The 72,089-nt window shown below is 38.5% G+C and overlaps 1 protein-coding gene across 1 annotated transcript; it reads right to left on the reverse strand.

The window, feature by feature from the left end:
- Positions 1-32,260: 32,260 nt before the first annotated feature.
- On the reverse strand, positions 32,261-55,286 carry PI15 (peptidase inhibitor 15). Its single transcript, XM_050892591.1, has 6 exons — positions 55,228-55,286; positions 53,943-54,284; positions 36,071-36,189; positions 35,656-35,788; positions 35,395-35,510; positions 32,261-32,396 (listed from the first exon to the last, which is right to left on the reverse strand). The coding sequence occupies exons 2-6, from the start codon at positions 54,213-54,215 to the stop codon at positions 32,261-32,263; spliced, it is 777 nt and encodes a 258-aa protein (XP_050748548.1). The 5' UTR covers positions 54,216-54,284; positions 55,228-55,286.
- Between the last annotated feature and the right edge of the window lie 16,803 nt (positions 55,287-72,089).

The raw sequence follows: 72,089 nt of genomic DNA on the forward strand, positions 1-72,089 counted from the left end.
ATGTTTAGACATCTATCAGATGGGTTCACTAAAAATAATGTTCAAAAATCTTCCTTAAGTTTTTTCCTTAGAATATGTATAAAGGCGTCTTTAAGACAAGTATGATTATCCTCTAACCTAAAAAAAGAAAACCTCTCAGTAATTGACTACCCTTTTCTACTCTGAATTATCTTCTGCACTTGGGCCCACTAACCTGATGTGGAAGAGGCATAAACTGGAGCCCAGAGTAGAGCTCTCCCAGCAAACGTAGGAATACTGAACAGGATGTTCTTTTTTCCAGAAGTCTTTCCCTTTGCCTCATTTCACCACATCATTTTTCTGTCTTCTGCTGATGCCAATTGGAGTTACCTATCTTAAAAGGCAGGCTTAATTATTGTTTAGCTGCAAAGAAATATTGTAACAAGACTATTTTAATGCTTGTAATGTTTTACCATTTGGGGGGGGTATTTTTCTGTAACATTTATAGCTCCATCATTAGTCAGGAAATTAATTTTATAGCAAATTATACCCTCTTCAATGAATGCATTAGAGTAACGATTACACACAGATAGTTACGATGTACTAGGGATAAACTTAAGCTCTCTTGCTGAGCTTTTCTGTCAGGAATAAAGCAAGTTTCTTTACAGCTTTAGGCACAGTACTCAAAATAAAGGCAGAGTCAGTGTGAACCCCACAAAATATTACCAGATTAAATATTTGAAACTGACATCAAAATGCAGCAGAATTCAAGGGAAAGAAAATACGTGTATTTCCATAGTTTACATCTCCCATCTACATCTAGTAGTTTAGTGACAACTCAAGTCTAGGGAAACCTAGAGTTGGGACAAATGCTAAAATAAAATGTAACTCTTTGCTGAGCAAAATTTAGGAGGCACTTAGTTTCCATTATTTTGAGAGTCATGACTTTAAGTAACAGATGTCAGTATTGTTCCCAATTGATATTTATTGGTGAAGAATATCTAATTCTAGTTTGCCTAGATAAGAAGAGATACTTTTAGGTAGAATACTCACAAAATTAGAGTTGCAAGATAGAACAAAAGAAAAGTTCTGAAAAGGAACTTAGGAATTTCTTACTGTTATGTTGAGGGAAGGATGACCATGACTTCTGCAAGACTCAAGGATTCCTAACCCAACTGAGGAGCAAGTCTAAATATGTCTATAAATATTTTCATAATTCTATACTTCAGAAAGAAAACAGAGATGAGGTGAACTGTGTCTACCCTGAAGGCAGTCTGTGAAAAACAGAAAGTTTGGGTTTGTTTTTTTTAAAAACTTTTCTTTTCCTATATGCAATGCAATAAAAACAAACAAACAAGCAAACATACATATAAACATATAAATAAACCCCATTGTTATTATTGGGTTTTCTTGCTTTGATCTCTTAGTAAGTGAGAAAGCCCTGCGTTGCCTGTCTTTACAGGAAGAGAGCCTGCCCCACTTTCCCATTCTCCTGGGGCTCCATGAGCTCCCCTGACCTGTTTTCTTGACTTACTAACATAACAGTTTCAGATGTAAGGTTTTCACTTGCATTTCCATTTGAAGTTGCTTTGCTCATTTCTTTAATTAGTTTTTATTCTTTATATTATAAAAACACTCAATACACTTTATGCCCAATAGATGGCAGTGAAACACTGAAAATCCACCAACTTTGTTGATGTTTTTATTTTTAAATGTCTTCTGCAGTGAAAATAACCAGCTACTGCCCAATGCTCCTCCTTAACAGCAGGCGAATTTACACTTCCCTCTAGATTCTGAGCTCCTGTTTCATAGAAATCTGACATTTTCACATGCATCATTATCTAGTCTTTGCTCTCTGATATTTTTGGGTGACTGTTTTCTCTGCTTCTGTTCCCCCTTTCTTAACTCTTGTCATTCACAAAAGTCTGTGCCTCTTTTTTGATTGGATGTTGATCACTGTTGACAAGGTGATGAGAAATTCCTTCCAGCGCTTATCTCTTCATCGAAATAGCATAATCTCTTCAGTGTCTTCAGGATGGTGACCGCCTGACCTGCTGAGTATATACAGAAGATCTTTCTGTGTTCGCTTTTGTGAGAAAATGTAGAAGCTTGTACTGCATTACTTGAAGTTTTTGCATCAACTGCATAAAAAGCGTAGATTTTGCAGCAATCAAGGGAAGGAGTTGAGTTTGGGGTTTAGAGGAGGAAGGTTTTTTTCCACTGTATGTAATATTTCAAGTTTCCTTTGTTAGCAGTAGGAGTTTTCAGAAAATCTTAGAGCAAATATTTTGCATGTTGTTGACTGATTGTCCCCAAGGACCTTGTTGTTGCCTTTTCACCATGAGACTTCATGCTAAAACTGATAATTTATTTGCACTTCAGAAAAATATGAGCTACAAAAACTGGTGGTGTCCTATTTTTATGATTGTGCTTTCAGTCTAGCAAGATCTTCAAAGAAAAGTACCTTCAAAGCAATATTTGCTATTTGAGAACTACCTGAAAGGGCAGAAGGTGTGAAATATTTCCAAAAGGATGCACATGACATCTGATAGCCAGAAAAATTACACACCCACTTTATAAACATACTCATGATTTGTGCTGCACAACACAAATCTTTTTCCCACTCTGTGGAACATATGCATCTTTAATAAAGAATTTGTATTTATAGTACCATTTACTAAGAGAGTTTCTTTATGGCTGCTTGCAGGAGTACACAACTTTTTCTCTAAAGATTTGAGATTTTGTCCTCATTTTCTTCAGATGGTTGGCTAACTTTATAAAATGGAATTCATAACACAGAAGAGCCCTTGACAGGAAGACCAGTATGAGAAAGGAGGAGAAGCAAAGATAAGACAGTCTGAAAACCTAAGTAGGAAAGGTTTCTAAGTAATGATTTTACCTGTCATGTGCTGAAATTCTCTGCAAGAGAAGATTTCTACTTACTGATTTCACTGGTTGACCTCAGCTGTTTCCATAAGGACTAAATTTAACATCTGTCTTGTGATATGGAATACTTAAAGGGCAAACTGTGAGCTAAGGTATTGGGCACTTGCCACTGGTGGTATGTTCCACTGCTGCCTTTCTAGCAGCAAAAGCCCAAAATACAGGCCTGCCATTTTGTGGTCCCTGCAGTGCAGCAGCTATTCTACCCCGTCCCTAAAGACTGCAGTACACAACAGAGATTCAGCTTTTTTGCTTTGGTAGTAAAAAAATTAATAAAATTGACCATGCTTTTTTTTGAACATCGGTTACCATGCAGTAATTTTTTCCTAACTTCAATATTCATATCTTTTTGGCCCTCACCTCTTTCCTGTAACAACATTATAATAGCTCAGTGGTTTGGATGGAGATGATACATCTTTGCATATCATGTCAAAGATCAGCATAAATAGTTCAAAGAACTGTTTTGGCATTGGATCAAAATTCACTTGAAAAAATCTAAGCTTGTATTTATACAATAAACTGTGCTAAACAATGTAATTATGGTTCATCATGTCAACTTGAATAAACTTGAAAGGTTTACACTATTTTTAATGCCATTATAAAAATGTACTAAAAGTGAAAAACTGAATACTGTGTATTTTCTATTGAACCACAAAAGACATCTAAGTCCAGATAATACTAAGGGTCTCATTTAAAAACCACAAACTCCTGAGAATTTAGAGTTAAGGCTAAAAATACAGTCTTAACTTATTTTGTTGCATTTAGGTATTGAAGAGGTGGAACTGCAATACCTACACAGAACGGGGTTAGTTAAGGATTCTAAACAGAGTTTGAAAATATCCACAGACACAGCATTATATGTCGCCAGTCCCATTTATGGATACTGCTATATTAATGACACAATATTTGTTTTAGAGGCCACCAAATATCTTTGCCAGATTAAACATTTGTAATCTGGATCCAACTTTAATATAGTCTTTCAAATGGGAAAGCCACAAACAGCTATAGGCAACATCAACACAGTCTCTCTCAATCTGTTAATTTGTCAGAATTACAGACAAGGTAGAGCCAATAATAATAAGCACCTTCCATGAGGACATTAATTAGAATGTTAAAATAATGAGACTCCTTGCTATGAACAAATCTGAGTTTAGCGTGCTGCAGGAAAATCCTACGCTATTTCAACAAAAGACTAGCAGTGAACTGAGACTAGAGAATAAACTTCCTTTCCTCTTTTTATCCAAAGATGCCCATGATCCATAACTTTTGCATACACCTGACCGTCTTCTCTTTTTATCATTCAGTCCTTGCTTACCATTTTAGGCATGTCTACACAGTGGATCTGTTCGCTCAAGTATAGAATATAGACATGTCCACTTCACTTCCTTAGGTGGAACTGAGGGGATTATATTGTATTTTCTCTATAGCCACTGGATTTGCCTTTGCAATTCCATGGGCTTTCAACGCCATGGCAATAAGGCAAATGGAGAAGGAAGAGGAGCAGCAATATGAAATACAGCATTAATCTGAAGCAACTTCACCAGTGGAGACATTTTTCTGGACACAGACTGCTAGCAGTGACTGGTGGCCTAGATTAGTGATACAAACATGGACAACCAGCCATGACACTGATCTCAATAGTAAAATAGCTCATTTTCTGTGAAACTCTTCCTTATTCCCTTCCCTCCAGTTTTCACATTTCTGTCCTTTACTCTCACAGAAGGATTCTTCTGCAAAGGCAAAATATTTCCGCTGAAAAATAGCCTTTGTAACAAAAGGTTAATAGTTGTGAGGTTGTGATCTATTTTGAGGTTGCAAAATGGATATGCATTTGGGCTTTACGCATGTGATGGCTTACGTGGCTATGTGGCAATATAGTAATTCTATGTGTGTCTTAGCAGCCTGTACTTTACAGCTGACTGCATCACCTGATGTAAATATTCAAGAGCCACAGGAAGGACCCTTTTAGAAAAGGCAATGAGCAAACTAACAGCAGATATTATGCTGCTGTTTCCCATAAAAATTTGCACTGAGATAGCATAGGAATAAAAGAGAAACTCAACCTTTATGGACTCTTTTGCTTGCAGTCTGCTTACCCATATACTATAGCTCAAAACTGAGCCAGTATACTTTTTTGATTGTTATTCTGTCTTTTCTGTTTATCACTACATTGCCTCACAATGCAGTTATTATTTTTAGACAGATACCTATCGGTGCTTAGGGACATGGTTTAATGGTGGACTTGGTAGTGTTAGGTTAACAGTTGGACTCAGTGATCTTAAGGGTCTTCTCCAACCTAAATTATTCTATGATTCTATGATCTTCATAATCCTATCAGTCAGAGCTGGCTAGAGAGAATAAAGGGGTAGGAGGATGTAATGGGTTAAGATGGTTGAAAGGACAGTAAGCAGAAAACGGGTTGGGGAAGGGGCTGGTGGGACCGAATGCTGGGAGAATTGTTTATGTAGGGAAATAAAGTTTGAAGTTTGACAAGTGCAGCTTTTTTTAACATGCTGAGAAAAAGCGAGGAAGAGAACAGGGAGAGAAGAAAGCTAGTTGCAGAGTACCACAAAAGAAGCATTAATTCTGCCTTATTTAGCCCATATCCAGAAATCTGTGAAAACGCTTATGTTTGTGTAATGGCACACAAAATACCTGCAAGCATAGTGAAACATTTTCAGGTTTGTTTGGGAAAAAAACTCTTGATGGCCACAGTGATAGTTTGCCTGTCTCCATGACGAAGCAAAGCAATGTCTATATCTCCAAAGTCACTGAGTTTTGGGCTGCTCTGATTAAATCCTTTGTGGTTGGGGCCCGTGTCTTACATACAGGAAGAGCTCTTCAGGGGTTGGGAAGAGGGGATTTGTTACATTAAGCTATGGGTGCCCCGTATTGCATGGGAGTTTTCTATCAAATTTTACAATAATGAAATGTTCTCATGATTCAATGGTAGAACAAACTTGCAGTCCACTTCTTTATCATTTGGACAGCATAAGATCCATAAATGCTCTCTTTTCTACCTCACTCTAATATCTTTATAAGGATGCCTGCGTCCTGTCAGTTTTCCAGACAGTACTGAACATGCTCCAATACTGAACATGCTCCAACCAGGGCAATTGAGTCCAGCAACTCGGAGCTGGCATACCCAGGTTCAGGGACACTCTGTGAGTGATGTTATAATTATCTGCCTCCATTTGTAGACTGCAGCTTCCTGAGCTGCTCTGGGCTGCATGATGAAGGGGAGCATCTGGAAGAGCTCAGGATAGGCAGGTGCCTGAACAATACCAATCAAAACACTAAGCAATGGGGGATAACAGTTAAGAGCATTCAGAAGTGAGAGTGGATTTAGACAGAACCAGATGGAGAGACACAGGGCCTTCTAATACTGAAGAGGAATTTATTTCCTTCTGAGGCTTGCCAGGGAATCATGTACATTGGGTCAGGTAGGAAATGATCAGCACAGCGGGCAGCAGTGAAATGACTGGGCTAATAACCTGTGTTCAAATATAAAAAGATGCAAGTCCTAACAAGGCTCTTTTCAGCGTGGGACTCAGTGCTGCTAAACTGATGGGTCCTGCCTAAAAGTCCAGCTTGTAAACAGAGGAGCTACAAACACAACTTCCTAACACAACTTCTTAACCTTAAAATGAGTAAACTTACTGCAAAATGGAGTTTATTCTATTCCAGACAAGGTTAGAGGTCTTATGTATTTGCTTTGTTTACTACAAAGCAGTTAAGTGTGAAAAAAACTTATGTGTGGAAGTAAGCCACTTAACAGTGAACTAATTAAAATTGTTCAGATTTGACTTTTAGGGATTGAGACATGTTTTTACAGTGTATAAGAGTCTGCAAGCACACAGTCCAAAGTATATTGCCACTAAAGTACCTGGGTTTTTTGGTTGATTGCTTGGTTGCTTGGTTGTTTTACTGTGGTTGCTTTATTAATAGATCCATACCATGTACAACATATGCCCCTTGAAAGATCATAGCTGGAGGGAGTGACATTGATTTATAAAATTAGTTTTGAGTGCTGTTATTGATTTCTCTTCCAGAAAATATGTTTAAAGGATGGCACTCTTGAGAATCCTGATAGATCAGGAAATAAATCAACTAGTTTATAACTTTGCATCACATTTTTTCTACTTTTTGAGGAGCTCAGATAAGCAAAAGATTAGTGAAATTAAACTCTGATTAAGTGCTTTGACCTCCCACACATATATTTGCACCCAGTGGTTAAAATTGCGTATTAAAAAGTGATATGTATTTTTAGAAGCACCTGTATGAAAAAAAAAAAAACCAACAAAAAAAGAAGTCACACTATTCTGTCTTATTTCCTCATTCATGAAAGAAGCTGGTTAGTGTACTTGCATATGCCAGGTCATTTTAACCAACATTTGTACATGTATAGCCAGCAATTACAGAAAGTTGCAGGACATCCAGAGACTCATAAGAAAGCCTCTGCCTCTTCTGGTAAAGCAGAAAGGGAGTCCAACAAACAAATATTTACACAGATCTGTGATTCACAGATGCTGTAACTTCAGGTTACAGCTTTGTCTTCAAGCCTGCAAAGCACATCCAGTTCATATTTACCAACTACAGCAGTCTGCTGGCTGTGCTCTTTTGCTTTACTCCAAAAGTAGAAGCTCTATGACTTGATCCTATGTCTCTTTTAGGTAGAGATATAGAAATCAGTTATGTAGAGTATTTGGTGATGTATGTTTAAGAACGTAGTTAACTTTTCTAATATTTAGTATAAGGAAAAAGAGCAAGATTTGGCCTGTTTGTTATTTCTGTGCCTGATCTGAATTGGACATATTCTTGTACACAGGGACTGATCCAACACCTACTGAAGTTAGTGGAAGCGTTGTGTTCTTTTTCCATAATAGATGCTCTCAAATTACTTTATTTGTTGTGATGCATTAATATAAAATACTTTCTCTTCTGTTCATCAACAAACTTGAGAAAATCACTATAGGTAGAAACAAAATTCTTAAAATGTGTCAAAAAAGTAAAATTCATAAAAAGTGTCTTTTCCAAGCCAATTAGCATGCACAATCTTCAAAATACTAGTAGTTTAAAATATTCAGATGGTTCAGAAGACACGACTGTGTTCACAGGGTATAATTTTTGATGATGTGGTATGAGAGTTGCTGTCTACAGGGTGTAATGATCTGTGACCACAGACAAACTGACCCCAGGATCATCAGCCAACCACAAACACAGCACTGGGATTTAAATGTGGCTTCCAAAACCACAAACCTCCACCCACTGAGCTAAAACAGCAGCTCTACTAGATCAGCTAATAGAGAGGACTGATGAACAAACACATGAGGAGGTGCATCATGTTTTCATTGCAGCACATGTGTACTTCAGTAGTCACATCATTAGCAGGTACCAGAAGGTTAAGCAAAATAAAAGCTTCTCACACACAGACAGCAGCCATACAGAGGGAGATCTATATTTGACAGCAGCCTTGGGACATGCTTGGTCCCTTTTTAAATAGACAAGCATTCTCCCTGGCTAGTGTCCCCTTTGGAGCCTCTTCTCAGCCCTGCCTATATTCATAATGATTCAGTGTTTTCTGTCTTCGTAACTAGAGCTGGAGTGCTGTGATAGAGCCAAATAAACAAGAAAGTAATGGACGTACTGGAGAAAATTAAAGGTTCAAAAGCAAAGCAGCAAAGTTGCTAAACCCATGACTCTTATCTGAGGGGGAAAAAAAGAAGAACAAAACCTAAAGAGAGAGAAAGGGTGTAATTTTCATAAACCAAGAGATGTCGTTCAGCATTATCAGCTCCAACAATGAACTCCTTCCTTGCCAGGTTTCCATAAAGGCATATTAAAACTGGAGAAAACAAAATGCTTCATCTGGCTAGCCTTCATCAGGAGCCTTTGTCACACTTCTCAATTCACTTGTGCGGCTATTATAATAAACTTACCCAGGGACAATATTTACAATTCTTCAACATCAAGGTTAAAAATGAAGTGAGGAGGAAGGGGAAAAACAAGTCATCTTTGGTGGAAACTCTGACAGACTGAAAGACTCACAACAGCTAAATAGATCTTTGCAAACTGGCCTTCAAGTACTTAAATGCTTCATCTGACGAAACCTGTATAGGATTTAGGATTCTCTCTGCCATATTTCCTTGTATTTACAGACAACATATTCTTTTAAAAAGCAGATAATGCCATCATATTGCAGAAATGAGACTAGCTGGAAATAACTGGGTTAAAAAAACACTGGAAATAAAAACCACCAAAAAATGTACTCACATTCTCCCTGGATGTTTACATTAAAATCTCTAATCCCAAAGGATTTGAAATGAGTCTGTTCATCTTGTTCAATTAGCTCTGTGCTGAGTTTTGTTAAGAGAGGTCTGTGTTCCTCAGAGACATTTTTCAGAAAGCTTTCAAGTAATTTCAGTGAAAACCTTATAAATTTAACAAGTAAAAACCAGATCTTCAATGGGTATAAAATATCAGAACTCTATTGATCCTGTCATTCTGATCAGGAAGAAATAGGGTTAGCTGAGGTGGAACTACTGGGAAAAAAATTAAAACAGCTCTAATGTTTGTTTTCTCCTCCAGTCCCAGTCTTTTGACTGCCTGTTAAATTGTTATCTGACCATTAGACATTCAACGGCTACTTAAGCATCTAAATTCCAGAAAAACTTTGTTTCAAGTCAACACTGGCAGTCACAAAACTGCCATCTAGGACTATCAAAACTTAGCTCTTTCAGAGCCTATATTTCCATTACTAATGTTGCTATGGTACCAAAACCTTTTTACTAGGTATGTACGTATCTGTCTGTAATCTGACAGCAGTAAACTGCAGAGTTCCTTTCTCATAGCTCAACTCCTTCAGGGCTCATAACATGTGCATTCCTCCACTTCTCTCAAAATACAGTTTGATTTGGTAGATGATTGTGCTTATCGACACCTCCCCACATCCTCCCTTCCCACACATTCCCAAGCTAGCTGAAAGAGTAATTCCTGTTTTACTCGATAGGCCAGTCATTAAAGCTCTGGGTGCTTGTAACATTTTTGATCCCTCCTTCACTAGACATCTTTTCCCACTCCCAGAAGACAACATAAACTGCCAGGCTGTGTTGTATTCCAGGATGGTCTCTGTATCACTTTCTCTTGTAGTTCACATCGAATATTTAATTTTATGTTGAAGGAGAAAACGCATGAAAAAGTGAGAATGATTGTCCAATGAGTTACGGGACTCCCTGGAAAGGGCAGCCTGGGACCCTTTACTTACTCAAATAAATAATTTCTGTAAAGTGGAGTGGCCTCACCAAGGCTATGGTAGAGTCTTGCACTAAGTCATTGCATTACCGCAGCATCCTAGAGCTGAGGTTTTAAGCTCCCTTCAGGCAAGGAAGGGGACTAGACTTTGAAGCCAGTCATCATACACAAAACGAGGACACTGATAAGTGACATCATAGATATCTGTTACTAAAACCATATCCTGATCTGGTGTTTTGTAAAGGACTGACCTGTTCATATTATCCACTCAGATTGAATATCAACCAGAACATCTTGAGGGTTTATAATTTTGCCTCCAGTTTATATTTAGCAGTCAAGTTATTCATTCCAGTAATAATATTTTTTTTTTCTGGCTTATGGAGTTAAAAAAGGCTATTTTTGCTGATTTGTACCTTTATAAAAATAGTCAATATATTCTTTTATTTTGGATTTTGTTTTTGAATAGAAGTCTCTAAATCATTGACTGAAAAATATGTGCTAATATTTTGTATACATAGAATAATATACTTAATGTGTGTTTACTGTAACAAAATAGTCCCCCAAAACACTGGACACAGGAGCAAAGGCAGAATTATTTTTATGAAGAAACATAAGTTTTCCTAGTGAAATAGTTTGGGTCATACTTTGCTTCTGGGTTAGCAGAGGAAATAACAACAAAAACATTCCTTCGGAAATTTTGAATGATACCTGAGAAGTTCCAGGAATTTGCTATCAAACACATTCAGTATCTTCTGGAAGAAATTAGTAACATAAATCTGAGATCAAAAGTGTTTGTCACTCAGGAGTGGTCACTGTCTATTCCCAAGAGGCAATTAATTGTATTAAATTCTGCTTTTCTACCTGTTAAGCCATAAAAACGTGATTACACAGCTCTTCAGTAATGCCTCTGTAATGAGATGCAGTTAGCTCAGCACCATGGGAGGTTTGATTCCACTGATGGTTTCCTGTCCCTACATGAAGGATAGAGTTTTTTCAGTTGATGGAGGGTTTTTTTTTCCCTTTAATGAGCAGTGTGTTTATGATGTCCTTCTGCCAGCTCCAGGGAATGTAACAGCTGCAGATTAATGGCACGATCTCAAACAGAGGTGCTGGAGTATTATTAAAAGAGGCTGTCTTCTATTCAGCACTACAAATGGAGTCACACGGTGGAACTGCTGGGCCTTTTCCATCTCTTGACTGCCTGGAGTTCCCTCCAGTCTTGTGGTGAGGGGACAAGGCAATTGCCAAGGAGCTAATGATCTCAGAGACAAGGTGAGGGGCCAGCAAAAAAAAAAGGGAAATGTTCAATTAACACCTATTTAGCTTTTATAATAATGCTCAGACATAATTATATTGTCTGGTGTTAGAGGTATATGTCTCATTAACAGCACTATACATATTTATATGTGTTTTGGCAAGGGAGACTGAATCCTAGAATTTTTCATAATGACAACCTTGCTGTTGTTAACTTTACCCTACATTCTTGTGATTGCACTTCATTCCAATATTTTCATACTTTTTTTCCTACAAAAAACTCTGTTGGAAATACAAGATTGTTTTGAAACCAACTGTTATTTTCCTTTGAAAATAAACATCTCTTTGCATTTCTCAGTAGGGGACTTGCTTTGAGCTTACTCATGGTTTTCAAACTATTCCTTCAGAGCGCTTCGGGTCCAAGCTTTCCCTGTGCCTGCAGCTGATCCACGAAAAATGGAGCCCTTTAAGACCTACACTAAAAACATGGAACTTCGGACTCCTACTGTAACCACTATGGTACAGCACATTTTCCCTATAAATCCAGATGTGCTCAGATGCAGCCACCTCTTGATAGAGCTCAGCAGATGCTTAAGTGTCCCTATGATGCTCTTACTGTGATTTCCTACTTCCGTGTCTTGTGAAGGGCTTAATCAAGCCACTTACCTAATGAGCAACTAACTGAGAGCAAACCTCCAGGATAAGGTTTAGCACAAAGCACTGATGTCACAGATAGATAGAAATATCCTTGCCTTCATTTTGTCCCAAAGGTCCCATAAATAAAGTGTCAGCTGGAATGTGATCAGTAAGGGTTTCGTTTACACTGCTTTCTAAAGGGAATTTGCACCCTGAGTAAGTAGTTCTGTTCCTGAATGTTCTAGGATGGCCCTCTTCCTTCTTAGATCAGCATTTCCCAATGGATACTTTAGACAGTTTCTCACCCAGTACTAGCTGTTTTATACTCCCCACGCACTCCCTCAAGTGACTGAAACTAAGACCATAAATTCCTCTAGGCAGGAAGTTAAAAATGCTGCAGTGCCCATCCTCAATATAGCTAAGCCCTTTTGCTCAACTGTTTTAGTGGGTCCTCAGCAAGTGGGAGCACGGGGTCCAGAGTCCAAGGACCTGAAGTATTCCAGCAGCACTTCCCAAATTATGTGAGAAGAGAGGAGAGAAACAACCAGAAAGTCCTTCCCACGCTGGCAGGTAGGTAGGTCTAGTAGTAGGCAGCAGCAACCATTACACTTTGTTACACTCCTCATACTTGCTCACTGCTGACCTCAGTTTGCTTCCATGCTGCAGAAGGGAGTTGGAGTCAAAGTTCTGCTCCTTCAAGGCCACACCGTCCTCTTTGAGAAGACCACAGATTTGTGTCTTCCATAGCACATGGCCCTTGGGAGGTGATAGCCAACATGTCAACTAGCAGTGTTACAATCGTAGGGTAGACAGGGGAAGCGACAGTTCCCACGTGCTAACAGGTTGTGGCTGTTCTCTCTTCCGCAGGGTAGGCATGGATCAGATGACCAGCACAGATAAGATTATGTCTACAGCATGTCACGGATATTGATAAGCTAACAGTTGTTCCTGTTGCCTTTCATCCTAGTAAAAATAGTGCTATAGAAATAGAAACTGAAAAAAGTCCACTTCTTAATAAAATTCTCTTCTACCAAGAATCTTGAAAAAGGTAATTCACATTAAAAGAAATTCAGTGTCATCTGCAATTTCAAACAGAATGGCAATTCACACATGCTGCACATAAAGATTACAAAACGTGATTTTTAGACTATTTCAAGGACACTTTTATCCTAATAGAGATTAAACGAAATGAAAATCTGCTATTTTACAGCTTTCAATGGAATGAAAACAGTTTTTAAAAGAAAAGATGTTTTTTAAAAAGTAATTATCTTTGAATCAGTCAAAATACTTTGTTCTGATTATGACTTCATATATTATGACAATGTATTTATTTTACAAAATAACACCAGAAGAAAAACCTTATGTTGAAATTCCCAAAATGCCTTTATTTTCCAAAAGGAAGAAAGAATTAGACTAAGATGCTCCAACAGAAATTCTTTTTTCAGGAGTATCAAACTTGCAGATGAAAATTTTGCAAAATTAAGCTCTAACTGTTTTTCCTCTATACCTTATGAAACCTCTTATGCTCACTGCATCTGTCAGAAGGATCACCTGGGCTTTCACAGAGGGCCATCAGACAAATTGTTGTTACGAGGCATTGGCAGGGAAGCTCAAGCTGGACTGCTAAAGCTACTATCATAGCTCTTTACTCTTCTGCCATATTGACACCAATTCTGGGTTTATTTTGTGAAGAATGACATTCTACTTACAGAATAAGTATTAGGTTTTGTACAGTCTGCTGTTTTACAGGATTTTGTAATATCTGATTAGAAGATATATTAATAAATAATGAGAGGAAACGTAAATTGGTGAAATTTGAAGATTGCACACCTAGAATGACATAATTGGAAGAAACTCAATCATTAACACTCCAGGAGTAAAGATGCATTGCATAATCTCAACACTTTGTACTGTTAGTCCAACACAAATATCACACAATTTAGCAGCAATAAAAAACATATAACATATATCTTGGCTAATACAGCTTCTGAAAAGATGATTCTTATATTGTCTGAGTTGATGTGATGACAGCTGTAGTACCGTATCCCATGGATTCACACATAGTTGTCTAGAACACTTTGTTTTAAGGAAAAAGCGTGGGCGGTGAAATTACCTTTGTGTAGTCATGTTGATTTTCACATGATCTTCAAGATACTCACACCTCATTAAGTAGATAGAGAACAAGAAGGCTCATTATGTGGTGAAACCTTAGTTTAGACACTTTCGGATTTTTTCTTCACATTTTCAACTCATATGAATGTGATATGCTCTCTCCATCAAAGCTCCCACAGGTGGACTCATGTTAGTAACAGAGCATGAGACCACAGCCAGAACACAAAAAACCAGCTTGAATAACCTGTGAAATTTAAGCCATGTAATAAACAGCTCTTTTGTTTAAAAGCAGCATATGTATAAAAAAGTAAGAAATTATCATGAGCCACACAGACTTTAATGACACTTGTTTCAGATGTGTCCATACCCCCTTACCCAACATTACGGCTCTCTCTTTCTAATCCCTATAGTTCCCAAAAATATTTGAATCTGGTTTTTTTATTAACTGACTGAATTCAGATTACAGTGGTCTACAGGGACTAACTCTCCCCTTTCTAAATATAACTCCTTCTGTCTATACAAAATGCATCATATCCCTTTCCCTTTTCTATACATGAATGCAGACAGTGAAGGGAAGGTTATATGTGGCAGACCATGTCCGGATGTCACTATAATATTGATGACAAAGTTGTCAGCTTCTTCCCTCTGCTTAAAATGAAGAACAGGAACACTGTATGGTGAAACTGGAGGATTATGACTCTTCCTCCTTCCCCGAAAATCTTCCTTGGTAGGCTAAATATCTGAAAGTTCAAGTTTGACCCATATTTTGTTTTCCAAAATAAGGATTGGTTGAGAGAGTGAATGAATCATCTCTTCAATAAAACTCCATTAGCAGCAAATTGCTATAATCCATATACAATGTTGAATACGAGCTGGAACTTGTTCCTGTTTGTCATTCTCAGTTTCTGAAGGTTGGCCATAAGGGGTCTCTTTGTCCCACCAAGGGCAGTGACAAAGCCCACTCCAGTAGGGATAAACAGGTGAGAAATATAAAATGTAACAAGATAATGATGAGGAGAAGTATTGGGATAAGCAAGATAGCCCAAACTAGTGAAAAATAGTGGGTCTGGTTATTTTAAGGTAATTAAATTTTCAATAATGGTTAAGGAATGAGAGGCATTCTCCATGCCTGTGAGTGGGGCAGGACAGAATCAATCAGGACCTGTGGCAGGATACATGCATACTTGAGGTAATGTTCTAGCTCTGGGAATGAATGGCAACTGCTTCCTGTAGAAGGGAAAATGGGTGTATGAGGCTTGACCCAGATGCTGAATATCCTCAGCCACCAGAAATAGGTGCTGGGTCTGAATTCTGCAGCAGGACAGCAAGAAGATCAGTAAGCAGAGAGGCAGAAAAATATCTAGATCCTCTAGTTTTCTTCTCCTACAGGTGTGGAAGCCAGGGACCTCTGTGCTGAAAGGAATCGAGTAAAGCTCAGTGGTATAAAACTGGTGTAAGATGGTGAAAACCTGAAATGAGAATGCTAAAATTCTCCTACATTCCTTTTAACAGGAGCTGGTTTTAGGGGAAGGAAGCAAGCCAACTGCCCAGGAAAGAGGTGAGATGTCTTAAAGATGAAATTAAGCAGCAATGCATGTTGTCCAACATGCATATTGGAGGAAGGAGGAGCCATGCCTTACCCTTTGCTCCTCTGGGGGACACATTTCAGTCTAACGCTGGCTTCATTTTTACACTTAGTTTTTTTCTTTACTTGCTCACAGTCAGAAGAGCTATCATACAGTAGAAGTTAGAACTGGTAAAGACCCATGAGATCATTAAACTGTCTCCCAGCCAAGGCAGGACCGGTCTCAACAATATATCACTTTTTTCTTTTGTTCAGTACTGTCTTGTGCTTCATGTGACTGACTTATCTTGTACCTTCACTGCATTTGGAAAAAGTGGTGTGTATTGGAACTACTCTGCTGCACTTTTCTTCTGTAAACTTTGGCTTCTAAGACCATTTTCTTTTAAAAAAGGGATAAAATAAATCTTCTGTCCCTGACTGGCTATTAGAGGGCTGAATGTTTTTCAAAACGAAAAGTTGAAATAACAGTCCTAATGATAGAGTGATACAGAATGTGGGAGAAAGTTTATTTTGGTATGTAAAAGTGGGCCATAGAATTACAAGTTACAGGGATTAAAAAATATTTTACCGAAAACGGTTTATCTTTGCCAGCAGATAATCTAAACTAGAGGTTTCTTTTAACTGTCACTTCAGTTAAATCTAATGGGCATGTCTCTATCATTTTTATGTTTATTCTGACTCCTACCTTTTATGCAATTCCTCTTTCTCTCACTTTCTCTGATTTCTGCCTTCTCTTGGCTTCCAGGTTATATGTCTGCTTCATTCTCATCCTGCTTCGTTGATCAAATCCTGTAGTTGTATCCTTACTTCTTGCTCCTTCTTACACTTATTGATCTACCAGATTAATTTTTTATGCAAAATCTATCACCAAGTTTATCTATTTGCAAATGGTTCCCAAACTGTATTTTTTATTTCTTCTTCAAGTTCTAATCCCTATATCCAGTCAGATTTATATCTTTTCCTTTGTCTTTAAAATCACCTTCTGGTTCAGGGAGCAAGTGAGAGAAATCACTGAAAAAAATCAGTAAGATCTTACTTTCCCCTTTTTAGAATACATAGAGTCTAGGTGCACAGTTCAGATGTATGCAAATCTTAAACTTCTGAAATATAAGGGGAAGCTACTTGCTGAAGGAAGTCACAGGTGGGTTTTTTTAAACATATGCGAGCTTGCGCATGTGGAGTCTCAGAACTGATTCAAAAAATATGAACAATAAGATTCCTTCTAATAACTGAACTAGTTTCTCTTCTCAAAAAATGTATGTCTCAAAAAGACATTTCTATCTTGCTGAAGGAGCAGGAAACTATTCAGGAAAAAAAGGGATCTGAAGGTTACTTGGTATAGATTTGTCTATTTAATTTTCAGTGGACCATGTCAAGAATGAGACTGGCCAGATGCTAGGATCTGTAATCTCTTTCCTCTTTATCTACGTAAGCTATTTACCCAGCTGTATTTAAGCAAGTTTTTTCTGACGCTGTCTTTATGAATGTGCATCTTTGCTAAGTGTTTCAGCTGTTAATACTGCCATTATGTCGTTGACTATATTCACAGTCAGCTTACCTCCTAATTCAAAGTGCTACAGACTTGAATTTTAAGTGGAACAAATTTACCATCCCATGGCTATGTCTAGAAGGAACAGAGAGAGCACAAGACAGAGAACTTAGTTTGGATCCCATGTTTTCTAGCACGTGTCTGCCTCTCACGGTTCAGACAGAAAGCAACTGTTTCTTTCTTCATTACCCCCTTAATAAAATTGTTTCCTCAGGGTTTAGACTCTCTGACTTTTTGTACAATATAGTTTTAAAAAACTTTTATTCCACCTAGTGATTAATTTTGGTGGCCAGCAGTTGGTTTTGTTGTTGGAGATGATAAACTGGCAAATTTTTCATCTTCTTCACAATGTCAGAAAAAGCCAGATTGGTGGAGGACTTCTTAGACCTGAATGCTGGTCATTTCTGCAGGAACATTTTAGGTCATTCCAAGTGGCAACTTGTAGAGAAAAATAAAACATCCAAGTGCCAGGAACAAAAGAGTACTGGGATCTTGCTAGTGGACCTTAAACCTAAAGAAGCACAAGTCCTGCAGTGTTGCCTTGTGAGGTCCCTATTCCGCTACCTTTTCTACAGACGAGGAGGGGAGGAGAGTCAGGATGTTAGAGACTGCAGAAAAGCTACTTTGTGATTACACAGTAGAAGCACTGTAGTCTTGCTCTGGACCTCCTCAGATATCACAAGGGTCTTGTTAATAAAGTTGTGGCCTTTTCCGTCCTTGTTCCTCCTTCCGATCAGCTCTCACAGACCCTAGCCATGGTGGCGTGGCACGACAGGAAAGGGAGAAACCTGCAGTGCTGCTCCCATGACACACATATCTGGGCAGAGCTGAACCAGCTTCCACTGGAGTCACTGGCAAACTTTGCTGCCTGGGCTAGTGCCAGATCAGATCAATGGAGTTGTGCCTAATTGAAAGCCTTTTAATTTAAGGGATGGGATAGAACAAGAAAGAACACCTCTGGTTATTAAAACATCTGCACGAACAGGAGAAAGCTTAGCTGGTGTTATAAATCAAGTGGCAAATAATGAGAATTAGTGTTTTAACTGCAGGAAAATGAAAATCATCCTGTTGCAATAGTTGCTTTAGCAACGTTGATAGCACTTGCACTTAGATTTTCTGATGGCAGGTTCTTTTCGCTCTAAACTCTCTTCATGGACCTGCAGCTTTCATAAACCTAGGTGCCAAGAGTAGCAGTGGAACAAGCATCAGTGCTTTCATTGCACAGCTTATGGGTAGGTAGAGACAGAACCATCTTCTTTGGTTTTATCAGACCATGCTTTCATTTGGCATCATTTACAGAAATGGTTCTCAAAGTGTAACTTGCAGAGCACTCACTGGTGGTCCATGAAGAATTAGCTCATCACATAGTGCATATTTCACTGCCTTTCTCCTCTTCTCTAAAAAGACAGCTAAAACTGCATTAAGTGCTTTCCTAGCTCTCCTTCTCAAGGCAAGCAAATGCTGTACTACTTGTAGGAATGTTATAGGTTTCTGAACGCATCGGTTAAAAAAATTCTATCAGTCCTTCCACTGGCATCTCCTGAAAGCTAACAGCTGGCCCTCCTTAACTATCTGGCAAGCATCTGGTGCACAGCAATAAGAAATTATAATACTTGTATTCTTTTTTTAAAACATGACAAGGAGGCAATACAAAAACAAATCACAGTAATGCATGATTATTCCAGCCTTGGTTTGTGCACAGTCAGCATGCTGAGATATTCCAAGCCAAGAGGATTTTTTCCTTGCTTTTAAAGAAAGATTTATTCATAAGGGTGAAGAGGGCAAATTCCCAACATTTCAGCCCTCAGCTGGCTTTTGTCAAGGGTTTCTAATGCACACACATGGTGAGGCTTGGCTAAGGCGCAGGGGAAAAAAGTTATGAAGTAAATTCTATGGATTGATATATACTCTTTGTAGTAATGTTAAGATTTGCCAAGCTTCTCATGGATGAGGAATGTGAAAGCTTAGGAATATATACAGATCTGCATATACTTTTACACGCACAGATAAATAGCACAGTCTTTGTTTTGCCACCATGACTTTACCATTGTATTATCTTACTTTGCCATTAATTCCATTAAATACAGTCAGTAACCCTTTCAACTACACAGCTGGGATAAAAGTAACAAAATCTGGCCTTCTGTGACCCTAGCACCAGAGAGCTCACTTCCCTCCCTCCCCCACCTTATATGTAGAGTAAGACCCATGCTTATCTGATGAGGCATTCCTTCATTTTAAATTTACAAAACACCCAAGAAAGCATACTTATTATAATGTTTAACAAGCATTTGTGTTTATTTCTACTTCGTTTTTTGAGTTTTCTGTATGAATTAATAAGGCGAACACACACTTCAGAGCTAGCTTCTACCTAGCTCTTTTGGGGGCTCGCCCAGCCTATGTAAGGGTTAGAGAGAAAGTGATATCCCTCCTCTCAGGTGAGACACATACTGTTCCATAGAAGGTGGTGGGTTCTGGTGTGTGTTCCTGGGAATGTTGCATTTTACATTCTATGTTTAAAAATAAATGCATAATGTTATACATTTTGCAGGCCAAAATCACTGTCTACAGCAGCCACAGTCCTGAGAGCAGGGGCTGGGATTTGTAACTCTTCTAGTTAGGTGTCCAGACCACTACTTTCATTTTCCCTTGGGCCTCTTGCATGACTTTTGCATACTTCGCTGTGCAGCAGTGGCTTCTTATTGCTTGCCTACCTGCCTTTTAACAAAGCTTTTCTGCACATGTAAACTGTTTTGTTTGGGAGTCTACTGAAAGTGTGAGAGAGGGGTTGAATCCCCTCAGGATGAGGAACAAACTAACTTTAAGGCTCCTGCTTTGCGTATGGGTTATCTAACAAATAGACAGTATGGAAAAAAATTGAACATTTATAGAAGTAGCACTTGCTGCCACCATTTTAGCCTCTTTTCTTCTTCCCGGCCAGCAGAAGGAGCAAACTCCATGCTCTGTAGATCTTCTGAGCCCTGTTTCTTCCTGGGAAGAAGGCTCCAGCCCTTCACGTTTGGGACGTCAAAATTCAGTTCTGCTTGCACCATCGAAAAGAGGTGAACAGGCTCTGCTTCTACGCTAGCATGTGCAGACATTGATGGTAGGAAGAAAGGATTATTTATCACTTTCTTGGATTTAGGAACTTATATTCTGTCTAAGTAGCTCTTTAAATAAACAACTGACTTTTGGGGATCTTGCTTTTTTTACCCAGGTGCTCTACCACATGGTGCATGGACTATTATTTTAATACCTCTCACTCTTGGTGAGGAGGAACAAGATTTTCATTAATATAATGGTGAGCAATTTTGAAAATACATATCATATAAATAACATTCTGAACTACCAGTTAAAACTAATTTAATTCATATTGTTTTGAAAACACATAATTTATATGACAACGAATAGTAAAATGTGTTGCAGTTTTAAGAACCAGTATTTTCTGATTGGCGAAGACTCCAAAAGACTGTTTTAACATTGACAAGGATACCATTGACAAGGATATAGCATAACACTAGTTGAAGTGGAAGAAAATATTTTAGAAGCGATAAAAGTTAAAATGTGCTTGGAGAAAATATGTTGAACAAATAAAATATGATTGTAGGAATTTAGAGTAGAAACTCATTTCTGATACCACCAGTCAGGAGCAAAAGGTTTTCAGTACACAAACAGCATTGTTTGTCTTTAGAAAATAAGGACCCTTAGTGCAGTTAATTTTTTACCCAAATCAGATATTTTACTTATTTTGTCCTTTTCAGTTTAAAGACTTTTATTGGCTCTGTTTCTTTGGTAAATGCAACTGTCAGAAATAAAAGTCTTTACATTTAAAGTGAGCTCCACAGTATCATGTCTTCATTGCACAAAAACTTGAATAAACAGCATGTGCTAAAGTAGAAATTTCCAAAGACTCAAAGTTAAAATTTTATTTTCCATTTGCTTAGTTTCATTCAGCTGGCATTTTGCTTCTTCTGATGTATTTTCTCCTTTTTGTAACCCCTCTCTCTCTATTATATGCTTATACACCTTTTGGAGAAGTGGCTAGAGCTTGCATGTATCTTTAAAGTTCCTTCTCTCTTTAGCTGAGGAAAAGTGATACTACTTAAAAAGGTCTGGAAAAGCAGAAGTCCTCAGCTTAGTAGAGAAGAACTCCCAGCTCCAATGGAATGAACAAAACTTCCATTGACTTCAAAGGGTTGCTGTTTGACTCCATAGCTATATGCCTATATAGCAGTACACACACCTAAATGGCAGTATTTAAGAGGAGAGTTTCCCAGGATGTGGGGCTCTGTGAAGCTGTTATTAGCATCCACAGACACTAAGATACCAACTCGGGAGAAGAAAAAGAAAAAGGAAAAAAAAAGAAAAAGAAAAAAAAAAAAAGAAAAAGAAAAAGTGATCTCTTGCAAGCAGCAGGGATGAAGTTATCAGATACGAAGATGATCCAATGACATCAGCATCCACAGAGCATGAGTGACAGGCTGTGAAAATGACACAAAAGAGAGATGATGTCTGAGGGCAAGTAGGCAACCTGGTTGGGAGAGAGGGGAATTATCTGCATCAAAAGCTGTATTGACCACCATAAACGTCTGGGAAACACCTGAAGAAAAGAGTGGCATAAAGGTAAAAAGACATTAAAATACCTTGTATGGAGGAATAAAAATCTGAAAAGAGCCAGCAAAGGTGAAAATCTATGTATATATCAAAGATTGCAGACTGTAGTTAAAACATTTTTTTGACATGGAAAGATAATAAATGGATAAAAATAAAAGGAAAGACACTCAAAAAAGTTAGCTTCGATTTTTCCTGAAACATTCCTCACAACTTTGTCAGAGAAGCTACGAGTAATAGAAGATAAGTGGATACAATTCAGGTTGAGTTTATTCCCACAAAAGAGTAGATGAATTGCATGCCTGGGTGCATAAATAATGGAAATTACAGAAACTTTAACAGAACCTGGGTAAAGACCATCTTTTTTTTTTTTTTTATTAAAAGCATGTCACTCCATTGGTCTTATGAAGAAAGTTCATGCTTTGGAAAGAAGAGAAGCAAAACAGGTGAGGAATTTGACGCTATTTTCAAGCAGTGAAGAATCTTCCACTGCTGTGCATCATCCAGCTAGGCTGTGCCACAATCTGGGTACCCATGACAAGTGCCTTCACCATAAACTAAGTTTCCAAAGGTACTAGATAGGGTCCCAGCAATGAAACAAATGTTTCCCACCTATGGCTCTTGAGTTGCGATACAGTTTGAAAGGTACTACGTTCACAGCTTTTGCTGGAGCTTTGCCATACAGCCATCAAGGCTACTTTGGTGTGAAGGTTTCATTATATGGCTGTGGAAGGAAGTGAAACAGACTCTGGAGATGTAAACGCCACAAGGTCATCACGAGGTCCAGCAGCAGGGCCCATGCGGCCTTGTTCAGCATGGAAATCTAGGACTGCCAAAGACATCTTCTGTTTTTCAGCCACTCTTGGAGCATCCCTTGCCCCCCAGCTTACTGAGCTCACTGTTCCCAGACATTACATTTTGGTAGACAGCTCTGAGTGACTACACTGGGGTTAGAAGAATGGATAAAATAGATACACTTACTAAAAACCAGTGTGCTTATTTTTGCTTATGGACATACCCAAAATAATCAAAAAGATATGTAAAAGAGGAATATTTTCCACTACCTGTGAGGGGAAAAATCCTTCAGGAGACGGCTAATGCCAAATATTTTTCCATGTCTGATATATCAGCAGGATTCTGGCATTGCCCATAGGAAAAAAGACCACATGTCTGTGCACATTCAACACACCCATAGGGAGACACTGGTTTTTTTGCAGACTGCCATCTCAGTTATGTTTGGCACACAAGTTTTTCACTGGAAAATAGAAAATGTTGGTGGTATACAGCATACTAAACAGAAAGTACACTTTCTACTGGGGAGGAGGGAAGAAGAGAATGACTAGAAGCTCATGCAGCTATGGAAAGAGCTGGAGATTTTAAGAAAAGCTAAAAAAGTAAAAACACCAATTCTTTGTAATGAAAATAGCAAACATGAGGAGAAGTTTATACGGCAAGATCTGCAGGTAGATCACAGTAAGTATGAAGAATTTATCAACACATCTGATCCAGCAAACAAGGAGGAAATACAAAGACTCTTTGAAGAATGATGCAGAAAAAATGGTGCCAAAATAAAATCCAACTTAAAGCAGCAAGCCAAGGGTCCTACAGTGCCTAAATGGACACAGGGATATTAAAAGTTTGGAGAAGACAAAATGATACTTAAATAATGCAAATTATTTTTTCACCTCCTCCATGGATATTAGCACATCCCTCTCTGTGCTCTGTTCTACATTCTAGTACAACAGTATGGTCAAGTGTAGACTCATCTACCATGGCTGCTAATAAAAGTGAATTTCAATACATTCAGTTACAAAGGAGACTTTGGATGTGATCTGGGTGGAAAAATCTCCCATCATCATGTAAGGTCCTTGTTGGTTGAAACTACCATCAACTCACTGTTGCCAAGTTCTACAAAAGACTGCAAAACAGCACTGTAAGGCTGTAGCTGCAGATGCATGGACTGAAAATTGAGCAAGACCTCAGAGAATTTTGGGCTTACAGACATACTTTCAAACTTTTTTGACAAAAAATGCAGTGGAGCAAGTCCAGTGCTAGATTTCACAGACAAGATCAAATAAACCTGTCTTGCCTCAGATGAAAAGGGGATTCAAAACGATGGAGCTAGAGCTCAGGATGAAATCCCACAGAAAGTAAAAAAAGCTATAAGCACTGCCAAGTTGAGAAAATATATTCTCAATCTCTATTATCTGTGAAGGAGCACTCTTTATGTTATTTTCCATTACATATTTTCATGATGCTGCAGTAAAGGTCTGTCATATGTGTAAGGAATGCAACTACTACAATGGTGCCCCAGTCAGACATAAGGGACTATGTTAAAGACACGGGAATCAGGTTATCATGTTACTAACATGAAAGAAAACAAACAGAAAAAAAAGAAAAAAAAAGTCAAAGAATATCAGATTAATGTCTCTGATATCAAAGTCACTGGGGAGCTGGAGAATTAGAGATTAAGACAAATGCAAAAACTTGGTATAACTGGGCTCTCAGGCACTGTGTGATTTCATGAGAAGGAAGCTGTCTGCCTCTCTCCTAGGTTGCAAATTGCTGGGATGCCACATTGACTATCTGGGGATATACGGGGTTGTCACCCTGTGGACATATACCCTGTAGGCATGGTAAACATTTTCTCAAAAAAATAAAGAAAACTAAATCTCCTAGTTTACATGAGAGGTTCTCAGACTGACAATAACCACTGTGCAATAACATAAAGGCACTCCAAACCATGGTACTACTATAACATGTGGACTTGCTGTCTCCTGACAACAGTGATGCCATTCCTCCTGTTGAAGTCAGTTTAGAGCACCTCGTGCTATGTCTGAACTGTGGACTCTGTGACTGATTTAAAGTTCCCACACCTGAGATCACACACCCCAACTACATCCACTCTCCATATTGGGGTGAGGGTTACATACACATCAGCTCCTCCATGTCCTGGTTTCTGTAGGTGAAAAATCAAGGTGTGAAGGCCTGATGGAAAACATGATTAGAAAACTGGGAGACTGAGACAGGGCACCAGTGGGAATCTTCAGTGGTCAGTTCTCTTTCAGTCTCAGATCCAGATAAAAGGACAACAGAGAGACAATGAAAAAGAATATAGTGGACTGATGTGCCTTAGCGTTGTTTTTCCAAAAACTGCAGACCAATTCATTGGTCAAGGGAAAGATGGGAGAGAAGCAAGTTAGGAAGACAGAAAAAGAAACCAAATCACGTCCATCCAGAAGTAAGAAATTAGGCAAAACCACTGTTCTTTTTGTTGTAGTCCAAACAGTACTGGGCTCAGATCAGGGAGAGACAAGCAACACCACTGAATATTGTTGGCCAGCTACTGACATTAGACACAATCCTATTACAATTGCCCAGAGGCTGCCAACAGTTTGGGCTGTATTTATTCATAATTACACATAATATTAATTCCAAATTTCAGTGAACTTCTACATCACAAACAGGTGTGATGAAAAGCATACAATGTCATTAAACAAAAAAGAGCATACTAGAGAAAATGCATTGTGGCGTTCTGAAAGAATCTGCTCTTCCTTCTATTCTTTTTCTGTGAGATTGTGTCCTCCCAGCTGAATCTCTAAATTAATGATGTATAAAATAACTTTGTGTCATGCTGAATTATATGAACAGTGGTTTTTGTTGTGTCCAGCTGGTGAAGGATGAACCAAAGAGAACCAAGGATTTTCACACTGAGTTTGAATAGCTTTTGTGATGCCAACTCTTAATATTTTAAAAATGCCTTCTCTTCCTCCCTCTGTTCTTCCTTGTCCTCATGATATAGCTTCCTTTTTTCTTTTAAATATATGTTTCTGGCTTTTTGTTTTCAAATGTAGCTTTTACAGCTTTGGTACCACCTTGGGAGGAAGAAGAATTACTCAGGTACTGAAGAATTACTCTTTTTCAGACTGCAGCATGGTTCCTTCCATGGAAGAGAACTTGGCCAAAATGACAATGGTACCTCCCTGATTTTCTGTGGATATCTCCTTTGGTCACAGTTCAGATTTTTCTTCTTAGCCAGAGGCACATAAGAAAATATCCCCTGACCGCTAACTCTGATGAAGAGTTCAGGCTCTCAATACCAAAAGATAGGCTCCTATCCATATATGTGTATACATAAAGACAGATTTCAAGTACATAATGGAGCTCAGGTGTAAAGCATATGAACTTATATAAATATACTCAAACTTAATTTAAGTTCAGTTTATATATGTCCTTTACTGTTTCCCTGAAAACTTGTCTTCTTCAGGGAACAAATCAACAAAAGAAATAACAAAAGATGCCTCAAAAGAACATCAAGTGTAAATACTGATAATTTTACTTATTTATTTAAATGCATAGATGTTACAAAATAGATCAAAATGATGTACATTTCTTTATAGTTTCATAGCATTAGAAGTTGAAACAGGGATACAAATTTATATCTCAGGTATAACATGTATATAGCATCATATGACAATATGGAAGAAATGTTAAATTGATAAGTTCACTGCAAGACGTGTTACACAACAAGCTTTCTTCTCTGAAAAACCAGATACAACCCCACCCACACAATTATCAAAAAAATCTAAATAAGAAATGATGAAAATATATAATGAGAGGGGGGAAAGGACATTTCACTGTATAAACACTGAACATTTTTTTTTGGCTTGGGTTCAGATAGAAAGTGTAGAAATGTCATCATTTTCCAATCCTCAATATCTTCAATCCTCAGAAAAATCTCTCCTTACTGCATATGGAAAAAAGCAACCGTAGACGGTTTGCTTCTTAAATGAACCCTGCCTTTAAGCACCGTTTCAATTACGTAAGAGCACCCTACATGAAACAAAGATGTTCAACTCCTCAGAGTTATTAGATTCCAATATTACCACTCACTCTTAAGGAACAAGTTTATTACCTTAAATATTGCATCTAAGATACTTCCTGACTTACATGATGATCTATTGAAGCTGTAGCGAGACTGCAGCATGATGAACAGCCCAGTGATTTGAATAACGATTGCTGTTGTGAGCTAAACATATAACCTGAGGGATATTCCCTCTCTTCTCCTGCTGGCCAAAAAAACCTCAAGCATAATTTATATGGATTGTCAGTATGAAGGATTTTTAAAGAATTTACAACCTGATTGCCAAATGATAAGATGCCAAAATCTTTTTCCACTCTGAATTTTGTCTTTTGCCAGAAGACAAGGAGGTAATACTGAACTGCAACCATTTCAGTCTGGTTTTCTCACACTTCACACTCAGGGGAGCTCAGCTGAGTGGGGATAACTATCAAAAGTTTATATCTGTTCCACCAACTTGTGTGAATTTAAAAATGCATTGCCTTGTAATATGAGCAAAAAATTCTTCTCTAACAGAAAATAACTTTATCCTGAGGGAAACTCAGTAAATGAAGGTTAAGCAGCAAGAAAGTCTTGAAATTACTAATAATAATGATTTTTCTTTTTTTTTTTTTTCTGGAATTAACCAGATGGGCTGTTGCCCATCTGTTGAATTAACTAGATGGGTCATTGCTATTTTTTTCTTGATTTTCAATTTATTTTCTATTGAAAGCAAGCAGTTTGAGAAGACTGTGGTTATTTCAGGTTACTATTGACAGAAGTTTAATGTTCTCCTTATGAATCCAAACGGGAAGGTTTGTGCACTTTGACACCATCAGACCAATTATGATCTGACAACCAGAGCATACTAATTTTCTATTTTGTACAGTTTTAAAAAGCACCATAAAAATGCTGTGTGCTTGGATTCTATGAGATCATTTCATTCTAGAAGAGGAAAGCAACAGTTTTGTCTTGAAAACTTAGCAATAATGGGCAAATTTCGACAGTAATTTGGGCCTTTAAAACTCTTATTTTATTAGGGATCGTTAGAATTTAGTATCTGAGTAATGAGGCTTCCCACCCTCTGCTTTTTAAGAACTATATCTGACTTAACACCTCTAAAATTCTTCTGACATCTGAATACCTCTGTTTTACCTCATACTCATAAAACTTTGTATGATAGGTAACCAACAGCCAATATAACTGTGATTGAGTTCTGTACTTACAAATCACGTAAAACTAAGAAATGGAGGAGTTATGCAATGGACATCGTTTCTCAAAGAAAACAGACAGACTAAGTCATGTGTCCTTAAAATCAAGGCCAAAAATTTTAAATGAAACAAACTAAATTTGCATCTGTTCGTTTTTAAAAAATCCTAAAACCTTTTGGATTCCTATGAAATCAAACCAACATATTGGCATTCTCAACCACAAGAGGGCATCCATGCTTGCAACCTGTCCTCGAAGATAATATATAAACAGATATATTTACCTACCTATCTATCCATCTATCTATAGACATAGGTATGGATATAGATAGAGATATATTTCTTTCTGTTAGAACTCAGCTGTGGTATAGAGCACTTTTGCTCTGGGAATTTTCCTCTTTCAGAGCCCCATGGTATTTCCCAGTGTTGAAAGGGGATGGCACACAAAGTCTAATTTTGCTGTCCATAAAGCCCTTATGGAATCCATCTTTCTCACTCCTGCAAAAGTTATGTCAAACCTCCCATGGTTTTCACTGAGGCCTGATCTCGAGGCTCTGAACTCATCTCGAATTCAGAGGGGAACAAACTGATCTCAGAGAAGCAGAACACACAGCCTCCCAAGGATAAGTGTGCAAGGTCAAGCCCAGATTTTCTGAAGTCATTTATTATGCCAGAGAGAGGATTTGGGATCACTAAAACCTGCTCAGCATCAATCTGAAGTCATGACTGTCAGAGGTCTTACTCTCCCCATAATTTGTTCCACAGGCACTTCACTGTTGTGATGAGGGGAGGGTGCTGTTTGTTTTGGTTTTGAACTGGAATACATTTTCCTCTCTGATGCACATAAAACTCTCATTAGAGCCTGAAACAACCGTAAAAAGGAACTTTGAAAACAAATCTGGCCTAGTGGTGAATTATATGCTTAGCTGAAAAAGATCTCACAAACACTGGAGTGTATATGGTAATATTGGAAGCAAACCTCATCTTCCACAAAAAATAATGTACAACTTCAGCACCGGAACATATAGGTTAGCACCAAAAGGTATCAATTGCTACCCATCATCTTAGATGTTTAAATGAGGCAAAAAATCACGAGCAGATATTATAAACAGCTGCACTCAATAATTAATTATATCAAATACTTCATTTTTACTCTTATGACTCTCACAGTATTTTGACCAAAAATATTTTTAGCCTTATTTTAGTTTGTGTATACTGTCATAATTTTATATTTAGAACAGAAGTCTGAGCTAATTTCTCTGTCTTTAAAGGCACACCACTCTGCTAGGAAGGAATTAGTACAAATCTTCAAGGCTATCAGAATAGCAACTGCAGGTAGGTTGCCTCAGCATAGCCTTGAACTCATCAAGAATTTTCCTCAGCGTGTATCAGAGCAGATATACTGCCAAAGACATCTGAAGTCTTCTGCACATTTCAGTACTTTTGTTCTAGCAGCACTCGGTGTCAGGTAATCAATCAGGCAGCACTGACACTGGCAATCAAAGCAGAGCTTTACTGGCATTGTCATTACCTGGCCCAAGAGAAAAAAGATGATAGAAACTGGGGAGATCCAAATAGGTAATACAGAAAGGCCTTCAGTAAACTACTTATGAAATAAAGTGGAAGGGCAAATTTTGTGTGGTAATCAAATATCTGATGAGCTGTAATCCTCTCTGTTCAATGAAAAATATTCAGCTAAGGCTTGAGTGCTTGTGGCTGGTTTTATCAGGAGCTGCTCGTATGATATAGCTTATACCCAGATCATTTTTTGCTGTTGTCAGTTACAGTGTGATTACAATAGTTAATCCCTAGCACCATTATGGGATGTTGTGAAAAAAACTGCATACCTGTTTGTTAAAAACAAAGTTTTCTATATCCACAGAAAAGAAAATATTCCACAAAATCAAGGTATTTGTAGCAACTTAAAAAGTAACAGATACGATAACATATATACCCGTTATAATAACTTCAGCTGAATTACAGAATTATAAATTAATTTACAATGTCTAGTCCTGTTTGGAAAGTGTACCATATAACATACAAGTTGCAAGTTACAAAGTGCATAGTCATTTATTGTTAGACCTACTGTCATAGGCTCCACGGCTTAACCTGAACTTTTGCTTATGCTCTGCTTCCTACCTTGTATTAAAAAAAAAAAAATATTGAAAATGGCTAGATGCACTGTTTTAACTGTGCTGTCTTTACCTCTAGAGAAGATTCCTTATGCAGAACAAAAATGTATTTGTTCCATGCATCTTTGTCAAAAACTGGGCTGGCTGAGGACTAGTGACCCACCTAGTAGTTCTGTCTCACTGAATTCTTTCAATGTGTACACAGATGATGCAAAGAGGTTGTGTTTCACTCCCAAAACAGGACTGGATTTTACTCAGCCAAAGTGCTTGACTGATTGAGCACTGTCCAAGTCCAAGCCCCTTTGAAACCAAAAGAAAAATGATTTATATTGTAACTGTTAGGATAAAAGTTAGTAGAATATTACAAGTGTTTTTCTTTTAAAACTTGGACACATTTTAAGACAATATACTTGTCTAGTTATTGTCCTGTCAGATACAGAAATATCACTAACGAGAAATGTCTGAAAAGCCATAGATCAGTTGCTGACGTTCTCTGAGGAATCAGATTATGGACAGATGGAGAGAGGCTGCTACATTTCATATGCTGTAGAGCCCTCCTCCCCCCCGCCCCAGCTATCTTGCTGGAGAGAAAGAATAACTAACATGAAGAATTCAAACTCTGACCTTTCTTTTTATATCACCAATATGATACTTCATATTCTGGTGACAGACTGTCTCAAACACCGTCGAAAGGACTGAATTAGTGACTTAAAGACACATACATATGTAGCACTAGTGAAATTATCCTCTGTTGTTCTGCTTGCTCTACTCAGTATTGCTTTTCAAAGTTCATAAATTTCAGAGGTCTAAATGTAGCAGTGCAAGCAGACTAAACACATATGTTTAAAGTAGAGTACATTCTGCCCGTAATATAAAGCCAAAACTCAAGGCTATTTCAGTGACATAGTAGTTGTGGCAGACATTCGATTTCCTCCTTTTTATAATCTGTTTTTCAAGAAAACTACCAGTATAATATTCTAGCTTAAAGTGTAGGTCCTCTTTATAAATGTTCTAGTAAGCACCCATAAGGCGTTCAGTTTTTGGCAGGAAAGGTATGAATAAATAGATTTGGTTTTTATTAATTCATACCAATATTTTCAGGAAACAGCGCAATATATTTTAAAGGACACTGCCAATTGCTTTAGAAATTTGGAATTTTTGTAACAAATCTGTATGAAGTTTTAAAGTTGCCTGATGTCTTTTATTTGGAAATCCTCGTATCTACTTTTAGGTCTGATCTCTCCTTGAAAGTTTCACCTGGCTGAGTTACAGTCAGGGGGATAGCACATATACTGGCAAACTTATAGTGTAAAAGACAGTATGGATGTCATGTATTGATGTATGTTGCTTTGCAGCAATATATTTCTTTGCCTTCCTGTACAAGAATAAATATACTGCTGCAAAGCACCATTATACCATTATGACTGTGTTCAGAAACACAGGAAGGTAGAGTTAGGCTGTGCTATTATACCAGTATATTTAAAGCGATGTAGCTTTCTATCTAGACAAGACTTTAGGCATGTGAGTTAACAGCCACTGCATCTTGGCCAGTGTGGTTCCTCATTCTCTCTAATTTCCCTGTCTGCACACAGGCATTGTTGATGATAGCAGCAGCCGTGTGCCGAACTCCTGAAACGCCATAAACGAATTGATGTTGTGCATGAGGTAGGTAATATCCTGCAGTTTCTCTTGCACATATGTTTTCCTCTGCTCAGAGTCCCATTGACATTGCAGGTGAAAGCACAGGTGTACATGGGAGGAACCATTGGGAGTGTGAGGACAATTTGTTGCTTTGCACGTCACGCTCCATTTTTAAAGCACAGTATTAAACAATGACCCTTCTCTTTGCGGAGCTATTATTTTTAAAAGTAAGTCATATTCTATCTTTTAGTGTGCTTTTAATAGAACCTCATCTTCAGGAAGCTACACTTGCTAAGGTGAAAATTAGTTTGCTCTCCTTTAACAAAATGTTAATCTAAAAGGGTTAATGATGTGAGTCTTAAATCCCAAAGTGTTAAAACCAAATTATACTATACTTTGAAAGCTAATTATACAAAAGCATACAAAAAGAAAACATCAGAGTATTATTACAATATCTCTCTATATATAATATGTGCAAAATTCAATATACAAGCTTCTTGTTACTCATCCACGTTTTTTTTTCAAAATAATGTAAACCTGAACTTATTTAAACCAGTATAAGTAGTTTGATGTTACTCCTGGGAAACAAAGATTGTCGGTACAAGAACCTCCATAGCTTGGAGGACAAGCCGAACATGGGACTCCTACTTTATATGGTGCTTCTCCGATCCAGTTCCCCCTGAAAATAAAAAAGGAAAAAGAATGCTTAGTAATTTCAGAGAGGAAGGAAAAAAAAAATTAATTAACCATACTTGTTTTGAGTGATTAAAGTTAATGTCTTCAGTGATATCCTATAAATGCCCTGTTACTGAAAACATACATTAATGTATTTCTGTAGGCTACTGACAAACATTGATCTACCGATTCCCAAAAACCAGCAGGAGAATGATCATGTCACCCCAGGCCAGTGGTCCATTCCATATCCTTTAGTCTCTGTGGTGAAGTCCCAGTCTTCTTGCTTTTGCTACAGCCAAGCGATTTTTGATTCTCCAAGCCTGGGACAGAGTATTTTTTACTGGAGAGGTATATTTATGAGAAATTCACAACATAAGCATTGCTGCAAGGTTTTCCTTGAGCACTTTTTTGTCTGGCAGTTATCTTGGTTTTGGAAGGTGGAAAAACAAACTGAGCTAAATCTTATTCTTAGGTTGCACTACCCTAGGTCCACATTGTGAAGCTCTGAGGCTGAATTCGTGATTAGGGAAGGTGAAAAATATTCGCACCAGTAATGTATTAAAAAGAACTGTATTTGGGCATTTGTAAAGGTCTCATAGATGTTAATGGGAGGAGAAGGAGAGCTCCCATCTGGTGAATAGAGCTGTGTAATAGAGCCCGGGGGAAAGGAGTACCAGTCTGGAGAGTGATCATGTGAAAAGAGGTAACTCTGAAAGATCTAGGAACATCTGAAAAACGCATCCAGACTTTTAGGTGCTTATATAAACCCCAGGCTTTTAGAGATTCATGTAACACTCGTGATGTAGGCAGAAAGAAAGTTAAAATTAGATTTTTATTTAAATGTTATGTCTCACTGAGCAGAGAACTTTCCTCTAGTTTGCATGTGACGTGGTATAGCAGTGAGTAATGAAATTATTTATGAAACATTTTCTCATCCCCCACCTCCCAGCCAATAACATTGGATCAAAAGCCCTGGTCTGGGTTGTGCATTGGAAGAAAGTAGGAATCTCTCAAATAGTTTGCTCATTCCTACTTCTCTTCCAAATGGGTACAGCAGACTGAGTGCTCAGGAAATATATTTAGTTTGATAACAGATATGGAAATCCAGAAAGAGTTTGCTGAAAGCTAATTTCGGCTTCATTTTCTATGCAATGCATAGCTGATTTGTGTCAGTCGATTAGATAACCAGGGGCAGGGCCTTTCTAAACTTTAATTATCCTCCTTAACTTTTTTTTTCCTGATTTCAGAAGCATAGATATTTTTCAGCGTTACAGCATGGCATCAGTGAAAGTTATTGGAGTTCTAAATCCTCAATCTTTGCCAAATTCCAATCTTAATAACTTGGGTCAGGGCTGTAATATTCACCCCCTTCTTTAGAGGAGTTTCTGATGTGCTGGTTACTCAGAAGGACACACCCTTTATTGACTGGCAAAGAGACTTCTGCATGTGTGCCCAATGTCCTTAACTCAACTTAATTAATTCTTAGGAATATAAACTTAAGCCAAGCAAGACCACCCAATATCCTTTTTGTGACTGTGCAAGAAGTACATGTGAAAATCCCAATTCCACTACCTATGAATTAAAGGTCTACTCAAAATCTCATCCAGAGAACCAGCTTGTAACTCCAGGCTTTGGTTTGCTGTTTGAGATACAGTGGGATTTTTAGACTGAGAAAATATAAAATGTCATTAATTAGTTGTTAACTGATACACAAATAATGCATCAGTTTTCAATAATGCCTAATGCATAAAACCATTCTTTTCCTATATATGAACATGAGACATGTATTCTAGGAATTTTGTAATTTTTAGTATTTTTTTCAAATGCAGATATATAAAAAATAAGGTTTGGGTTTCTCTTATAAACTTTGATTTCACCTTGTCCATGTTGTGGAGCTAAAAGTCAGACACAGTTTTTGCTGCCTGATCTTTGCTCCCTTACATTCATTTCTTACCACCCTTTTCTAGTAGATATTAAAGACAAAAGGACAGAGAAATCTCCTTGATTTCCAAAGGTGGTTTTTTCCCAAGTCAGTTTTCTTACTAAATCCTATCTTTTTTTAAGTTGCAAAATCTTTAAAAATTCTTTTACTCATGTAACAGCTAGAATAATGACATATTCTTGCATATTCTTTACCACAAATGGACCTGTGCCACTGAGAGTTTATGGAAAACATGCGCAATTAATCATACTTAGATTCTTATACAGAACTATGGCTTTGCCTAACATACAGTCAGAGGAACCAGCCATTTACACTGTCCATGCTGCTTTTGAAGCACTGGTCCAAACCAGACCTCAAATCGAAGCTCTCCCAGAGCCACACTTGATTGATTCATTCTGCACCCAGATGTAAGCTTGAGATGATGTCGAGGAAACACTGGGAGAAAATTCATTTCTTCATTTCAACCTAACACAGATCTCCGCACAGCTACCTGATATAGGGCCACCTATGGGTCTCTATGACCTATACTTTGAAGGACCCTAATATGGAAGGCAAGATGACATTTGTAAACACTGAGCTTAGGTGGATGGACTTTGCAGGAAACCTATGCTATGGATGCCCTTATGCAGCATGGTCATAAGCAAAGGTATCTTGTGGGCAACGTGTTCACAGTAAATCAAGGGCCAGATCTACAGTGGGATTGCTTACCTGAGGAAGTCTAGCTCACCATGAGTATATATAACAGAGTGAAGAAATAAGGAACTGAAAGTAAAGTGGAGTCAGCACAAAGGAGAAAGACAAAAAGAATTATAATAATAACAGTAACAGAAAACAAGTTTTTGGTTTTGTTCCATACACATCAAGTTATTTCTTTTTCTTCCTTGTATAGCAAAGTCATGCATTTTCTGTATGTTCAGACATAAAGTTAGAATGAAGGAGCAGCCTGCAGAAAAAGCACAAATAGAGGTCATGCTGCAGAAAAAGGAGTAAGCAGTCCTATGGGAGGACCAAAACATGCATGAAGTATAAAAATAAACAATATTAAAAGAAAGCAACTCACTTTGGGGCATAGTTGCATACCAAGTAAACAGCTCGTCGCCAAACAGATCCCCAGACGTTCATATTGTGGCATGTGTGGATTGCGCAGCCTATACGATTGGAAGTGGCCCAAACCATCTGAATAAATATTTATTATTGGTGAAGTCCAAATTGAAAAGAAATACATATATATACATTTATTTGAGAGCGAGCTATAAATACATCACAGAAAAGTCCAGCTTTGGACGGTAGATTTTGAATAGAAGAATGTAATTTATATAACCTGTGTGTAGTGGGTGCACATGGGTCCATAACATCGCATGGGGCACCTGGGGTTGCAATCCTGAGGATAAGGGAAAGCATAATCCTTCACCTCATCGTACCACGGCTTTACCAGCTGGAGAATAGATCGATACCTGGGTTTGTTTAAAATACAGAAAGAAAAACTCGTCATTTTAGATTTAGGTGTTTTGGAACTTTCTGCTGCTAATCCCTCTGATGCAAGTCACCTAAACACACATTTCTCCATGCATCACTAGGGGCACAGTGTTCAGCAATAATACTCTTAAGCCAAATGAACATAGATGGATATCAATTATTGCTAGAATACTGGATGACACGTGCATCAGCCTAAGATGTGGATCTCAAAGGCTCTTCAAAGGCTGACAAAATAACTGTTTTGTAGGGTAACTGCCTACCTTCCAGTTCTTACAGACAGGTTCTGGCCCAAGAATCTCAGTAAGTAGGAAGGTCCATGGTCCCAAATGCATGTAGCAGCCCAAGCCTCTGCAGATTTGGCAAGAGTTTCATCCCAAACCTGGCAAAATAAAATACCCTTAGCAGTAGAACAGAAAAAACAAACAGCGATCACAGTACAAGAACACAAGAAGCAAGTATGTTAAGTCACAAATATACTATCATAACATCTCAGATCTGTAACTAGGCAGAGAGCTCTTGAATTCAGAACACTGTGGGGCAGCATGTACAGGATCTAGCAGGATTTGCCCTATCACTGAACAGACATTCCCGCCCACGTCATCAGAGGAAGCCAAGTATTCCGATCTCTCCCTTTTTGCTGGAAAAGCCCTTCACTGAACAGACATTCTCCTACCATTTTGCCTTCTGTGTTGATGAGATCCATGTGTGGAGAGGAGTGAAACTTTGGATGGGACTCAGATAGAAGGTTAAAGCAAACGAGAGGCACACGGGGAAGAAAAATTCAGCACAGGTATTACATACCCCACAAAACCCCAACACATTTGAAATAGGATCTCAGGAGTATCTATAGCCAGAGAGAGTGCGTGTGGCAGCTTTTCATATTTGAGGCCACAAGGTCAAGAAAAGGGATTCCACAAAGGCAAAGACTATGGATAGTTTCCAGGTGCAGTATGAGTTTCACCACTTTATTCTGCATGGGAGCTGACATTGCTCCCTGCCTGGAATAAAAAGATAACAGCTCGGTAAGATGAGACAATTTGAATTCTTACGTTCTGCAATGATAGGAATACGACAAGTGAACTTAAACGCTGTCTCCTTTATATGCTTTTCCTGCTCACTTACATGCTTGATTTGTAACTGCTGTTTCCTCCACAGCAAATGGGCTTGCCTCAGCAATAACAGAGATATAAGCAATAGAACCTACTGCACCGCTGGAGCTCCAGATTAAGAATATCTCACTTTTATATTACAAGTACGCACAAATCCTAGTATAGCTTAGTGTTTAAGTGATACCCAAGTAGGCTGTAGATCCTGGAATTAGATGTACATTTTGAATACCCCGAGTGGAGTGTTTTGGTGCAGGACAGTTTCAGTGAATTGCAGGTAGAAAGGCAGGAACAGAATGTGGTAAAATTGTCTACCCAGCCCATCGCAGCTTTTTAAACACAAACCCAAAGTCATAAATCTTGAGTGGCTATCAAATAAAGAGTATGCTCTCTGAGGTATGAAATAAGAGGCAAAGTCAGAAACAAACTTATCAAAGGATAAGGTGGCCCACATCACAAATATTTTCTGTACTATGAGCTAATTATGATTTCTAACACTGAATTCAGTTTTAATTTCGCAAACCTGCAGACTGAAAAGACTGACCACAGATCATGGACTAGGACAAATCATGGACTAGGACAGTAATTCATGTCCTGACTCTGTCTAGTAGTTTGTGAAATTTCTCTAAGTGAAAAGGACAAAATTATAGTAAATTTTATGAAATTGCTATATCATTGAACCAAGCTTTTGCTAATATGGAGTGGGTGAGGTACCTCCTGAAGAAGTGCAACAGAGATCAATATGAACCCTTAATGCAAATGATCTTCCACTCAAGCGGAATCACCTTAGGGAAAGTAAGATGGATGGTGCTTAAAGCAGAGCAGATTTACTTTACACCTGTTCGTAAAAGGTCCCAGAACAAAGTCAAAGCAAATTGCCAGTAAAAGGACAAAACAGAGAAGTGTTAGGAAGAAGCATGCTAAGAAGGAATGGTCTTCAAGCCAGGGAACACTTTGACTTCGGCTCTGAAAAATGAAGGGAGTTTCTCCGAGGAGTTAGAGATAAGTCTATAACTTGGGAAGAGAAGGCTAAGCTGGAGTACTAGGGTACAAGAGAGGGGACCCAGGACTGCTGTGGCACCATCCAAAACCCAGGAAATGCTCCAGGGCCCAAGTGGAAGAAAACTGTGTACAGACATTTCTTCTGCTTTCTATCTCTGCCGTTAAGTCAACCAGCTGCATGTGGCCAGTGTAAAAAAAAAACTTTATAATCTCTGTGGTACATCAGTGGTCCCAAAAAGAGGTCTGAAAGAGGGGGCAACAGGAGGTACAAGCATAAAAGTGTGCCTGGGGAGTATGCCTGAAAGGCCAGGGCCACAGTCGGTGTTTGGAGCCTGCCCAGGCCCAGGGGAACAGAAAAGCACATGGATCCAGCACATGGGTCCAAACACAGCTGCCTGGTGTGCATCCATAAGGGGCAGCTCCGCCAGGACTGTGACACCCCATAAACATCCTCCTTTTCTGGGATTAATCATGCTTCTGGCACGAGTGCTCCCTGCCAGGAGGCTGAACATGAGGTTTGCGTGCTTGCTCCCAAGTGACCTGGCTGCAGTCCCACAATAATCTAAATGTGTACTGTATTTGCACAAATAGCACAGAGCTCCTGATTTCCACCCAGCATATTTTTGCGTACTAAATTACCTCGCAAAATAGCATGTTAGGTGTTTGAAAGAAATGTGAAGACTGGATTAGTTTTTCACTATTAATGCCCTCTCTAAACTAGGCATGGCCCCCGCCTTGGACAGAGAGCGCTTTGCTAGTCCACTTTCATTTCTCCTCAGCTTCATTTTCTGGTTCTCAGGAATCATCTGCAGGATTTGACTGGTGAAGTTTCAGGGGGTTGTTTCAAACTCAGTTAAAAGTTGTGGGTTTGACAGGTAAGCATTACTGTGATATATAGTGTGCTCTGCTTTCCATTATCTATTCACTCTTGACCACTTTCTGGACACAGGAAATTTTTGGCAAACATAAAAAAAGAGAGAGAAAGAGAAAGAAAATAACCACTGAATAAGAAATAAGGGGGAGAGGAGCATATGCAGCATCTTTTAATTTCCTCCCTTCCTTCATTAGCAGGCTGGTGAAAAGCCTTTGTAGAGAGTCCCCTCCTGCTATGTAAATCATTTGTATTTCATGGGAGAAGATGAAGTGCTTCACCTTCCTTATTTTATTTTATTTTCCTAGAAGAAAAGGTGGTCTCAGTCCCTCTAGGACTAGCTATAGGTCACCTCCATGAGAAAAGGCAAATAACTAATATAGGCTGAAGCAGAAAAATTATTATCTCATAATGAATTAAAATCTTCTACACTGTAAGAGACTGTACCGTTAGTTCACCTCTTTCAAAAGAAGTCTGATCCTGAGTCCACACTTGTAATAATTTGTATCTCAGTTCAGTCCCCTGTTTTGGGCATGTAAGAGACAGGGCAAAGAAATTTAGATTTTTGAACCCATGAAGCTTCATTGTTGTACACAGATAAATAGCATATAAAGAAATAGAAAATATCCTAAAAAGAGAAACTGAAGTAACTTGAAAGCCAGAGGGACAGTTTCTGTATGAGGAGAAATTAAAAAGCTCAAGGTAATTAGCAAAGAGTTTAAAAAAACAATGTGATAAACAAAATTGTAAACTCTGAAATGATGGCCAATCCCGTGTTTCTATTAAACATGTTATAGAAAGCTGCCTGACATGAACACAAAATTGCAAAAGGGAAAAAGGAGAAAGATTTGTATACTCAGTGGGTCAAGATCTGAGGAGGTGACTCATCCTCAAATGCTAATCATGCAAACTCCTAGCGCCAAACTATGCTCATTCTCTCCCTGGGGACAGCAACTCTTCATTTGCTAGGTTGTTAGTAGTTGGGGAAGCAGTCATCTTCCTTCCACCCAGTATAAAGATCCCCCCTCCAAACTCTCCAGATCACTGATTTGGTCCAGCATGGAAACCCTCCCCACTCCTCAGCTAGGTCTAACTGAGCTGCAATAGTTAAAGCATCTCACCACACTTCCACTGGCAACTTGAAGTGAACATCCTTTGCCCAATTTATTTTTCTTTCCTCAGCCAAAGATTATTTTCCTAGAAAGCTGTCTGACCGTGCTTTCTGCACTGCTTCCTGCAAAACTACACTTACACTTCACTTGAAAATTGTCAAGCAGACTGAATACAGGGAACAGGCCAGTGCTTCTACATGGGGAGTTTCAACACCACAGACCATTTTATGAGGCTTTATGAGGCAGCTCTGGGGTGTTCTCTGCACTCACACAGCACATGCTGGTTGAGAGTTAGGACTAAAATCTTAGCATTAATAAAGTCAGTGGGAATTTTGCCAGTGAGGCCAGAATTTCACCCAAGATAGTTTTTTTTTTTGTTTGTTTCACTCTGTAAACAAATACTAAAATAAATTCTTGTATCCCGTAATGTATAATAAGCAACAGAGTGTGAAACAAAATCTCTTTACTGTTGAATGAAATTTCTTGAAGCCCAAAAAGTGAGTTTCCTTCCCCAAGGGAAGCCTTTTAATGTTGTGGGTCACAGTTCCCTTGTACTCTCCCTTTCTATAGCTGTTCCTATAGCTGTCTCTCAGTTGTTCTTAGATAATTTATATGTAGAAGGGAGTTGCCCTTTTGTTGTTTGTTGGAACAGCTTTGTTGGAACAGGAGGTCCTGGTCACAACTATCCTCTTAGGTATTAAAATGATGGTGAAGCTGAATAAACTTTATGATGAAGAAAAAGAAGAGAAACAACTACAATATTCCAAAGCTCTATGCACAACATTTGTTGAAAAATAATTGGCTGTTCCCTTCCTACATTGATAGCTATGCTTTAAGTTGAGGAATGGTGTACATAATCATTTTTAACTATAATTTGAACTTAGAAACACAGTTCTTCTGCTCATTCTCATTACAGTCAGAATTGTACTCCTAATATCAATCATTTAAATGGAGTAGCTTTCTCTTGACACCCTGCTCAGCACACGTCTTAGGGGGCAAAACCTGTTGCAGAACAGGAGATAAAGCTGAAAGCAACAAGGTACTTCAGACAGCAACCTCACTACTTTATCTGTAAGTAGAAATATTGAACAAGTTTACCAAAACAAATTAAATGGAGCACTCTTAATCCATATCACTTGTTCTTACTGCAAACTTCCTAAAGGACTGTCATATTATTGCAAACATACTGCTACTCTGGATACATTTACCCTGTGGTAATTTTACTTGAAAATTAAAAAGTTTCATATTCCTAGTTTTAAATGCACTACTGCAACATCTATTAGCACAGTCTGAACGTGCAAACTTTGCTAAGAACATCTGGGAATGATGGATATATGAAGTCATGGTTAAATTACACTGAGTAAAACAGAGCAGGGATTCAAAGCAGCTTTCTCAGGGTCTGGAGCCCATCATTGGTGCTAATGAAACATCAGGCCTTGGGATTTTGATGGTATCAAGGAACTGTATCATTTGGGATCTGTACCTTTATTAAAGCAGGGGGCATATATTCACTATGGGCCTTCAGTATGACTCGGTGAAATAGTTAATGTCAGACCCTCCTTAAGGACCTTCTGTTTTCATGGAGCACCTCTCAGTTTCGCTGCACAACAGGTTGGAGTCCTTTTAGTCTGGCTTCATAATATTTGTACTGTGTAATTATATAAAGGTTAGGAAACTAAATCTTTTTCTTGTGTAAGGTCTGATTCAGGACCTCTGGATATCAGTGAAGCTCATGACATGACTGTGTTTTTTCCTTAAATTAACCTGTCTCAGTAAGATGGTCCAAACACAGGCACCACAACGTTTCTGCCCGGAATCAGTACTAAAACACCGGGTTTCAAGCTGACTTTGTGAGATGTCAGTTTGCAGTCCACAGGGGTCTAGGAAGCAGTCTGTGTGTCTCAGAACTCAGCTTGGCCATCCAAAGGATGCCAACACCTGGAGAAAACGCTACGTCAGGTCATTTTCTGAGATTTTTCCATAGCTGGAAGAGCTAGAAACACAATACATAAGTGTATTTAATGAATATAAATTTCATAATTTGCTGATATAGGAGGAAAAGCTCAACCATAGAAGTGGACATGTATGTCTATTACTTTATCTTCTTGATCACATGCCTTAAGTTTCTCATTGCTTTAGAGAGAACTTTTTTAACATTTAGCAATAAGAGAGGAGAGAGAAGGTTTCCTTACTCTGTCAAGGCTTTGTCTCATATTTTGAGTGATGCAAATGAGTTCTGGGATGTTATAGATCATCCAAAGTATCACTAGCTAAGTCAAGAAAGGAAAACACAAATGTATTGGAACTTCACATAGACCCCTGATGGATGCTTTTCTTATAAACAGACAATCCCTACCCCTGCAAGTGTAAAAATGTTATATTCCTAAATTGCTTTTATGTATACCAGAATATGTTAATGACTTGTTTCCCATTTCTGCAAGAGGATATCCCCTCACTATTTGAAAAATAAGCAGAATTGCAACATTTCATAATTTTAAAATGCGAAAAAAATCTGGCTGCTCTATAAATACCAAAATGAGCATCCATTTCTATTACATCTCTTCAAGCACTGTCAAAGAAAAAAAGAAAGACAATTCATAATTTTCACTTTCCATGTTGCTGATACCTATCCTCAGATTTACGATCTGATTGGTAAATTCTGCAAAACATGCTGTGATTTTTTTTTTCCCCCACAGAAAGCAATCACTGGCTTCCTCCAAATCATCAGTAAGATCTGTCAACACTTTACTGCATTTACTTTCCTTAAGAGATGTTACATTATCTTTTTCTGATGACTCACTACCTCAAAAGTAAAAATAAAGTACATGCAGATAAAATGTTTATTTCAGCTTTCTTATAGGTAGACAAAAAGGACTGACTCAAGCAGTAGAACACTTCCCAAGTAAAACAGATACTTAAACCAGTAATATCTTTAGAGCTGAAAAGGTAAATTCAAAACTAACGTTTTAGTTGCCCCGACTAGAGATGCCACACCTGAGAAAGAATGACTGATACTGTCACCATGAACTGCACCCCTTTGTAGTTGTTCTTAAAGTTCCGAATTTAGAAGAAGAGGAAGTTAAGATCCATTATTCCTGGCAAATATTGGGAGTAAGAAAAAAGTATCAACCTACCCTTTGGTAGTCTGGTTCTTCATTATGCAATGTGTGGAGAAAGGAGAAGTATTATTCAGATGGGGATGACCATTTAGCCAAGGATGACTTTCCATGAGAAAGCTGAAACATTTTTAATTTAATTTTTTTCCTGATTTCCCAATTTTCAGAGACAAAAATTAATTTGTTTTTAGATTAATCAGATACCTTCCCTGAAGTTCAGAATGCAGATTTCCAGTGACAAAATAAAATATCTGACTTAGTATTGCTATATCTTTTTGCGTGCCTTGTTGTATGAGAGAAATCATCACCGAAGCAAACGGCAATGAACACTCCTCTTCTCTGCATGTACTCTGAAATGGTTATTAATGGCAACAGGTAGCAAGAATTTGTGATCTAAATACAAAGGGAGCAGTATACACAGTGATACACTGTATTAATGCTTTTCTCATTCTGTGTGGATATCTGTGTGTAAACTGGATGTTTTTAGAAGCATTTAACTTTACAGCCCTCATTGTCGCAAAGACAATATGAAAAAAATGTGAGAAGTAGGAGCGCTCCTTCCCTGAGATTGCCAGCAGACAGATTGCTAGATAGAAGATATGGGCTAACTGGGGAATCCATAAAGATATGTTTTTAACCTGGCAGCCTAGGGGGTCTGCTAATGATCATTTTAAAGCATTCAAGCAATACAGAACCATGCTTCCATTCTTCTTTTGCCATCATAAGCCTTAATCTTTCCTGGCTCAGTCTTATTGCCAGTAGCAAGGAAGCTCCCCTCACTTGCACAAGAGTACAAGAGAACCTCAGCAGAGCATTGCTCTGAATATTAAATACCAGCAGCATCCCTCAGTACTTTACTGTTTGGTTTTGGGTTGTTTTTTTTTTTATTATGACATATCAGCTAGGATAACATTCTGCATATTTCTCAGTGGTAAAACAAGTACTTGAAGCAAAAGACACACATCCCGGTCATTCACTACGCTCCTAGGAATCCCCTGAGTGCCCATCGGGCGAGGGCTGCTGCCCACAATGCCACGACAGCCGCAGTGTGACTAGTCCCTCAGCTGGCTGCCACCAACTGTACAGCTGGAGTGACAAGCACCAGGTACAGGTTTGAGCACAAATCCAGAGCGAATAGGTGAAGTACGCTGTTTTAATCACTCTCCTCTTCAACAGCTTCTTTACGTGACTGCAGTTACGTGATGAGATTGCAAATGAAATGTTGGGATATGCAATTTGAATACAGTTACATGGCAACACTGTTATATTTTGCAGTAATAGAAAGTGGCAATGTGTTTGCCAGTTTTGGCATCTTATTTGTCATTAATGTATGTTTATTGTGGACTCACACTAGTGTCTTCGGATTGTTATTTGGCACAAACAAATCCACAGTGGTTCCTACGCACCTCAGAAAGGTGGCCAGTAGGACCTTCTTTTAGCCATGATCAGTCAAAAAATTAATCTTTCTACCTCAGATTTCTGATTTTATTCTCCATTAGCCCTGTGCTTCTGGTTGTTTGGCCAGCTGAAGATCAGAAGCTCTTACTTCCATAATGGCAGCAAGTGGGAAAGAAGAAAACCTCAATTCAAATTATTTCTTCCGTGAGAAAAATGTTGGGAAGCTGAGGGATGAAATCCGACATGTCGAGCCCATCTGTGCAGCTGCACTCCACAGCTGCTAGTGCAAGTCCCAGAGCGGATTAGCAGATGTAGGCTGCTACACTCCAACGTGCAGGTATGTCCTCATGGGTCATTCAGCCATGCAGCCTTGCACCGGCTGTACCGCTTGCACGTGCGGTGGCCATTTCTCAGAAATCCCACAGCAGCGTGCAGGGCACGCAGGAGTCCCTTGCACAACTTCTCCCCTTCTCTTTTGTATAGTAGAAGCTGTAGCATTTTCAGGTTCAGAGACTTTCTGTAGGACCCCCCACCACGTCCACTACCCCAAATCTGGCACAAAGCTTAATAAAACAGCCCACCAGCCCTTACGTCTGCATGCTTTTTCAGCAGAGTGACTGAAAGAGCCTCATCTCTTTGCCTTCACTTTTTTCAATACATACTGTGTGATGAAAACATATGAGCTCATTGGAATTTATAGACAGATTTGGCAAACTTTATATATTTATTTGGGCTCTGAGATCATTTGGACTCTAGGCTGTCTCTCTCTCTCTCTCTCTAAGAATATGAATACTTTTTGCTTTCAACTGCCACCTGTTAGAAATTTTACTCTGCATACTGTAATTGGTGCCTAACACATGTGCAAGTCCTTTCCCAAATGCATTAGGTACTAATTAGAAACTTTACACAGAAAATTGCCAAAGTCTACTCTCTAGAGAAAAAAATCTTGATGGGAATCACAGTTCTGTACTTCATTCTTTAGCAAATAAATAGAGGGTTAATACATCAAGCTGCTTGTCCAATACTCCACTGCAACTCAAAGTAAAATTGTGCAATGTTTTATAGTCAATTTACTCTCATATAACCAAACCTCCAAACATCTGATTCACACTTCTGAACGGCTCAGTATTAGAAGGTCTGTCTTATAGTAATCAGGGCATCACCAGACAGATGTCCAAGAAACCTCATTGCCAGAAATTCTTTTCTTATGAAAATTCAAGTTTATACTTTATACAGAAGTTTATATTCCTGGGTGTCTATTTGGTCCAAATTCAGACTCCTATCATCTGAAGCTTGACCACTGCTAATAGTCAATTTGTTTCTTCTAAAGGTTGTCCGCATTTCTTTTCATGTTTGGCACCAGGCTTTTAAACAATAAGAAACAAAGAAAATTGGTAGGCTGTCAGATTTAATAACAATAAGCTTCCCTGATATGCTATTATTTGTTTAGCTTTTGGAAAAGTTAAATATCAGAGCTACATATCTTAAAATATTCAGTGCTTTCTTAACCTACTGCAAGGCATATTTTAGTTGGCAAGAGCTTATCTCAGAAGTGGTAACAAAAAGGACCAAACTTTGTCTATCTCCATGTCACCCTGACAATTGGTCATAAGTCTGAAAAGGAAGGTGTCTGACCTCTATCACTTTAAATATGATAAGAGCAAATTGCCTTTTCTCAAAACCACAAAATGTGAATGAAAAATGTATTTCTTTTGTAGTGTTTTGTTTCTCTTCTATATGAAAAAAAATCCCCATTTTTTTTTACTTTTTTGTTACTAACCACTGAAGTTTTTCATTAAAACAAAAAATGTTCTTAACTTCTTCAAAAGTTTTCAAAGAAAATACTTATTATTTTCTAAGTAGCTCTAACTGAAAGATATGGCAGCATGACACAAAAGAAAACACATAGCAGCTTCTTCTTTCTGCAGGATAAAGAATAAGAACAATAGTTCTTTATTCTCAGAAGAAGCAAGCTCAATTTAAGATTCTTTCTCTTGATACAGATTAACAGATATCACTGTACAGAGAGAGATGCAAAACCAGTTCATTCTCAGTTGAATTAAAATAGATCTCAAATCCCATCCCAGGGCACCTGCAGATTCATTCATACGTGGAGGTGCCTGTGCTGAAGACAGTATTCTGTGTACAAAAAGCAAACAAGTGGTTATCCTGGGGTTTCCATCTTTTGCTGTCTTTAGGATACACATTTCCACAGACCTGGATAGACTATTCTTCTTTACAGATTTTCTTTTCAGGTACGGAAAGAGGATAAAAATGTTGAGAGGTTTAAGGTTACTATCATCTCCATTCATGTATGAAACAAAGTACTGTGTACTTTGGATCAAGATTCTTGTGAAAAATGCCCTGTCTCTGTTTTTAGCCAAGAAGTTCAAGAGGTGCTACATTTAATAATAAAGGAATGTCTAATTCTGAGGGCTCTGGGCAGGCTGCTTTTCTATCTGAGACTTTATTAGGTTGTTTTTTGTTTGCTTAAACTCCTAGAAGGCTTTCTGATAATACTAAATTTAAATAATGTAAATATTCTCTTCTAAAACACCATCAAGATGGATGTTTTAAAATTCTTATGCATAAAACATTGGAAAGGAGCTCTAATACCAAAGCAAGTTTAACACAGTCATTCTTCATCACAATATTTATCAACAATGGCATTTGGGGGAAGTTCTTCAAATTTTTCAAGGAGTGCTTTCCAGGAAAGGTCCTTTCTGTTCAATTCTTGAACATGTCTTCTGTCATTCACTCTGAACATAACTGATGGCTTTTGTACTTCTTGTAGATAGCATCCACTTTGATTTGACCCTAGATGAACACCAGTTTAGTTACTGAGACTGAAGGGGGTTTCCTAGCCTTTTGTAGATGAAACTCTGCTAGAAAAATGGGCGGTGTCCTGCATCTCACTGATAGCCATCGAGTAGTACAGTGTTGCACTATTGACAGTGGTGCAATAGGAAATAGATAAGTGGATAAACTCACTTGTGAGGCAAAAGAGAGCTAGGTAACCCTATTGTGCCAAAATTAGCAGAAAGTAAGCTCCATCTACTCTTGCTTTCAGCTTACTGTCAGTTGCCATGTTTTGCCTCCACTGCAGAAAAAGGCTGAGTATGCTGTAAAATGACTGCTTCCTTTCAAAGCTGGTATGCAGATAGACATCCCTAACTGTAACCATGTAAACCACATCAGTTCTTTTTGTATTCTTCTAATTTTCTGAGAGGATTGATATTCCAGAATTCATTAGCCCATGATCTTCAGACACTCCTGGTGCTGGGTTATGGCACCAGGCAGAAGGGACATACTCAGTTGGCTAAGCAGAAACACAAGTGGTAGGAGGGAGAAACTGGAGCCAGTGAACACATTTCACCATTACACCCCTTCTCATTTGTTCTCACCTCACTTGTGAATTCCAGCACAGAGCAAGCTAAAGGTTACGGCAAACTGCGATAGCTGGATAACACTGGGGAAGCTCCGAGCTCCTTGATATCTCTCCTCCCAGCAGACTGGGGTGGACTATACTTAGATTTACTTTGTGCTCTGCCATGATGAAAAGCAGATTAAGATCTTTGTACCCTGACTCATCATCTAATTACTTTATTTCAACCTTCACCATGTGTATAGGATTTAAGGAAACAGGGCTATTCAGTGGAAAAAGTAAGCTGCCAGTAACTTCTAGAGTAAATTCTCCATTGCATTATGGCATTTGTGTCTTTAAACATGCATAGTTAAAATGACGGGCCTAATCTGCTTTGACATTTAAGGGTGCTGTTCACTGATTTAACAAAAGAGCTGTAAATGGAGTGCAACTGTAATTTGCTCCAATATGCAGAAGTATTGTGAGACATGCACATGGAAATTAAGGAAACAGTATATGCATGCATGCATCTTAATTAATGCCAAGAAAACTGTCAGCAAATATGTAAAGGGTAATGTTTGAAATGAAAAAGGAGAGAAATTTTATTGGGCAGTTAAAAAGTGCATATAAAGATTAATTATCTGAGGTTTAGAGTGAACTATTTAGGTTAGACATTTGGAAATAATTTCTATTCCTAAGGTAAAATATTTGCCAAGAGATGTGACTGAGACAGCATCACTATATGTATTCAGGAGTAGACAAGATGAAAACCATATGTATTTAATGCAGAAGGAAGTCCTGCAACAGGGCAGGGATAAACTATATGAATTAAGAGATCCTATCCAACTCATTAGACATAAATCTTGAAGGAACTAGCCCTGCAATCCTTACTCACAGACATGGATGATTTCAGTAGGACCATGTAGATGAGCCAGGGCAAACAACTCAAGAACAAAATGTCCTCTAAGATTTAGAATGGTCTGTAAGAAACCACATTGACAACAGCAAAAAATAGGTAAACAAGTTGAGAAGCTTATTTATCAGAAATGCTTTTGAATTGCAGAGAAAACCAAATTAACTCACTTTTTCCATGTCCATATAAAAGGCTTTAGGTATTAAATAGGACTTTGGAAAACCTGAAGTAGGGGCGTTTTTTTTCATTTTGTCTTACTCATCACCTATTGCATATTCACAGAGCATTTTTAAGATCACCTTGACAGCAAGAAAATTTTATCATGACTTTCAAATTTAGGAGTGAAATAATAACGCAGTTATTTACATTTGTGATGACTAAGTGGGCTATTTTCTTGCTTCTCTGACCTGACTTTGTAATTTGTCTGCAGATCTTCATGGACAGAAAGTAAAGTCTCCAAATTCATCACCTCAGCAAAAAGGGTCACTCCTGGGCCATACAGAGTGCACAGATTTCCCCCATGACTCACATGGACTCCCTCACAGGACTACAGGAGCTTCTTTTGGAACACAATTACTTTTCTTTTAGAACAACAGTTCATTTCCTTTGTCCATTTTATCACAGTCTTCCATGTGGATTTACTAGAAACGAATAGGCTCAGATTCTCCATCCCCTTCCAGCTCCTCTGCCACCAGCTCATAAGAAACTATCTTTATGTTGCCATGAAATAACTCCTGGGTATCCAAACTAACTCATTTCAGGCTAGTCTGGGAATCTTTTACTGTTTTGAGTCCTACAAAGTGACATGTTCAATGAGGGGCAGATTTTCCCAAATATACAAGTGCATTTATGCAATCACTGAACAAAAAGGATTTGAAACTATATCAGAACATCTTCTATGCATACACAGGCTCAAGTTTATCTAGAGCATTTTTCTGCTCTTAAAATCTTCAGACAGCATTCCACAAACATTCAACTTCATGTTTTTGAGTGTGCAATCCTGCCCCATCTATTACACTTCAGACACGCTACTGCCAGTCTACTAATGACTATGTTGATCAGTACTGGGCTCAGGACTCATCCTTGCAGAGCCAGCAGTGAACGACTCACAGCTTGTCTTTCGGTATGGCTCTTTAACAAGTTATTCAGATCACCTTAGAGTACTCTTACCTAGAACAGATTTTCCCACTTTGCCTATGGGAATGCCATGGAGGACAGTGTTCAATGCTCATTAAGGCCCAGCTATATCAGAGTTTCTGCTTCTGCTTGGTGCATGCAAAACTGTAAAGAGCATGCCTGTATGTAAACACCTGCTTGACCAGGTTTTGCATGCACACAGTGACGTGAGTTACAACAAAGACCATATCAACTTTTAAGAAACTGGCCTCAAGTGGGGATGATTGTAGGGAACGTAAAAATAACATTTGATTCTCATAGGAACAGATATTTCATTAATGAATGTTTTGGGAGCCTAAAGATAGTACCAATGCATACTAAATGACACGTTTTCTGAGACTCAAATTTCAACTGGCAACATATTGCAAATCTTTACTGACCTACCAAGTAGCTGAGATGTTCCAGAAAGGCAACACAGGCCTCTGTAGTACAGAATTAACATTCAGAGAATGGGATTTGTTTGTTCACAGACTTCCACTGGATTTGCAGATTTACATACCTTTCACACTAGAGAGCTGCAGGCAGTTCTACACCTCACTTTTTCTGAATCATGAATTTTATGGAATCTTTCTGCTTTGTCCAGAAAAAATATGCAAAGCCAAGTGGGTAATTTTCACCATTTGCCAGGTCAAAAGTATGGTGTCATCTTTCTTTCTGCAGGTATGGCATCAGCTTTTAGAGCACATGCAAAGACTGGAGAATGACAGTCTTAGGATGAAGAAGAATGAAGGATGTCATAAGAAGACCCAAATTAAAAGAAGAGATCATTACTTCTACATTATAAGCCTGAAAGTTTTTGTTTCCTTTCTCTTTCACTTTCCTTCACATAGGCACTGACTCTAGATTTGTACTTGCAGAAGAGCTTCCAGTCAAAGGCATCAGCAACACCAGAACCAGAATCAAAAGGACTACTTTAACGTCTGACACAGAGGGTGCTAATGTCCCAAGAGAAAGATTTCCCAAAGTCTAACTGGCATAAGACACATCAGTTTCTTTCACTAGGGACTGACAGTAGAACAATGCCTCCCATCATTGCTTTTGACTCCCCAGCTGTCCGCTTTCATTGGGGACTGCATAAAACAACAGGCTGGAGCACTCAGACCCACCTCTCCCCAAGAGAATTAAAACACTCCCCCAGCTCTGTTACTGCAGTGCTCATCTGAACCTCCCCTGCCTAACACGTGTGCATTCAAAGCCATTCTTCGAGACCTCTCATCCAAAGTCCTACAGCACACAAACTTTCCAGACAATAGGGGCAGACAGAATAATGCCCAAGGAGTTCAAAGTATCTATAAATGCACTGAACGTGTGAGAAGCAGACTGCATCAGGGGAAGGAACAGAATGTGTCAAGGAGAAAAGCCCAAAAAAAGGTTGGGTGTGGAGAACTGGAATCGCAAGAACCAACCTGTACAGCTAAACCCTGAGTTCTTACAAGTGGAGAAGAAAAAGCAAATGGAACTGTACAGAAGTGAGAATGTGACACAGCAATTCATGAGAAGAACAGAGTTCCTAACAGAATTAGGAAAAAAGAACAAAACACAATTTAATATGACTGTGGACAGAGAAAAGATGAGAAAATATCTTTTTCTTGTGCTTCCAAACTGCTTAGTCCTTCTCTACTTCAACACACTTACAAGAGATTTCCACAATCTACTGCATCTGTAAGTAATACCAGCTCTCTAACATGTGACATCCTTTTTAGTCATTGTTAGGGGAAATAGGAAAGGCCACTTTCATCACTACCACTGCACTCTTCCATAGTATTCAGGACAGGAACACACACTCTGTAAGATTCTTTCAAGCACAGTGCACGTTGCCTGCTGGCAATGACAATGTGTTTGTTGTCTTATTTATGAAAATGAGTACTGAGTGACACAACATCTTTTATATATAACAGCAGCAACCTTATGAACCCATAAGACACAACAGATGCTGTACCATACACTGAAACTGTACAGAGACCAAAGATGGACTAAGCAAGTTCAAACGAGCATTACTTATGCAGGGGTCTCCAGTCTTGGTACGGCTGACAGCACCATGTCATCTCCAAGACTTTCCTACCAAAACCTTTCTGTAGCCACAGAGGTAAAAAGTTGAATAGATGCTGCCACGGCTACAAAGCAGACAGCAGAGCAAGCTATGTATGATGTTGCTCACTGGGCTTTTTTTGCTCTGTAAAGTTACACGGGACACACACAGCTTGACTAAATTCTGAAAGAGAATTGGTGGGAAAGGGGCTGGCTGCCACTTGGGGATCCAAGTTCCAGCTGTGCTCTGGATTATTACCTATGTAGCTCAAGATGCTGCTCTGAATTCTGCAGCATGAAGTCACAAAGTACTTTCAAACTGGGAAACCAAACGTGAAAGAAAGCCTCAGACCTTGCCCTTGAGACTATTGATGAGGCTGATGCTGACGGGAACACAGGTACATCCTATGGCTGGTTGGTACTGGTAAAAGCAATAGTAAGAAGGACAAGGAAAAGAATAGCATGTAAGCTGTAAAAAGCATGGCTTCAGTCTTGATTTTGTATCAAACCTTGCACAGCACCATTGCAGAGCAAAGCTGCAGCAGAATACCCAACCAATATAGGTAAAATCTTGGCAGTTTATGCATGAGTGCATTAAAATAGATTTAATCAAGGAAGTTTGCTTTCTCTTTTGAAGCTTTTTTTACTGAGCAGGCTACGAACACTGCACTTACAAAACTCTTGGGAATATGACAGGGTGCTGGCTTCACTTAAGCAAACTGCAGGAGCACATTTCTAAAACACACAAGCCAAGGAAGGGCATGGTAGGCTGCCATTCCCTCAGACATTACAACAAAGTTTATTTATGCAGAATCAAAGGAGACGTCAGTGGAGAGCACAGCAATGAAAATGATGACTGAGCTTGACTTCTGACCTCTCTGTTTTTTCTGTCTCTGACCTTTCCACTTAACCAAACTTCAAACTCAGCCTATGATATGGCAACAGGTCTTCATCCTGCAATGTTTTGAGTGCACTCAGCATTTTGAGGTGCTGCTGGGATGTGCTAAGCAGATTATATGATCAAATCTAGATTTAGGTAACATCTGTGATAGAAAGATGTCCGAATTGTTAGTCATTAGCTGCTAAAAAGGAGGAGTTGTTATTATTGTTAGCCCCTTTTTATGTCAAGCTGATGGTGTCCTGTTTCTCAAACCTGTTAACCGTCTTGTCATATGAGAAACTCTGTGACTTTAAGCAGATATTATGGTGCCGCCACAACTTGTCTGTGCTTTCAAAACAGTGTGAATACCTTACTTAGAAGGTAAAAAAATTTTTGCTTGTCCAACCTATGTTTAACGTTAGAGGTCCACAGTATGCATGCATTCAAAGTTGGAACACAAAATAGCAAACACACTGCTTCAGCTAGTAGTGCCAAGTATGAAATCACAGTGAATGAATACCTTCTATCATACCTGCAGGAACAGATAATTCACATCATGAGTATTTGCCAATAAGGGGAAAAGGTGCCTGCCACAAACGTAACATTCTGAGCACACTGAAATCCTACATAGTAGAGAAACATTTAAAAGCAGCATTGTATTTGATAGAAAAATAAAACTATTAGGTGCACAAAACCAATATGCAGTAAGTAAAACACATAAGCATGAGACAAACAGTGCATCAAATGAATTACTTTGCAAACACAGTTTTACCATATTGTCTCTACTGGGACTATTGTCTCTATTGGGACTACTAATGATTAGCACTTTAAACACATATGATCACATATTGTGATCACATACTATTTATTCCTCAGGCCAACAAGCAGTTAACTAACAACTTCATTTACTTGGGTCCCAGAAGCTTCATTGGGACTACTCACAGAAATGAAAATTCAAGAGGGCAAGTGAAAGGTTCAGAGTTCAGTATTTAGCTTTTGCTTGCTTAAGTTAATGCAACTTAAAAAATGTAAGGAAAGAACATTTTAGCAAGCAGTAACAGTTAAAAGTCATTTATCTACTTAACTAAACCCTCACAATTTGTTTAAGAAAATGAAATCACTGACTTACAGTTTGTTTTACTGTGAAATAAACAAAGTTCACTTACCATATATTCCATGTTGGAAGCAGGTGGGAAGACTTTGCCTCTGACTTGATTATGATAATCAAGAATGGCAATCATGTCATTCTGCGAAATGTAGCGCTTCCGCCTGGCTTTGGGAATTTTTGCAGAGTCCAGATGAGCTGCCAAAGCTGTCTCAATGTCAGTGAAATTATTGTCTGACAGGAGTAGGTCAGTGGAGTTGGGTAACACTAATGCACTTGTTTCACAGAGAATGGAAAATAAGAAAGCACAACTGATTGCAGCAATTACTGTCATTTTGGGGCCAAAGGAGAAAGATAGGCCACAGAGGTACTCTGCTTTAAGTCAGGGCAGTAGAAAACAGATCTGTAGAAGAGAAGATGTCAAAGATGTGATTCTGTGCATCTGGGTAGCAAGACAAAGTGAACTGGCAGGCTGTGATCAGAAAAATGATTCTGTCTGTCAGCTCAATCATAAAGACAATCCAGTCAGAACACGTGTTACTGAGCAATTTTCAATAACCATATTAAGTGACAATATGTTCTTACTACAAACACACCAAATGAAGTATCATTATACCATGAATTACATGATCAGAGCTAGTAGTATTCCTGAAATAGTGACAGTGCTATCACACCAGATCAGTCCATAAACCACACTATAAATCTTAAATGGGGAGACTGCAAGAAACCTCACAGCATGTTTTCCACTGAAAATGAAAAATACATCCTAGGCTCTGCCTATCCCATATGCATGGATGGTTTTGACACAATGTGGCACAGATAAACTAGTAGGCAAAAGACAACATGTAAAGCATGAAAGCAGGACATCTTAGAAATAGCATTCAAATCTTAACTTCAGCAAAATATGATAAGCATTGAAAGAACTGCATGCAAAGCAAACTTATTGAGCTGAATGGCTTACCTCTGGATAATACCAAGAAAAAAAAAGAATACAGTCTATTGTTCTCCCAGTATATATAGCACTTTCCTATATGATGACATGAACCTTTGTGAAGGAGTGTCTCTTATTACAAACCCCCAAAGAACAAAACTCTGCTGGTTTTGAAGCTTCTGGCCACAGGAGCTGCTAACAGCTTTTATATGTTACAGTCTGCATCAGCCAGAACAGGCAGTTTCTCTAAAGGTCTCTGCCTAGCCAAAACGAGAGGGGAGGAGTTGTGCAAAGCACACAGGCAGCGATTGGGTGGCACCCCTGGACTGGAGGTGGTTTGGGTACTCAGTCACACCCCCAGTTTCTGTAGTACAAAAGGCAACAGGCAAGGCTCTCTTTTTCCGGCACTTCCTACCTTTTGTTCTCCGTGGTTGGTTTTTTCCTCATTTCACGAGCATCATGCTGGCTTGGCAAACGTTATTTTACGCACCTCCCGAGGAGCAGCATGAAGCGCAGAGAGTTTGCAAACCGCTGTTGCCCCGGTCACAGGAAACGGAACCTATGCAACGCCGTCCCCCCCATCCCATCCCGTCCCGTCCCGTCCCACGCCGTCCCGTCCCACGCCGTGCCGTCCCGCGGGGCAGCTGGCTCCGGCGAGGCCGAGATGGGGGGGGGGGGGCGTCCCCCTGAGCCATGCCTGGCAGCGGGAGGGCAGGCGAGAGGCAAGCGCGGGCGAGCAGCCTCCGCTCCGTTCACCGCCGAGCGCAGCGGATGCCCGGCGTGCTGCTCCTCCCTCCACACCGGTCTGCCGCCCGCTTCGCTCCCCCTTCGTCCTCCTCCCTCGCCTGCTCACCCTCAGAGGCACAGACACACAGGACAAAACTCAAGGCAGGTTGTGGCTAGCCGGTATCAGTTACCTGAACGTCTGCCCGTGAGAAACTACGGGAGCAGCAGGACCGAAAGCTCTCGCCAGTGCCTGCGAGACATCTGTTTCACATTAACTAGCATATAGCTGGAATTATTTAAGCACAGAATGGTCCAGCCACTCACACGGCAGAGCTAAGGGCATAACACTGAGGCCATGACGAAAGCTAGCAGAGAGAAGCGGCAGCAGCCAGCAATTGTGCGCTGGGGACAGGGGATGGGAGCAACACAATGTCAGGCTGATCCCCCACCAGGGCTAGGCGACCTGGGGCAATGCGTAAAATGAGACCCTTAAAAATGTAATTACAATATTTTGCGACATCATAAAGGAACTAGGAGAGAGGAACACAACCGGTTTGATATTACACCAAAACTTACTGAGTGCTCAAAAGTTTCAGTAGCTCTATCAGAGAAGCAATATGGGAATTAAGTATTAAGGAAGTGAAGTCCAGTAGTTAGAGCACGGGGCTGGAAGCCAACACTCACGCTCTCCTTCTGGCTCTGCTACTCACTCGCTGTGTGGCCTAACCCAAGGCATTTAATCTCTGTGTGCAATCTCTACAATGGTATAATAGTCTTCTACAGACATGTTGTAAGGCTCAAATAACTAGCGTTTGATAATGTACTTTGTGATGAAAGGTGTTAAGTAAGTACAAAGTATCATCACTAGTTATATTACTGTATGTATACCCAGCCTGTCCAAAACCGCTGCTTACAATGCAGCTGCAGGTATTCCTTTACATGATTATACAAGAAACTTCAACACATCATTTATCTTTGCAGGACTAGACGTTGGATGATTTGTTTCATCCAATTTTCTTTCTTCTGAAATAAAGCGCGTATTTGTTTGTGTTAATGTCAAGAACTGTCCTCCCATTGTTTGAATGCAACGGGAAGAATTCTCACCTCGTTTGAATTGCCGCAGGTCTTTATTTCATCTGAGCCGCAGTAAGTAGTCAAAGGGAAGACACCAGCTTAACATCTCAGGAAGTTCAGAGGGTAGATTTTACTAGTTAGTCACATTTTAGATTGCTGTAATTATTTCCCCATACTCACTCTGTGGCAGTACTTGGAGGCTGTTATGACATAGGGCTCTACACAGAACAGCTAGGATATACAAGCAAATGTTGTAAAATAGCCATAACATTCACAGCTGTAAAATTGAGCTGTAGTTCCCTAAGAACAGGCCAGCTCATGAGATTTCTTTTATTTCCATTGCTTGTGGTTATTGCCTAATTATTTGTTTCCATGTCTAACAGGCAGTCAGTGTAACTACTCATCTAAATGTAGGAAAAAAGGTTATGAGCAATACTAACAAGCACGACAGCAAAAAGTATATTGTGAACATGAAAGGCCTTAGGGCGTGAGAGTGCCTTGACCCAAGCCTGTTGTACTGATAAGTTCTCAAATAAGAAGCAGTGGCAAATAGTGAAAGAGCAATAGTAACTCTCAAGCTTGACAACTAAGATACTTTAGACAATCCCATGCATGTTTGCATTCAGTTTTCTTCTGAAAGAAATAAATGAAAATTAGCAAGCAAGACCAACGAAGCCGCACTAGAGTCCTCACGAAGGTCCACGCCAAGGAAAGGAACGGATAAAATGAGGAAGAACGAAGAAAAGAAACATCAAAGATGTCTGCAAGCTCATAAGGAAAAAAATGAGAAGTGGATGGAACCATCTGCAACATACACAAAAAGAACCATTTCCCGACTCTTCAGCCCACTCAGAAAAGACGAAGAGAGGACAATCAGACCAGTGACAAAAGACAATTACAGGCCAGAGAGAGACATTAGTGAAACCGTGGAATGAGTCAAAATATCTGTAAACCTAATTAAGAACAGAATGTGCCGGCTGAGGCGGCCACAACACGGTTACTGAGCAGCCTGGAAAAAAAAAAAAAGGGCAATAATTCTTCTACTTAATGTCGGCAAATGTTACCAATGAAGAAAGTTATACAATCAAGAATGAGAAAGAATGTAGAAGAAACTAAGAAAGAAAAATAACTCAGTTTATCTTCTGAAAGACTCTCTCAGATCTAGGAAATGGACTAGATTTTAAGGTTTGACTAGAAAATGTCTACTTTTTCACAGAAACAGTGTTCACACATAGGAAAAAAGCAGAAATGGCAATACAATATATTAACGTAAGATCTAGATTTTATCTGGGAGATAGGCTGTACAGAGGCACGGGTCAAAGAGAACAGGATATAAGTTTATGAAATACACCATCTTTATCTTCATTGCACAATAGAAGTGATGATTCACAACACTCATGGTTCTTCTGCAGTGTATTCCTTGGATTAAGAATATAAATTCTGATCTTCTAATCATCCATTACTCAACAAAGTAGCATGAACTTTATCATTTTGACTGACATTTATTTTAGTAAATGAATTATAACTGTATAGAAGCTGTATTGTCATCATTTAAGAATAGTGTATTCACACCAAATTAATTTTATGCTGGTTGCTAACATTAGACAGTTAAGCCTGAAACATTTAGTATAATTTATTTTACTTCTAACTACCTTAGAAATACCTGCCTGGGATTCCAGATACTTTTGATATTACAACTTTAATACCAGACAATTCATTCATAAAATTAAAATCCAAAGTGCATATTTTTTCCTGTTCTGTATCTCCAGGCATAGTAAAGATCAAAAAGTCTCACACATTCAAATTTCTCCCTTGTATTTTTGACACTTCATCATACTGATAGCCATCATACAGAGACAATGAAGCATTGAGAAGCTAAGTAGCATACCTATAGTTACTCAAGAATCATGTAAAGAGCAGTACCTTGACCTGAGCTCTGCCAGGTCCTAGACTACAGATCTACCTCTGGATCATCCTGGGAAAGAAGATAAGTTTCCTACTGTATATCAAGGACAAAAGAAAAAAAAAGGATGGCCTTTTTAGCACAGACTGAAGTGAGAATAGGAAACAAATTCTTCATTCAAGAATGCTCTAGCAATATCTACCTCCTTCTGGCAGTATGGTGACAGAAATGTCATCAACTACAGCAGTGTCATAGATGAAGTCTGAAGTCACAAGCCAATCAGGCCTATAGTGGTAGTTTTTAGTTTAAGATCATAACAACTCACCGTAAGTGTCCAAAGAGCTATCTAAGCTCCTGAAAAAATAATGGCAGCTGAGGAACAGCGGAGCCTGTTTTCAGCTTACCAAGGTAGATTTTCCATTGCCCAGACATAGACTTCTAGTTTCATTTAAGATGCCCAGACATTTGAGATGTCTGCTTCACAGATATGACATGGGACTTAAGAAGATCTGTGCCTTTTTGAAATACAGGAAGTGACCAGATGAGGACATCTCAAGTTGCATCAGACGCTCACCCTGGCAGGTTGCTTGAATAACTTTTTCAACATCATTGACTGTATTGACCATATCTTTGTTGACTACACTGGGGGCTTAAGCACTCAGCTTATATATAGACACTACTTTTGGTGTCTTCATCTTGAACTGAATCCTATCCAATATAACGACATATACTAGATCCAAATTCCACCCAGAAATCAAAACTTTAAACAAAGAAGATAGAACAAGTACAATATGGACAACCATATTTTCAGTATTAAATGTTTTTCCTGAATTTCCAAACAAGTTTAAAATATAACTTCCATCAAGCACAAGCATTAATATTCTTAATATACTGTGGAGCCAATGGCACAGGATTGGGTGGCAACAGTAACAAAACTGGCATATGGAAGGCTCATGAAACAATTTGCTCAGGTTTGTCTATTGTTACTGGAAATATATCAACAGCCTAGAAAAGAATTAGTAGAAAATGAGGAACAATTATTTATAATGGGAGGAAATGCTAATTACATGTAGCAAGAACTCTGCTTTGCCAAGAAATTACTGCTGAGTAGAGTGGATGCTAAAGAGCGGTGCCAGGCATGATATAACATTTCTTAGAAATGAGGTAATTAGCACACTTTGGGGCACTGATAAAATCAGTATTCTTCTCACTAATACATCAGCCAAAACCACTGGCCACAGAGAAGAGAAGCAGAAGGGTTAAGAATTTGCTAGACTAAGTGTACTTGTCATATTAAGCATACATTTTCCAGACTTTCTTTTGCTTATGGTGTCACATTTCACTAATCTGGGCATCGCTATGGTGTTCTTTTAGGAATCTTATCATAACCAGCATAATGAAAACAGATGAATGCATCAATCCTTAACTTCTTTGAATAGATAAAATATAAAACAAAATCTCCCTAACCATCAGTGTAGTGTCTGCAGTGCTTGTCTTGTGGGCTCATCATGACCAAACCTAAGCATTTTTTTGTGTTCTCTCATAGCTCCTTGATAATGTAGTCCCTTGATATGGTGCTTTAAGCATCTTTATAATTGAAAATGCAGTTGAAAAATCCAGTGTATACCAATACTAAAAAAGGCAACATTTCTCATTCCAAGTGCAGAAGTTCAGTTTTTATTTCTGCTAGACTGAAGCATCCTTTTTAGAACTTTGAAGAGTACTGAAGTGAAAAAGAATAACATTTGGGTGGATGTTCAGCATCTGTCAACTGCAAATCAGGTTCTGATTCTAGCATTGTGTCATTTTCAACACTTTTAATATTTCTTTTTTTAATGGAAAGATATGTAGCAACTTGGCACCAGTTTTGAAGAATGGGTGTGTATATTCTGCAGTATTTTTCCTGACCTTTAGAGTATTCATCTTCCTTCATGTGCAACTTCTGTGAGCAGAAGAACCTTCTAAATGATGTTTGACCTGAATATGCCCAAATGAACTTTGCTTAAGGAAATTAAACTTGAAAAAGTTTCTAAATATTTACTTTGAAGGCAATATGGTTTAGTGAACAGTTCACTGTATTGGAAGCAGAAAATGTAACATCAATTTCTGGGTCAGTTGCTGACCTTCTTTGTGACTCTGGACAAGGTAGTTTACTGCTTACAACTTCAGGCAAGAGTCTAAATCTGTGTCTCTAAATGCCTTTCTGTCTTTTTTCTATCTATCATCTGATCCATTTGCACTAAAGAGATAACCTTTTGAGGCCTGGGGTAGAATATAGTATTGTGTGAGTATTGTGATTTTTAACCATTTTTTTCTTGTGATAGAGGTCTGCTTAGATCTCTCTTTCTCACCTTCACAACATTTTCATTTTTATGTTGCTAACTTGCTCAGCATTATATTGTCAGACATTCTGACACAAGTTTCCCACAGACCACCATCTAAGGAAATGGAGGAAGAAACAGTTTCTCAAAACATGAAAAATGAAGTGGTGAGTTATTAAATGCCTAATAGCTAATAAGCTAAACATTTCAATGTACTAAAAATTCCTCAGAAATGCAGCAGAAAAGTTGAGCATAGATTTCATCTCTTCATAAGGATGAGTAAATCAACTTAAAAATAAAAAAAGGTAAGCAGAAGGTATTTTTTTATATATATATATGTGTGTATATATATATATATACACCCACACACTGTTGGGCCAGAGGTATGAGGAGCACTTTTTATTCCAGAAAAGTGAAATGGCATAAAGCAGTTATCAGACTATACTACAGATATTTTAGGAAAACAGAACTCCTAGAGAGAAACATCCTTTTGAAAGATATCAGTTTCCTATGAAAACTCAAAGAAAGGATGAAACTTTTCAAACATTTACAACAGATTTGAGACTGTTGAGTTAAACATGTAATTTTGAGGTTTTATGGAATCCCTAATTCAAGACTAAATTGTAATAAGAATCAGAGACCCAAAATGGAGAATGAGATTGCTAGGAGAATGTGACTTTAACATAAATGATAACTACTAAAATATAACTACTAAAATATGCCAAACTGAAGCTAACAGACACAATAGTGTGCAGAGTAGTTTCCAGGCTCTTCTTCTAGATCTTCTGCAACCTTCTTCTAATATCTTTGGGGACTTCCAGGAAGTCTTCTAGGAATGTTGGAGTGACTGATGTTGCTGGGAAGGGGTAGCTACTCCACACTTTTTCTTCTACCAAATCCAGCAGTTTCTAAATACTTCTGTCAGCTATTTATGGCCAAAAGGTACATACATCTTTTATCTTCAGCTGCCTCCTGATTCGGGAGTGTCAAGCAGCCATTCAACTAGTGCTAGGAAGACACCCATATAACTGTTAGGCCTTGACTGCAGCTCCTAGAACAGCAATTTGTGCAGGTGGGTGAGTGGAGGGAGGCTGGTAACTGAAGACAGTATGGCACTGGTAACCATAGGGCAGCATCACCAGCCCTATCTGGAGCAGCTACCTCTGGCACAGCAGAGGCCTTGACCCAGGCGGAGCTCTGGAGGGAGAATGTGGCCATCCACATCCTAGCCGACAGGCTGACATGGTGAAAGACTGTGTCCTCGCTTGCAGGAGCCATGCACTGGTTGAGGAGTCAGGTCACCACATTAAGGAGATGTGGGACAAAGAACAGACTACACAGCATCTGGGAAGATGACAGAGACCCAGCAGAGATGAGAGGCTGAACCTCAACTGCACAGGAGGAGGGGAAGCCCTACTATGTTTGACTGATTGGAAGTGGAGAAGGTTAAAAAAGTTGGAAAAATGATAGACAGACAGGAGGAATGGGCCAACAGGAACTCAGGAAGGACCAATACCAAATCCTTCAGCTGGGAAGAAACCCTTAATACAAGCTGGGCCTACAGGGATACTGGCAGGGAGCAGCTCTCTGGAAAAGGACCTGGGGCTTTGGTGGACAAAATGAGTGTGAGCCAGCAGTGTGTCCTCACATCAAAGGGTGACAGCTTCCTGGGATGTATTAACAGAAGCAATTATTCACTTTTACAGGGCAGTTTTTAGACAGCATCTAGAATACTGTAGTGCATCCAGTTTCTCCAGACACAACCCACGCAATACAAGAAAGACACCAATAAGATGGAGTAGCTTCAGCAGAGGGCCGCCAAGAAGATCAGGGACTGGAGCATTTGTCCTGAGAAGAGGCTAAGAGTAGCCCTTGTTCAGCCTGGAGGAGAGATGGCTTTGGGGCACCTGATAGCAGTGTGGCAGAAGCTATAAGGAGGTAACTGAGCAGATGGAGCCAGTATCATTACAGTAGTGCACAGCAGAAGAACAAGAGAAAATGGATATAAATTGAAACAAGAGGTTCAATCAGAATATATTAAGAAGCTTTTCCCTCATGTGGACGGTCCAGCAACAGAACAGGTTGCTCAGGGAGTTTGGACAATCTCCGTTCTTGGGTGCTTTTAAGACCCAACTGGGCAAATCCCTAAGCAACCTGGTCTGAGCTCAGAGCTGACCCTGCTTTGAGACTCCTTCCAACTTGAGTTACCGTATGATTGCAGAACAAAGCCAGATCAATTTCTTGGAAGAAAAGCAAGACAATACTACTGTAGACTGGACTTGTAAAGCATAACCCTACAGGAATATCTAGCATCAAGTCAGAAGTGACAGCTTCAAAGAGACTGTAAGACAAAAGCAAAGTGAAGCAGGAAACAACTCTTGCTTTCAAGGAACATCAAAGACTGCATATAGTGTGGAAGCAAGTATAGCCCTAAAATGTGTCCTGCTTTTGGACAGAGGTTTTGTTTTGGAAAAGTCTAGACTGCAGCTGTAAAGAAATAAGATTAGAAATTCTCTAAACATGAAGACAGCGTTTGCAATACTGGACAGAACTGAGTGCAGCAGCAACCAGTGTCATTTCTTCTGCAGCTGTCAAGAATTATTGCAGAGATAGTTGCCTCCTGAGATTGGAACAACCCTTTGATGAAGCCTTTATACATTATAAGTGAGATGCACAGGCACAGATCACGGCTATATATGAAATTTAAAAAAAAGTTTGAAAAAAATCCCAAATTCTGGAACACAATTAAAATTTAGTCATTTGTGAGGAAGATGATCCCTACTTACTAAATGTAAAGGTAAATCAAAATCTTAGAAAGGCAAGCCTTAGAATTGTTTCAGAAGATCTACCTGAAAGGTTTATAATAAAAAGTCAAGAAGATAGGGAGCAAAAAGTATGGTTAAAGGCAAGTAAAACTGATTAAAGGTAGCAAGTGAAAAGCCAAAAGGACAGATGCCATAGAAAAAATTCTACAAAAATGTCAATGTTAAACTTTTGTGCAAACTCAGAAAAAAACTTCACAATAAAGACATATTTGTTTAAGCACATGATAAAGAAAAGGTAGACTGGGAGTCAGTGTGGAATGATAGCTTCTTGGAAGATTTTCCTCCTTCAGGACGTATAGTCATAAGGCAAGAACTTGGCTTTTGTGTTCAATAACTACAAGACTGATGAGATCCAAATCCTTCCTTCATCTTCCATGTCCATGGAGCTGCTCTCACCACACTAATACATTGACATCCTTCGATTTCTGAGCTGACTTAAAGTGCAATCTTCCAGCAGTGGAACAAGGTCACCCTCAGAAAGGAAGGGAGAGCAGAGTCCCTAACTCTACTCTATCCTTTAAGAAAAACATTCGTTGCCATTGAGCTGTTACTGACACTCACCATTAGTGTTTGTTTTGCTAAGAGAAGGTCAAAGATATTGACTTTGTCTGACTTTGAACTTCATCTCAACCCTATGATATATGACACTAGAACCCAAGGGAAAGAACCCTCTATCTACAGAAGGCATCTTCCCATTTTAGGAAGAACTTGTTAACTCTCTTTATTCTTAGGTCAAGTTACTCTGATTTCTAACATGATTTCATGTTTTGGTTCCCAAAACTTTTGAAAAGCCTACTGTGCTATGCTTTAGACTGAGTAAAATTATTTGTTCACAATGTGGTATAGTTTAGCTTTGTCCATAGGCAAAGTAGTCAAATGACATTAAAAATCATTCATTTGAACCACTCTAAATTTAAAACACCACTCCCATTTACTAGTTGTCAGTGAGAAAATATAGACTACTTACCCAGCTACAACTATGTTCTGTGAAGTTGCCATCTAAAGGAATTTTTTATAGAGGAAAAAGCAACTCTGCAGGTTTTGTTTGGCTCCTCTGACTGTAGTTTAGCCTGGTGTGCATGCAACAAAGATGGTGAGAAATGCAAACACTTATCTTTTACAGAATATTCTATACCCTGTGATAAAGAGCAGATTCATGTAAATTGGGTAATTTTTCTTCACTCTTTCTCTTTCCAAAGAAGGATTAGTAATCAAAAAGGTTTCTATTTTTAATCCACTTCTGAGGTGATATTGTCCCTGCTTCAGTCATTCTCATGTAAGGATGAGATAAGCAATCACAGGCCTTTCGGATGAGGAATCCCCCTTTGTAGATGTGTGAAGGATAGCTGTCTGCAGCTTGTTCTCTACGTACTTTTCCTCTTTGATTTCATCTGCTTCCCTATGGTTCAACAGTCATTGTGAAGTGAAAAATATAACAATATTCAGCAAGGTATCAGATTTACATCAGAAGAAACATGAGTCACATATTCTCCTTTTCCTGCTTAGGGTTATATGTTGTCTTCTGTTAAGAAATGCTGTTATAAGCATTTCAAGCAAGTCCAACCCTAACAACATGGAGAGAAAGAGAAAGCCATTAGCATCAGACATATGTTTGATATTGGTTACCTTTGGAATTTTTGCCTTACATGAATTTGTTCCCGAGTGTTGACATTTTTGGCGCAGATACCCCAATCACTTTGGATCCTGGGTAAATGAACTTTTTTCATTTATTTCATATTTTCTATATAAACTGAAACCCGCAGCCCATAGACCAAATGTGGTTCACAAAATGTTTTCTTAAACAATATATAAAAGCCCTTACTTTCAACAAAGAGGTGGAAAGTACACCGTGTAGAAAGCAAACAACGTGTAGTGCTGCATTTGAACTAAGAGTCCTTTCATATTAAAGAACTTTCACATCTGTTTCTATGTTTCTTATTAAAACTGATAGAAGAAACGAAGCTCAGTCCTGTGATCTGCTTAGAAAACTGCAATGAACTAGCTCCATTTTAGGCAAGGCATGTGGGACTCACTGGCTCTTAGAAAGTTTGCAGCATCTTGATGTGAACATTCATTAGGGAAGAAGGATAAATGGCACTTTTTAGTTGTTAGTGAGCCACTGACTGGAGGGATTCTGGGGAAGCTGTACCTTATGAGGCAGACCGGATGGGTAAAAGGCATTTCCTACTGCTGAACAGAAATGGTGGCAACGGTTTTATCAAGCTTGATCCTGAATTACAATCTTGGACTCAGGCAAAGGTGTATTTTTTAGTGTTCATTTTGTAGCACTTATTCCTTGGGGCTAAAAGATTTGAAGAGACGCATTTCAATTATTTATATCACCTGAATTAACAATATTGTCACTGGAAGGTTTACTCTTTTACTGCTTCATTTTGAGATCACTCCTGTCATCAGTAGTTTTCCCCTTAACACATCTGCATTCAATTTGGAAAAAACTGGCAAAGACTAAAGGAGACACCTTCAAGTCATGTCAATCTTCTATGTCCTGTTAGATTATTTACACTTTTATGAATACAGGCAATACAATGGCCTCTTTGACCTCAAGCAAAGATCTCTGACAAAGATCTCTGGTAATACAACTAGACAAAATATTTTAAAAAAGGGGAATGGTGGTGTTGAGTTTGTTTTTACAGCGGGTTTGCCAAGTGATGCAAATGCAAATTGGAATTCCACATTCTGTATTAACAAGAGACAGAGCACAATATTATTCTTTGATGCCTTTCTGAATTTTTTTTTTCCAGCTGTATACAACAATGCTGATCTTTTGGTAAGAAAATGACATTCCTTTCTTGATCAAAGTTCAAGTTCATAAAATATAATCAATTCTGATGTTAAAATCCTTTAATTTAGTAAAACAAAGCCATTGTTTTATCAGACATTTTGATATAGTGCTAATCAGAGTGATTTCACAAAATTATTTTAAGCACTCGCATAAATGACTAAGTTCAACGAAAGTGGAGGTAGAAACAGCTCATATGAAATCAATTAAGTTCCACTGATTACACTAGGGTTTCATTTGGCCTCTATGTTTGCGTGGTTACTGTGTGTGTTCTTTTTATTAATTTGCTAATAACTATTTTATACTGCATAATGACCCTAATCTAGGAAGATTATAAAGTGTTTTACAAGTTATATACAGGAAAAGTTTCTCTCAGCACTGAAAAGCTGCCACTCTTATTTCAGTCCTCCTCCTGTTGGCATTTTTGGCCCCTGAAGTCAGGCACTTCTACTGACTGCGAAACCCTAGGCTTTTAATAGCCGACACTGCATATGTTAAAGAACACAGTGATGTAAAGAAACATGGAAGGGCACATCTAGGCTACCTAAGCAAGGCTGAAAGTTATGTTGGCATATTAAATAACTGAAGTAGTTTAATCCATACATAACAATAGCTTCCATTTGTACCTGGGGCTACACTTTGATTTTCCTTGATTACAACAGTCATAACCCTTTAATGAGCTACTCTTATACACTTGTTATATTTTACAGAACATCTTTTCTTTTCTGAAAGAAAAATTAGAGCAAGCATTTCCTGAATGCTAGAAAAAATAACTGAGAATTGCTGATGCAGAAATTAAAGAATCAGTGATGCTGTGACCTGCTGAGAGACACCACTTGCTTGTCTTGTACTCATGGAGAAAGCTAAAACCATAGGCGCCATTCATGATCTCAAAATGTTCTAACAGAGCTCCAAGGCTAGCTGAAATTGTGACTGAATTTGTACCTATATAAAACAAATGTTATTGACTTCTCATCTACTTTCACCCTCAAGATTGGGAAGGAACACCGAAGTTAGGATGATATGATCTATCCCAACATATGTTAAGAACTGCAATCTGTATTTCAACAGAAGTCTTTGGAAAGGAGAGCCCCAGATCAGAAAATTTCACCTTAAAAGTTTTTTACAACGTGACTTTACCAGTTCTTCAGAATGTACAAAAGTGATGGATCACAATCAGTGTCAATACACTAGAGAGGAGACAGAGGCTTCATTTAAGCAAATTTCATACTCTACATCAACTGAGAGGGACTTTCAGAAACACACGACATATCACAAACTGAACTATGTTGCCTTACCCTAGTAGTACAAAACAGTTCTGGCCAACAGGAATGAAGGAAAATTTTCAGAGGAACAGGGATAATGCATCTTGTTCAGTCTTAAAGAGTCATCTCAATGGGTGTGTTCCAAATATTTTAACCCTTCAGACAAATTGTTTCACCTGCGATTTTGTTTGCAATTTCAGTTACCTGACCATCAAAGGTGTCTACATCACCTGAGTCGCACTGAAAATTAGTGAGACTAAAACTCCTAAGTCAGATACCAGTATAAATCATAGCAGCTAGATCTGCCAGAAAGTCAGCTATTGGTCAACAGTTACTTGCAGGTGGAAACTCCAGATACAAATAGGAAGATGAGCATCTTATTTTCATTAGACTGCTAAACTCAAATACAAACCTGACAATGCACCATTATTATCTTGAACTGATTTTTCATTTCTTTGTGCCAAAGCCAGCTGTGCCCCTGTCAGCACAAAATACTTGCAGCAGAACACAGCAGAAAAAAAAAAAAAAGCCAAAAAAATTAAAAAAACAAACAGATTAAAAACTGGTGCATTTCCTGTCAATCAGCAGGGGAAATATAAGAAGGCTGAATACAAGTATCCAAGTTAGAATACAGCTAAAACATCCAAGAAAATACCTCCACTCTTCTGCAGAGCTCAGTGTGATCTTTAATGACTATACTTAGTCAAGTACTCAGTTTCAAATTTTATAGGAAAATCTGATCCTCCAAAATGATGCTGGGTCAGTGATTCATTACTGACTTACAAGAACAAATGCAACTAGCTAAATCACCATTTCATGTTCTACTTAATCTTACTTTGAACCTTTTTTCATGCCTGTGCACTTTCTCTAGCAGTGAAAAAGCATTATACCAGGAGTTATATGGTGACCATGCAGGTTCCTTTAGTTATTTTAAATTCTAGGGTCACAAGTTGCTGAGCAGCCTGTTTTAGTGTCAAGGGCCTTATTTCTCAACAAATAAGCTCAACACTGGTAGATTGTGCTGTGTCAGCTTAAAGATGGTACATTTAAGGATGTCTGAGGATAAGTGAAATCACTGCTGATGGGAATGATTAAGCTCTGACTGCTGTGTTTATAATCACTGTACTGTACCACCAGTGAATTGTGGTGCCATAAATATAGTGACATAGAAAATGAGATTTTATGGGTATTTTTCTTACAACATTTTCCATTCCAAAACATAATTTGAAATTATGTTCATATTCAAAAAAGCATTTCTAGATTTTCAGCATGATTCTGTAAGGCTATAAAGATAAAAATGCTGCAGCATAGGTGCAGAACAGGATGGGCTGGCAACAGTGCAAAAACTTATGTAGTAAGAATGCAAAAATGAGTTTTTGCATTTTCTGTCTTTGCAGTTTTAGTGTTCTCCATTAAGAAAATAATCTGTACAAGCAAACACAGACTACTCCAATATATGCTGTAACAACTTAGCATCCAAGACATGAAAAAAGTCCAATTTTCACAGAATACTCTTCAATCAATTCAAAGATTAAAAAGAGAGAGTGAAAACACGGTACTCCAACCCACATACAAATAGTGTCTTCCTGGTACAGGCCTCAATCTTTATCAGTCAGGATCTGATCTGGCATCCACCTCCACCCTGTGGAGCAGATCATCAGCCAGGGTAAATTAGCAGTTCCAAAAGATTTTCCACAGAAAATACTACTGCTGTCCCCCAGCCATACTCACAAGACATTACCTTGAAATTGGTTACTATCTCAGTGTAACCAGTGGTAGCAGAATTTGGCTCTAAGAACAGAGAAGACCGTATGTTAATGATGTCTGGGATACATTGAAGTCAAAGGATGTCTGTTGATAAATGTGACCATAGTTTCATTCCAGATATTTACCATAAATCTAGATATGGTACAGGGAAAGAAGATGGAGGCCATTCATTCCCTTGTTCATTCTCAAATTAGCTTAATTTCTCCCTCTCAAAATTTTTAAAGAAACTTATCATCAGCCCTGACAAAACAGAAGCCACAATCACTGCAAGTCTTAGATCCCTGCAACAAAAGATTTGTTAGTTAAGTCTCTCAGAAAGTCACTCTATATTTGCAAGACTGTTTAATGCAATGCAGTGAGGGCTGGTACACAGAATGGTGTACTTGTTCATAAAGTAAATGCACACAACTGTCCAGAAATCCTTGCCAGCTTTATATATTGCCAAGAGAGATGCACTTCAACAGATCATCATTTATATTAGCAGCTGGACAAATGAAAGCAGTATGACGCATGAACTGGCTTAAGGAGAAGCACCAACCTTTTACTAAGATTAACTGCAAATATCCTGTGTCATTTCATCCTAAAGTGTTTCTAAATAGGTAATTTAAAATAATAAAAGGGTATTAACAAGCTGAAAAAGAAATATCATTTATGTCACACCAAATTTTGCACTGAAAATTATGTCTTCTGTTCTTTCATGTTGTCATCTCTCTTTGAATCAGATGAAACCTGAGTCTTTCACCAAGCTCATCGGTTTACCTTATAGAAGTTCAGTGCTGTTGCTCTCACACCTGGGTTAGCATCAGTAAGAAACAGGTCTTTTTGCTCTTGTTTTGGCACTTAATTGCAACTTTGATGCTTCAAAAGCTGAAAAATACTTGACAAGATAGTTCAAACACACTCTGTAATGACCTTAGCACATGTATTTACTAAAATCTGAAAAAACAATTATCCCAAACTAATACCAGCACTCGGGGCCATATTCAGATGTGAATTACATCAGCATTACGTAGAGTAAATCGTTTGAAAATGATGGTACTACACTAACATTGCCAAGTGACAACTGGAAGGAGGTTTAATGTGTTCAAATTCCATCCACAAGGAGAAACTGAGTGGCAAAAGTAGTCTGAAGTGAAGATTTCCAAAGCTGGGTATCCCTGTGATACAAATGACATTTAATTTTCTGCTGAATGATATTTTAGATGATGCTAAAGTTCCTTATTTAAAATTATCTACTAAAAGCCAGGGAATTATTATGGAAGAAACATTTCCCATCAACATCTGGATATTTTTAACTGGTCCATCTTTTTGGTTGTTCATTTACTATAGTGAGCTCATCACAAAATTGCCACATCCTGCCAAAGTAATGTTAGCTCCGTACAAAAGAAACTGCTGGATGCCACTGCCACTGTCAAAGTTCTCCTCTCAGGTGAATTTTGTCGCTATTCTACAACTTAGAGTGTACAGGTAGCAGACAATAATAACCAGAGCTGTGAAAAGCCACCATTGTACGATCATTAACCTGTGGGAAATGCATCCTCAAACTGAGATTGTATTTATCAAACAGTTCATGAATCTTCTGAGTGAACCTAAGACCTGTTTCTAAGGTCTCTTTCTGCAATTCGTGTTTTCATTTCAAGTATGCTTTCCTCAAAAGTGTGCTCTTTACAGTGATTTTCAGTTAAGATGTTCTGACATTATTGCTTTCTGAAATTGTAAGGAAAATGGAGACTTTGAGAAGCTTTTTGAACAACAACTAAGAGCAGGTTCACAAATCCCTAGGACATATGCTGCTAATGTTCGTTTCTTAGCATTTCTCTTCAGAGGAAAATCTATTTACATGGGACCTAAACATTTAAGTCCTTTAAACTTAAGAAAAAAGTATACAGGAACAGAAAAGTGATCATATTTGTAATGAATTACGTCTGTGTAGCAGAAATGCTGAGTTTATACAGCCTAGCAGGAAATACTATAGTAAAAATGATACCATCCCCAATTTTTAAGGTCTTTGCTGCAAAAGACAGTATGAGACACCAAGCTTATTAAATGTCAATGACTTCTGAAGCAAGCATACTGCTTTCCTGAGCAGAAATACTGTCTCTAACTGGCACTCTAGATACTCCCTAGATTCTAGATGGACTCTTCAATTTATGCTGGTTTTCTTCCAGTATCATCACTGGTAATGAAACTTTTTCTGTGAAATTAAGTGATCAGAGCCACTTTTGTACCACTTCAGCTTTGTTGTAGGAAAGCAAGGGGTAAATCTTAGATTTTCTTTAAAAAGTGCCCAAACTGCTGCTTATTATAATGACACAAAATCACAATCTCAAATTTGGGAAGGAAAAGATAGAACCGAATGTGCAGCTCTATCTTTCATATTTTTCTGGCTCTGGAGAAAATAAAATGTAGCAAAATGTTATTTTTGTCAATAAACCAAGTAGAAATTATTCAAAATGCAAACACAGGAATCAGACCTATGACTAAGGCACCATTTTTAAACTCAGAGAAAGATAGTATTTTAATTGAAACTTTATTATTTTGTTGCTATTTGTCATCTGCACTGGATGCAACATTTTCCTGGGGACTGGTCCAAAAA

This window comes from Gymnogyps californianus, chromosome 2 (assembly GCF_018139145.2).
Source record: "Gymnogyps californianus isolate 813 chromosome 2, ASM1813914v2, whole genome shotgun sequence".
Taxonomy (NCBI): domain Eukaryota; kingdom Metazoa; phylum Chordata; class Aves; order Accipitriformes; family Cathartidae; genus Gymnogyps; species Gymnogyps californianus.

What these genes read in the sequence shown, in the direction of transcription:
- PI15 (XM_050892591.1), bottom strand. Translation starts at nt 54,215, where the DNA reads ATGACAGTAATTGCTGCAATCAGTTGTGCTTTCTTATTTTCCATTCTC. An exon ending in CTGTCTGTAAGAACTGGAAG is followed by an intron (nt 35,789 to 36,070) that starts GTAGGCAGTTAC and finishes AAACAAACCCAG; the next exon opens with GTATCGATCTATTCTCCAGC. An exon ending in TGTGCACCCACTACACACAG is followed by an intron (nt 35,511 to 35,655) that starts GTTATATAAATT and finishes ATATTTATTCAG; the next exon opens with ATGGTTTGGGCCACTTCCAA.